The 69,976-nt window shown below is 44.7% G+C and overlaps 7 protein-coding genes and 1 pseudogene across 7 annotated transcripts in view; 5 read left to right on the top strand and 3 right to left on the bottom strand.

Moving 5' to 3' along the window:
* The window catches only part of LOC133909070 (jasmonate-induced oxygenase 1-like), a 4,272-nt gene extending 956 nt beyond the window's left edge, over positions 1–3,316 (bottom strand). The window contains exons 1-3 of the mRNA XM_062351345.1: positions 3,258–3,316; positions 2,383–2,915; positions 364–697 (exon numbers count right to left, since the gene is read on the bottom strand). Of these exons, the coding sequence (XP_062207329.1) occupies positions 364–697; positions 2,383–2,894 (846 nt within the window). The 5' untranslated portion in view covers positions 2,895–2,915; positions 3,258–3,316. The remainder of the gene's footprint in view (positions 1–363; positions 698–2,382; positions 2,916–3,257) is intronic.
* A 14,119-nt stretch (positions 3,317–17,435) lies between these two features.
* Positions 17,436–18,488, top strand: LOC133910150 (L10-interacting MYB domain-containing protein-like). The gene is made up of 2 exons (XM_062352664.1): positions 17,436–17,808; positions 17,904–18,488. Exons 1-2 carry the CDS (start codon positions 17,500–17,502, stop codon positions 18,486–18,488), a joined length of 894 nt encoding a protein of 297 aa, XP_062208648.1. The 5' UTR covers positions 17,436–17,499.
* Positions 18,489–22,304: 3,816 nt separating this feature from the next.
* On the bottom strand, positions 22,305–29,787 carry LOC133909069 (calcium-dependent protein kinase 3). Its single transcript, XM_062351344.1, has 7 exons — positions 28,948–29,787; positions 25,590–25,733; positions 25,357–25,509; positions 24,492–24,607; positions 24,209–24,376; positions 22,609–22,839; positions 22,305–22,534 (listed from the first exon to the last, which is right to left on the bottom strand). Exons 1-7 carry the CDS (start codon positions 29,603–29,605, stop codon positions 22,385–22,387), a joined length of 1,620 nt encoding a protein of 539 aa, XP_062207328.1. The 5' UTR covers positions 29,606–29,787; the 3' UTR covers positions 22,305–22,384.
* An 11,488-nt stretch (positions 29,788–41,275) lies between these two features.
* Positions 41,276–45,214, top strand: LOC133909067 (selT-like protein). The gene is made up of 4 exons (XM_062351343.1): positions 41,276–41,525; positions 41,639–41,709; positions 43,270–43,585; positions 44,890–45,214. The coding sequence occupies exons 1-4, from the start codon at positions 41,352–41,354 to the stop codon at positions 44,998–45,000; spliced, it is 672 nt and encodes a 223-aa protein (XP_062207327.1). The 5' UTR covers positions 41,276–41,351; the 3' UTR covers positions 45,001–45,214.
* A 3,182-nt stretch (positions 45,215–48,396) lies between these two features.
* LOC133909066 (probable phytol kinase 2, chloroplastic) lies at positions 48,397–51,905 on the top strand. The gene is made up of 6 exons (XM_062351342.1): positions 48,397–48,782; positions 50,646–50,713; positions 50,787–50,918; positions 51,038–51,153; positions 51,392–51,506; positions 51,580–51,905. The coding sequence occupies exons 1-6, from the start codon at positions 48,468–48,470 to the stop codon at positions 51,755–51,757; spliced, it is 924 nt and encodes a 307-aa protein (XP_062207326.1). The 5' UTR covers positions 48,397–48,467; the 3' UTR covers positions 51,758–51,905.
* A 715-nt stretch (positions 51,906–52,620) lies between these two features.
* LOC133909065 (ammonium transporter 2 member 2) lies at positions 52,621–55,966 on the top strand. The gene is made up of 3 exons (XM_062351341.1): positions 52,621–54,587; positions 54,724–55,009; positions 55,106–55,966. Exons 1-3 carry the CDS (start codon positions 53,916–53,918, stop codon positions 55,660–55,662), a joined length of 1,515 nt encoding a protein of 504 aa, XP_062207325.1. The 5' UTR covers positions 52,621–53,915; the 3' UTR covers positions 55,663–55,966.
* A 2,362-nt stretch (positions 55,967–58,328) lies between these two features.
* Positions 58,329–61,847, top strand: LOC133910149 (ammonium transporter 2 member 3-like; annotated as a pseudogene).
* A 1,562-nt stretch (positions 61,848–63,409) lies between these two features.
* LOC133909064 (BAG family molecular chaperone regulator 4-like) lies at positions 63,410–66,575 on the bottom strand. The gene is made up of 4 exons (XM_062351340.1): positions 66,068–66,575; positions 65,015–65,277; positions 64,766–64,912; positions 63,410–63,850 (listed from the first exon to the last, which is right to left on the bottom strand). Exons 1-4 carry the CDS (start codon positions 66,237–66,239, stop codon positions 63,653–63,655), a joined length of 780 nt encoding a protein of 259 aa, XP_062207324.1. The 5' UTR covers positions 66,240–66,575; the 3' UTR covers positions 63,410–63,652.
* Positions 66,576–69,976: the final 3,401 nt, after the last annotated feature.

Here is a 69,976-nt window from a genome sequence, read left to right as displayed (position 1 = left end):
GCAAGAGAGCTCTAACCCAAGCAATGTCGGTCGAAGTCAACTCGAACGTGAAATCAAAACTGTTGCGCTGATCGTAGCCAAGATCTTCCGCATCGTTTTAACTAGTCATCGATCAGTTAGCTATCCAGATAGGCGGCTACAGAGATATATAATTTTAAGCAAGCAAACGCGGACGCCGGACCAGCTGTACGCGCGTACCGATCGACAAGACCACATACGTATGACGTACGAACAGTTAGGCATACGTGACAGCCACGATCACGATCGATCGACTCGACAGCTAGCTATTACTCTGTACAATTTTTTTTTCTTCAGATGCATGCATGCATTCGCACCAGCGCTAGCTGTGTATAATTGTGTTACCTGGATCTGGTCGCCGACGTTGACGATGAAGGCGTCGCGGACGGGCTGCACGGTGACCCACTCGCCAGAGCTGCGGCGGACCTGCAGGCCACGGACGCGCTCGTCGGCGAGGAGCACGGTGAGGACGCCCGGGTCGGAGTGCGCGGAGAGGCCCAGCGTCAGGTCCGGCTGCGGGCACCGCGGGTAGTAGTTGGCGCGCAGGGTCGCGCCGCAGTCCGCCCCGCCGAACGCCCGCTGGAAGTGCGCCTCGTCCAGCCCCAGGCTCACGGACAGCACTCGCATCAGCAGCTCGCACAGCTTCACCACCTCGCGCCCGTACTCCTCTGACACCTCCCTGCTTTCGCAAGCTGTATACGTCACCAACATTGTACAAGGTCCCGTTTGGAACGCAGAAATTACAAGAATTCCACAAGAAACAGTGCCCTGTTTGTACCGTAATTATGCCAACCACAAGTATATCATGTTTACCCATGTCTATTACGACGATGACATTTTGCTGCTTTATAGAATTATATGACTGTGCTGCGTATATATACAGCTTTTGGAATACTACTCCTGCTAGCTCTAGCTAGGCGTTCTGCATGAAAGCACCATCCACCAACTTTTCACTACATGCACGTGTTGTATTTCGCATCATGAGTCATCAAGGCGCGAGAAAGAAACTCCTTTTTTTCTATGGAGTAAGTATTTTCTATAGGCTTTCTAGGCCGGCCCGTTTCGGCGCCCAGCAATGACCATGGATGTGTAATGGCTGGAGCAGTACGCCATCGGCAGGGACAGTTACGTCAACTTGTCGGCTCAGAACAATCAGCGAAATGTTCTCAGCCAAAACCTGACCAAACCTAATTCAAAGAGCATGTGCTTTTATGAAGAATGGCAAAATTAAGTATATTTAGGTAACTTTCGCAGTATGTCATTATTCAAAATAGTCATCGATGTTGTGGTTTTCTTTTTCCTATGCGACATGCTTAGCACTCACGAAATATATAAATATATGTTGTGTTTATAAAAAAAAAGGTCAGCTCTATTAAAGTTGCAATTAGGTTACGTATGGATAATATTTTTTTGAGACAAAAGTCATTGATGAACGATCGTGCCCACATCAGAAATTATGCTAGAAAGGTAACCAATTTTGGGAGTTCAATCGATCAATTCAATTAACAGTTAACCATATATTTAAATAGAAGAAAAGGTATATCCTAAATATATGTTGCACAATTCGATTACATTTGCTCTTTCTGAGGGGAAAAGTTTGATTTGCTTTATTATTATTATTTACCGGAAACATTACCATTCCTTCCAAGAAAATTCTAGTGTTCCAAGCGAGGCTCAATATTACCAATAATAGATGTGCATGCATGTTCATCATAATATCTCTGCTAAATGCACATGGCCAAGCTAACTAGTGGTATGTTTAGTAGAGTTTCTTCTAGAGCTCCTCCTAATTTAAATTTTATAGGGGACGTAATATTTTAGAAAAAAATAATTCTATAGGTGGTGATTATCTAAAGTAAACTCTATGGAGGAAGTTATTTTGTGTGGGAAGTGAGTCAGGGGAACTTGGTTTTTTAGCTTCTAGTATCTAATTTATTTTAGGGAAACTTCCACGTAATTACTCTGAGAACTGAAAGCTGTAGATTGATGTTTGGTAGAGCTCACATTAAGGGTTTGTTTGTTTGAGCTTCTGCTTTTGAGTTTTTCTGAAAAGCTGTAAGCTTGTCTGAAAAGCTGTTTCTGAAAATAGGTTGTTGGTTTCTACAATAATTTTTTAGCTTCTTAGAAAAATGTCTGTAAGCGAGCTTCTCAGTATTAGTTTATTTTCCTTAGAAGCAGGCTTCTAGATTCTTCAGAAACCACTTCTCTAGAACCCGTTTATTCTGACTTCTGACAGTAGCAGAAGCAGAAAACAAACAGAGTCTAATTCTACTGTAGAAGCTGGTTAGGAGGTTTGCCAAACAAGACCTAGCTACGAGCCTAGGATATGGAATATGAAATGGCCAGGAGCCCGGGAGTACATACTTGCAGTTGCCAGGATTGGCTGGCCAGTACTTTGCCGGGCTCTTTGCTGCCTCCGGCTCGAGGTGGAGGAAGTAGTAGTCGCCCCAGTCGAGGTTGGCGCCCTTCTCGACTCCGAGCTGGCTGCCGTACCCTTCGTACGTCCGCGGCGAGTTGGCGTAGCGCTGCTTCTCCGTGACCGGCAGGCGGAAGAAGCCGCGCCACGCCTCCCGGGCCGCTCGCATCAGCTCCGGCTGCACTCCGTGGTTCACCACCTGGAGGAACCCCCACTCCCGGCACGCCGCCGAGACGGCCTGGGTGACGTTGCCGAGGCCGGCGCCGTTCGCGAGCAGCTCGCCAAGGTCGATGACCGGAATGCTGATGTCGTCCGAGGGCTCTTGCTGCTGGGCCGCCGGCGCCGCGGGGCGGTCGCAAGGCGGTTTGATGTAGCGGCACGGGATGGCGGCCAGGCCGCTCTCAGCGAGCGCCTGCACGCGGACGACGGCTTCCGGCCACTCCTGCATGCAGTCCGCCATCGGTACGCTCGGCGCCGCGGCCTATGCAACAGTGAAGAAACGAGTAGGTAAAGATCGGGCCTGAAAGCGAGAAGTACAGTGGCAGCTGGATGCATAGCGCTACAGTTAGAAACGAGCTGAGTGCATACATATTTTCACGCAGGATACAACAAGTAAGAAAACACGAGTGGACCGGTTTACGATTATGCACGAAGGGAAACGGGAGAAAGCACGAGATGGGATCATGGGAATGCCGGCGACGACGACTCGCGCCGCGCGCGCGCGCGCATGGATGGCGCGAGGGGAAGGTATGGACGCTTGCTGCTACGAAGAAGAACAGGAGCTAGCCAGAACACATTAAGAAAGAATGATCAGAGGACGTACTGGGAAAATTAAACCGAGAGTTCTCTTGCGTGAGCTAGCTGTGCTGAGCCTGTGTGCCTTACTCTTCTGCTTAGCGAAGGCTCAGCCTCGATAGGGTATATATAGCCATTAGCCACAGAGACGTTCTTAGAAAAATAAGCTGAGACAGCGGCGGTTGGACTCGAAAGGGAAATTTTCACATATCCATTAGCACACAGCTTTATCATAATTCTTCATTCACGATATCATGACTCTTTATTTACATTAAGATTTATATTGTAGAAAGAAAAAAAATAAAAAGTGAGGAAAATCAAATAATGAACTGTGATAAGCCGTGTGTGCACAAGTAATGTGATTTTGCATTTACCGCTGAACGCACAGCTGCCGGTACGTTTCTGGACAGGCCCCGGTGTTCCACGGATCGGGCGTATATCGACTGTAAATTTGTAAGGTCCACGTGACCTGCTTGTTTTTTTTTTAAGTCTCAGCAACAGGATACAAGTTGTAACATCTGGTTAGTGCTCAGCTGTTCATGTGCTGCAACGTCAAGCCGGTTAGGAAGCGGCTGTTGACTTGATAATTGCTAATACATTAGTTATATCCTAATCTCGTCCAACTTATTTTTTAGGCTCAGGGCCACGCGTGCGAGCTGAACATTGCACAGTCGCTACAACATCGCTTAAAGAGGTAATTAGTGATAGCTAATAAGGTAAAGCTTTTGGATTAGAGCTTGCAAAAAAACCTCCGGATTAGAAGCAGACAGAAGACGTTCTAAATATGGATGTGAGACTTAAGAAAATAAAGATCGTAATATATATCCAGTACAGCAGAATAGGTCATCTGAGCCGGGTCATCAGTGCCAGCTAGATTAAAACCAGTACTGAGAAGTATCAGTGTCGGTTTGTAACTTTTCGTGCTCGATTAATGATCGAGCTGGGTTGAACCGGCATAGTATCATTGTCGGTTTATAATTCAAGATGGCACTGATAAGGAGTATGGATCTAAAATTTTGATGCACTGTGATTTTAGCTGGTCCCTCAGGTTTGACTCGATTCTCTCTCCCTTATCTCTCGCCACACGCCCGCAGCTTCGCACTCCATCACCGGCCCCTCTCTCTCTCTCTCTCTCTCTCTCTCTCTCTCTCTATATATATATATATATATATATATATATATATATATATATATATATATATATATATATATATATATATAAATATATATCCGGTCTCCTCCCACCGGTGCACGTGTGCAACCAAGTTCATGTGTGGACCCATCGTTGGATCTGTGGTTGCGCCCGACGCGCGCGATGAAAGTGGAGACCACACCAGTGAGGAGCCGACACGCACACAGGAGGTGGCGACGACGTCGTGAAGGCACATGAGACGAAAGGATCCACACGTGACCCAAGCCTTAAGAGACGAACACACCAAAGAAGAAGGGTTTAGGAGCTTCGGTGGCCACAACAACGACCAAAAATCGTAAGTACGCCTCCTCCTTGAGGTATATGGTTTGGGTTTTGGGGAATTTGCACTTCAGGGTTTTGGATTTGGGGCAAAAATGAGATTAGGGTTTTTGATTGGGGTACATCTTAGAGTTTGACTTTAGGTTCTAAAAATTCCTCAAAATTAGGTTCCAAGGTTTTAGTTTTGGGGATAAATATTAGGATTTAACTTTAGGGTTCTTGAAAATTCCTCAATCCTCTCCCTTGTACTTGCTGTCTGAGCCCTATTCATCTCGATCTGAGCCCAAATTATCCCCAATCCGAGCCGATAAGCGCGTGTGTATATATATATATATATATTGTGTGTGTGTGTAAAAGGACTAGTTCGTATTCAATCCAAGGCCAATTAGGAGCAAACGTAATCACAGATAGAAAAACATGAACATGTCTGATAATTAGAATCAAATTTAGAAAGGCCTGATAACTATTACCAATATTTTCATAGTTGGCATGTATGTTGTGCAGAGTATAAGTTGTCAGAAGAGAAATTTCGTACCACTAGTATTTGAGAAGATATTGAAGCCAACTTTGATGTCTGAAGTGAATATTGAAGATATTATAGCTGCAACCAATTTTTGTTTCTCTGTTATGTTCTGAGAAATCAGCAAGAGCAGCCACCATCTATGATTTAAAGAAACATCAAAAGATCTGAGAGACTTTAGTTCTCATCCAACAAGTTTGCTTTCAACCATTTGCTTTTATTTCCCCGAGAAGATATGAGGATAGATAATCATTTGCTTTTATTTTCTCTGAGAAAATGCTGAGGATTGATGATCAAAAGATCTTTGTCTATATGAGCAAATGTTACTGGTCAATGAAATCGAACTACCAGTTGCTTCTATTTTCCTTGAGAAAATGTTGAGGATAAAATGCTATGTACTTTGCAAGCTTGCTTTTGTGTGTTAATAAATTCTAAGGATAAATGTTGTTGTTTAATGAAATCAAACTACTATTTGCTTTTGTAAGGCTTCTTTGTGTGTTGTTTTCTGTATAGGGGGAAGACTATCAGTGCTGGCCTAAGATAAAAAGTCGGCACTGATATTCGCTCTGATACTTATTATCAGTGTCGGTTCATAAACCGATACTGATAGTCTAGGATTATTAGAACCGAGTAATCAGTGTCGGTTAAAAACCCGTCATTGATAGTGTTTTTGAGCCAGCACTAATGACCTGTTCTGTTGCAGTGATTGTAGATAAGCTATTTGTATATTACACATGCGTACTTTTTCTCAATATGCTAACATACGGTTTTCCTATCTCATTTTCCGCAATCAATTATTCTGTGTAATCGCAAAAATAAAAATACTCTCTGATAAGGATTGGTTTGATGCTTTGTTTCTCATGTATTATATATAGGTCTTTTAGAATTACGTTGCCAATTCATTATTTACACTAATAATAGCATTTTCACGAATTTAATGAGGATCGATAAAAAGCATAAAGTTTAAGATTTAGTGGTGGACATAAATGAAATAGGCAAACAATAAAGGCTTAGGGAGAATTTTAACGTTACCAATATGATCTCCAAACAATATTAAATTTTATAGCACACACAACAGTAAGGGATTGTTTCGTGCTATATTTGGGCTTAGTTTACAAATGTGCATGTGTTATATCTTTCTTTCAATATGCAATAAGACATGTTTTTTATTCATAGAGACTTCTTTTTTACGACAAGGCAAATGTATAATATCTCTATATATCTTTGTATTTAACAGTAATTTGTAAGAGATTTGACCAATGCAAATATATAGACAAAGCTAGTGGAACATATTAAGAAAAATGCGGTCAGAATTTATCTTACATATTCCTACTTTTGATTTTTGTTATACACTTTATGTTGCAATATTGGCACCATAACAGTTTTGTTGCACTTAAGAGATAATAGTAGGCAAGTATGGTAATAATTGTCTGACAGTGTAGTCGTTGGTCTACTATTGTAATTGTTTGACACAATTCTATAATGTTCAATATTTCGATTTGAAGATTGTAAGCTCGAATGTTTGGATTTAAAGATAGTAAGCTCCAGGTCCATAGTTGAAAATCAAAATAATTATAGCTCTCATGTGAAAATCTCTAAATTTGCATGTGCCTTATAATGTGTGGGGTTTTTTGTTTTTTGTTTTTTGTTTTTTTGTTTTTTTGCTTTACATGAGTGCTCGATACAATATTTGAAGGCTAGCCCAATTGGTCCTGTGGATAAGTTATCTCTAGAAACATCTCTTGAAATATCAAACCAAAGATAATTCTCTTACAATAGACTTTGGGAAACAAAGCAAATATGTCTTTGAAATATTGAAAAAAACAATAGAGATATATCTGTGTTTATTTTGTATGGTATATAGAGGAAATTCATTGTGACTAAACCATACGTACGAAAATTTTAGATATTACGGTATCTAACGATGTGGCGCATTCTTGTGCTTCGTTTTGGACTCAACTTCCCAGCATTCGATTCAAGAAAATAAACGTGTTTGAATCTTGAAATATATAGATAGCAACATCTCTCGGGCCCAGTCAAGTGCTGGCACGTCATCGTGTGCACACGCGGATTGCGTGCGCTTCCAGGTACGGCGCATGGTATGTATAACATCAAAAGGAGTGTTGACACCTATGCAAAGGCATTGGTTCGCACGCCCATGGGCGTCTTTGCGGCTCCGATGGCCAGGTAGCAAAACAAATTCTATATAATCGGGTTCTATAAAATCTCTTTTTTATAGTGATATTATTTTTTATTTTATCTAGACATTAGATAAAGGATGTATGACTAGATTAGAACTAAAAAAATTATAGAAAGATTTAATAGAATTTGCTGGCCATGTAGCTGTTGGCTTGCCAACTTTTGGAGGCCATCCAAATGGCAGCCAAATGCTTAGGGCATCCCAGAAAAATGTAAAGCCTGGCGGGGCTGCTGGTATCCATACATTCCACTCTTGTCGTGTTGTGAGTTTTTTCTAATATTTTTTTAAATAACTAAAAAATATATTTTGGATAAAAGATTTATGGACTAGACATCTGCCCTCTCAAAAGACTGTAGGGTGGTAAGCAGTAGCCCGTGCTACAATCTGAAAGGATTATAACTTTTTAAGAGGATGGTAGACGTCCGTCTGAGATGTATTTTAATTATTTTTTAAAAAAATATAAAAACAAAAATAAAACTCTCATGGTGTTTGTTTGTCAGTTGACATGGGTCATATTTGCCATAACCTATTGTTGATTTCTGTTTTTTTATAAGCTGAAACAAATAGATTGGCTTATTGTTAGTTTTTAAAAAAAATTAAAAAACTAGTTTCTGATTAAATAAACTAAAAACTGATAATTGTAATTTTTCTAAAAAACTAGTGTGCTGAGAACTTAAAATTTCTTGTAAACCTCAACAATATTTGACATAAGCTATAAATACTTTTAAAAAATCGTTTTTCATTAAAAAATTATAAATTTCAGCTGTAACAATGATCTCTTCGCCGGCTCGCCGCGTAGGCCGAGTGGCGACACCCTCTGTATACGCGCCAAATGCCGACTTAAGAATGGCGGATCGCCGCCACGCATGCACTGTGGGCTTTATGTCAGAACGGGCACGAGTGAAGTTTGGGATAAGCCTTGAGACGACCGACATCGGGAGAGGTAGGGGCTGCGCCGTGGCTACGTGTGGTCTGGATGTGACTTCTCTGGTTGTCGTGGCTCATGCAACGTGGGCGCGCTACAGATGAGTTGTCTGGCCTAGAGTAGTTCAGAGCCTGATTCTACCTGTCTGCCAAAACAAGCCGTACGTCGTCGGCAACCTGGCTTTTCTTGGCATGAAGGCGCAGCGCCGCTGGAGATGGAACAGACAGGTCTCTAAGATGCTCTGATGAGGAGAAACCCTGAAGCGAACATATCTATAAAATATCGGGAATATGCCCTGCCACGGGGGTACCATTAAAGCCCGTAACCAATACTGGCCTTAGTTCTAACAACGGCATGCTCGAGAACAAAGCAAAGCAATAAAGCAGGGCATTCTCTTTCGGCATATAATCGTGCGACAATTTCCGATCGAGAGGCAGCGATGGCGGACCTGATGCACGAGGGACGGTCTCGTTGGACCCCTCCACCGTTATTGCGTGTGAACCCGGTTTCCACTACACACGTTAAACGCGACTGAGGAAGCCATAGCCATGCTCTCCGCCCCGACACATCACGTCTCGCTATAAACGTGACGAACCGACACATGTGATCAATTAGCAGTTAACTTCTGTCATCAGCAGTTACTAATGAAGGGATACTTTGCCACTTTTACTGTGTATAAATGTAAACTCTATTCATCAATTAAGATAAGAAGTTTCATTCTCTCAATTTCTCGATCTACTGTCTCTCTACAGTTCTATTCTAATACGTTATCAGACATCTCACTCTACCGAGACTATACAGCCACGTCGGACTTCACAAGCACAGAGAAGAGCTCGACGATCACAGAGGAAGAACACCAATGTGCTTCTTCACTGCGCTGAGAAGCCAATGACAGAACAAAAGGTCTGGAGCGCATATTCATCGGCAACAACCGCACGAACAACATTGACGGTCGGCCACTCCAACATCCAGGCATAGGCACAGAGGCACGCAAGCCACAAGAACAGAGAACATAGATTCTACCACTGATTAACAAAAACAGTGGCACAAAGGCCTTGATCTCCCAGAAGCAACGTTAAGTATAACCATGGCTTCGTCTTCTCCAAGAGATCATCGATCTGCGTCTGGAAGATGGTGAGTGGCCCCGACGCTACAATCATTGCTCTTCACATCGTTGTACACTGGGCCAATCTTCAACAAGTATAGAGAAGCACGAAGGCCTCTCACAGAAGCATACGACGCCCTTCCAGTTTCGACATCGACCACTTCATCCATAGGATGAACACGCTCCATGGAACACATGCTCCATCCAAGGAGGCTCATCGTCGCGCGCTTTTGGCTTCATAGCAAATCGGCCAGAACAAAGATGGCCACACAAATAGATCAATCATAGAAGGTAACCATTATCAAGGCATCTAGATTTTTGGATAAAGCAATTACCTCCGCCTAGCAGCAACAACATTACCGTCTTTCAAGGCGGTGGCCTTTGACGGCGCATCCGGCTCAAATCACAGGTGGCCATCGGCAGCCTTTTTCGTCGAAGTCGCGACTGCCCTCAGCGGCACCCGACGGCGTTGAAACCGCCCTCAGGTGACGGCCTCTCCAAGGCAACAGCGGCCCTCGGCCGGTGTTCACCCACTCGCGATTGCCACCCGAATGACGCCTCCCTCCGGCGGCGCCCGATTTATGGCCCAGCGGCACTTCGGGACTCCACGATCGTGCTCCCCTTGTCGGTCCTCATGACCGCACATCCATCGCTGGAGTCTACGATCGGGTCATCTTCGCTGGCCTTCCTCAAGGCCCACGGCCGGCACAACGCGCCCGACACGACGGCGTACGACCACCTGACCCATCTCCGGCGGATGACGATGGATCCGGCCCACGACGATGTCACATCCCGCCCAAGTGACGGCGTCAGCACAGTGGGGGCGGTTAACCCTAACCGCCACTTTATATGGCATGGGGTGGGGACGCCCTGCTGGGCCGAGTGGGCCAGAAAGGTCGCCTGGGCCGCAAACTAGGTTGGCTTAGCCCACTCGGTCAGGTCAAAATGCAGCAAGCCTAATGCCATTTTATAGAAAAAATCCTGGATTTCTAGCATATTGCAAGATGGTCAAACAAACAGTACTATGCATTAAGTACTTATCATGTTTAGGCCCCAGAAGTTTATTGTAATTACATCCAGTACACTTTACTGTTGTAATTTGACATTTCAAACCCTATTTTTTTGGAATATTATGCAATGTTCAATGTGTTTGCTTTATGCAATCCCTATAACATGCATTTGTGTTAAATGACCATGTTAATTTTGCAATTGAGATTTATTTTCTTGCAAGATTATACATTAATTCACCTTAATTAAGCCCAAAGTGCTTTTACGCCCGATAGTACTTAATTCAAGCAGAATTAATATGCAAAATTAAGTGACTACCTCAACTAATATTGGTATAACATAAGGTCATTGATGTTATAAAATCTGCTGCAATATTTGCAGATTATGCTCATAACAACGAATTACACCATTTTTTTTACTACCATCAAAGTGTTAAACCTTTATTATGTGGTCTACAATATTTTTGGTACCTACCGTTAAAAAGTTAAATCACTACATTTAAGTTCTACACTATTTTAGTGATTACCTTCTATATGATTACCTTCAGTTAATATTTGTGAAACACAAGGTAATAGAACAATAGCATCTACTGCATATTTGCATATTATCCATCATTATTGTGAGGTCTAAATTTTATCATCTTGACTTAATGATTACCTCTAACGTGTTATTCCAAATATTATACTTGGCATAACATAATGTAATAGGAACATAAGTATCTACTGACAAATATCAAATTATGCTTCCTACTACTGCAAGACCTACACCACATTTGGTGATTATCTTCAACGTGTTAGCTACATAATTTGAGGTATACACTATATAATTCAAGTCTCAACTTGACTTTACAAATTTTGCATCATTATTACAACATCACCATGATGATTTTTAATTTTTTTTATAGTAAAATAATCAAATCTATGGTCAAATCCATGTACGATACAACGACCAGAAAAGAGTTCGATTAACTCACATTTGACGGTCACAACTATCTAACATGAGCAATGGATGTCAAGGTCAGTCTTGTATCCTGTGGAATAGTAGCGGCACTACCAACCTCTCCGAGAGGGAGATCCATCGCTATCAGATCATGTTAAATATGGTGCATTATACATATGACATCATGTCTATCCGGATCTCAAGTCTAATTATCTGATAGAAGAAAATCCTAGTACTCTGTAGCTAACTCTCAAAAGCATATATGAACAGCAGAAAGCAGTCATTCTGCTCGATGCAAATCATGGATACATCTCTGACTCTAGGGCTTTAAGTCTGTCGGAGAATACATTCATGCTATTCATAAAATCTACTCATAATTATGTTTTTGCGAAAAAGAACCTACATATGCGGAAAAATAAAGAAAACTTTACCTTCTATGCTTCTCGCTGATAGGATCTTACAGCAACAATAAGTTCGATGGCTCTGTTAAACGCCATCAAAAGAACTTCAATAGTAAACACAAACGCAACAAGAAGCAGAAGCCCTATGCACCGGATCAGGTTCAAAGCATTTCCAAAATTGACAAATCTAATGTTTATCGCAAGTATGGATTCTACAAGCACTCCACTAAAAAAATTGCACCCTAATACATTTAGTTGATCTGTATTTGCAATATGTGGGATGTAATAGACTTGCTCAAGGACAAATATTTGAAGCACACTTCAACCTTCAAACTGACTTCACCAAGGAGGCTAGTTATTCACAACAAGTTCTACAAAAATCAAATAACAATTAGACTCTTCTGCAATCAGAAAATCCCATGAGCACGAAAAACATGTTTGTCAAATTTATTTCGCACGACATGTTTGGAGATCTTAACTAGTCTCCCAATTCCTTAGACACTATGTTATTTACGTCCCATTAAATATTATATATCACAATATTGTATCAGCACTATATTACTACATAAAGTTTATATGTATTATATATATCTAATAAAAAAATTCATATCGAAATCTTCAATTCTATCTATAGATTTCTACGGGAGTCAATCCGATGGAGCAGGATATGTGCCTTGTGGACAATTATTCCACAAACTCTATACTATAAGGACACAAAATATTTCCAAACTACTACTAAGAGACAAGAAAATATTTTGACAATCACTAGACGTGATGTAGTGATTATTGTTTCTGATCATGCCATAATTACTCTCCCTTTTGGTATATAAATCATAATCGATGATGCTCTATTGTATCTTGATTCAACCTATATCCGACAGTATGGTTTTCATATCGAAACCCATGATGAAAACAAAAGAGGAATTTATCCTCTTAATCAACGGATATGGCAAGCTTCCCAAAATACAATCTGGATTGTACTATACATACATCAAATCCCGTATAACATATTGCGTACAAAATAATTTTTATCTTGATCAAATCAAGACTTGGCATGATTGTCTTAGTCACTCTACCATAGAGATGATGAGAAAAATTACTAATAATTCTATTGGTCATAATATTCTTAAAATATTCAGATTTGTGTGCACCACATGTGTCACAGGGAATTTAATTTTAAGGCTCTCTTATCTTAAAATTCAAAATGTGCCACCCAATTTCTTGTACACATTCAAGAACATACATGTGGCTCTATTCAGTAATTTTATGGACCATCTAGATACTCTACAATACTGATTGATATATCTGCAAAATAGTCTCATATGTGTCCCTTATACATAAAGCACCACACTTATGCCAAACTCATTGCTCAAATAATTAGAATTAGAGCAAATTATCCTAGACGCAAGATCAAATTCATCCACATGGATAATGTCGTTCCTTAATGTGCATTCAATTTTTTTCATTTTATTTTAGGCATTATTGCATTAGTACCTTACGTGCACATTCATAATGGTCTAGTTGAATCTCTCATCAAGAAAACCAAATGTTTTGCATGACCAACCATAGAATTGCAATTAACCAATATCTTAGTGGTGATATGCGGTTTTACACACCGCATCATTACACCAATTCATCCAACTGCAATCATACAGCTCCCTCTGTTGCAATTGTTATGTGGAAATTTGGCCTCAGCTAAGTATTTCTCATTTGCGAATCGGTTACATTCTGTACGTACTAATATCAACACCATACAACATACATCAAAGGGTATTAGGGATCCATATGAGGTATAAGTATCCGTCAATCATATAATATCTCGAGTCTCTCACATGGTTCATATTCATTGCGTGTATGCTCATAATATTTTGAAGATAATTTCAGGCATTAGGGAGAGATTAATACCACAAAGAATACCAAGAATAATAAAAGAATGTCACATATGTTCCCATTCATTCCTCATATCTACGTACCTGATATCTGAATCATTATTTAGAACATCTTGTATTTGCTATATATTGTAAATAACCTATCAAGATACATTTACTGACAACAAAAGTGTCACCAAATCCTATATTCCTACTAAAAATGTGCTGAAAAGACTGGAGGTACCAAACAAAACTACAAACTCCCAAATCAAAAATAAGAGTGAGAGAAGTACGATCACAAAGGATAAAGCTTCTTGCAAGCTACTACAAAAACAGAGAAATTCCTCATCTAAGACAGTAAATACAAATTAATATCAAGTTGATAGACATTCTGTGGATATTCACTATCCAAACACATATGAATGTTCAGCATTTAAATACCCAGCATAAATGTGTACACAAATTCAGCGTTGGGTTATGGGAACACTCTAACTCCATTATTTTGAGAAATACATGGAGTTAAATGGAATAGTATTTCCACGAACTTTATTGATTTTGTAGAATCAATCAATACCAAAGACTAAAATTTGTCGACAAATATTTCTCCTTGAAAATTGCAGAAGATCTTCAATTGGATCCAGGCCAAAGTCCATGACCATGGCAGGGTGCCTCAAGCACTCAGACTGGACCAAATAGAAGTAAGCAATTAAGGTAGATTTGCACTCGCTCACAAAAGGAGAGGTATTCTTACAAAAAGAGAGGTATTCATAAAAGTAATACTTACACCTCTAATGTCTTCCCTACGAAAGAAAAATGAATTTTTATTCCATAAGGTGGTGAAATAGCGAGACTAGTAGCACAAGGGTTCACGTAGAGACCCGACATCAATTACGATGTTACATACGACATAGTATGTGTGAAAATTATGTTCTCATATTCAATATCATTGGCAGATCAAATAATTTGGATAGATTCAGACATATAAGTCCCTAATGGACTTCATATTCTGAATCTAAATACAAATTGCAATATATATTGTGTACAGCTTAAAGTCACTCCATGACTTTAAGCAATTAAGTTGATTGTGGTACAACTGACTAAATAAACTACTTCTATAGAAGGGTTACTCCAACGATTGCATATGTGTGTTCATAATGAAGTCTCAATTGAATTTTGTATCATGTTCTAATTACAAATGACAAAAATTGAGATGAAAGATTTGGGTAAAATCAAATTTCTCTTAAGTCTACAACTTAAGCATATTCCTTTAGGAATATTTATCTATCAGTCTACCAATATCCAAATGATATTGGATAATCATATCCATCAAAATGCTCATGATCATTCAATCCCTAAACATGAATCAAGATTTATTCATACCTTGGATTGACAATGAAAAGATATTGAATCTAAAGTTCTATATCTTAGTGTCATCAAAGCGCTTATATATCTTGCAAATCGTAATAGATCTGATATTTCATTTGTAGATAACTTGCTAGCTTAAATAACGCAGCTCTAACAACGCCATTAGGCGGGAGTCAAAAAGAGCATCTAAAGATATCTTTATAGCACCAATGATCTAGGTTTTTCTATCAGAAAAATCAAGATATGACCATAGTTGGATATTCATATTTTGGCTATATAATCGATCCCCATAACGTCAGATCACAGATTGATTTCATGATGATATAGTCTTTTTATAGGAGTCATCAAAACTGATTCCAATGGTTACTTCCATCTATCATTCTGAAACATTACATACATGTGTATAGTTTCACAGAATGATCAACCACATAAAATCTTGTAGTACTGGTTTCACTAAATCATCAACCATTATCTATGATGATAATTCGGTGTGCATTACTCAAATATAAATATGTTACCTAAAGAGCAATATAATTAAATATATTGCTCCTAAATTATTCTTTTCTCATAATAGGGAGATAGATATCTTGCAAACTAAATCATACGATATCTCGCTGATTTATTCACTAAGTCCTTATCAACTTTCACATTCCAAAATGTATTTATGGATTTGATATGCGGTGACTACGAGATTTGCAAGGTTCAGAGGTAGTAGATCCCTAAATAATAACATGTTCATAATTATATTGCACTCTTTTTCTTTATAAGTTTTTCCTATGCAGTTTCTCATATAAGATTTTTAATGAGGTAGTATCTATAAGATCATATGTCATATATCTTATTTTTTTCCACTGTAGTTTTTAAGGAGGTACCAAAGATATATCTATTGTTCTCTAAACTCGCTTATGAGTTTTGCTTTTTAATGGTTTTTCTCTTATGAGTTTACAAAGAAACAATAATCAATATATGTTGTATCATTTTCTTCTTATTTTTAACTAGATTTTAAAAGAGTTTTAACAACATATCACAATTATTCCTCCTACTCAAGAGGTTTTTGAATGTTTTAATATGATCTATAGATCATAGTTATTGTTCTTTAAGCTTGCCAATGAGTTTTTTCTATTTAGATTTCTTATATGAGTTTCAATAAAAACAATAACCAATATATGTCATATCATTTTCTCCTTATATTGTTTTATTGTTTTTAAAAGTGTTTTAATTGCATATCAACATATTATTTTATCTTCATATTTTCTCACAGGGTTTAAAGGAGTTTTCAACCAGAAGTTTACAGTTAATACGAACTAACGTACAGAGGATAAACATATGTGATCAATTAGAAGTTAACTTCTATCATCAGCAGTTATTAATGAAGAGATACTTTATCATCCCTTCACTATATATATATATATATGTATGTAAAGTGTATTCATCAATCAAAACAAAAAGTTTTGTTCTCTGGATCTACTGTCTCTCCACCGTTTTATTCTAAAGGCCTGTTTGGTAGTGCTCCTGGCTTCGGCTCCTCTATGAGAATCGCTCTAGATTAGCCAAACAGCAAAAAAACGGGCTGCTCCACGGTAGAATCAACGTGAATCGCTCTCCCGTTTTGTACTAGAACCTGAGAGTGAAAAAAACCTGCTTCTCCTGCTCCACCACCCGCTCCCCACCCTTTCGATTACGAACCTAGGCCTCAAGTTCGGAGTTATTTACCCACCTTTGCCACTGGTATATAGACAGCAAAAATCCCCAATCCTCCCAAGTCCCACCAGTTCGCATCCTGCGCTGCCCACGGCTCGCACCTGCGCTGAAGGCGGAGTGGTGACTAGGGTTGCGACGTGCGCTGCCCCGACCTGCGCCGGCGTTGTCGACCAGCTGCGTCACCCGCTCGCCTGAAGGCCGTCGTCATCCGTTTGTGTGAAGATCGGCCTCAAACTACTCCCCTGCAGGCCGCTGGCGCCCGCTCCCTTCAAAGCCACCGATGTCTTCTCGTCCCCAGGCCACAGCCGTCCGCTAGGGGGCAGCACTGCCAGGAGCCCAGAATCTCCTTCCAGGCTGCAGCCGAGCACTCCTCTCCAGGCCAAAGGTGAGGCCCTGCTTTTCCCTCTCTCACTCAGATCCGTAGGCCATGGCAAGAATAATATTTGTTTAAGGTTTGATTTGATAGGTAGATAAGCCAATCCATGCATAGGAGGCGTGACACAGGCTTTCTATATAGATTTATGGTGTAGAAAATTTGATCCTATTTACTAGCGCTGTCAGTATAGGAAAAACTATGAATTTGATGTCTCTGTCAAGTTGTTAGACAAGCACTTGCATGCATTTGGCCCATATCTTGCTGGAAAAAATAGTATCTAGTGCTATAGATGCTATTGAGAAAATAAATCTTGCTTGATTTGTGTAATTGAAAACAGCAGGCTCCTATCACGCAATTATTTGATTGCTCATGCTTGTGTAATAACAGCACCATGAAGGATGATAGTGCGGACTGGTGTGATGAGAACCTTAAAATAGTTTGTGAGTTATTTGCCGAGCAAGTTAGGGCCAAGAATCGATCGGGATCCCACTTAAACAGGCAAGGCTACAATAATGTAATTGCACAGTTCAAAGAGAGGACTGGGTTAACTTATACAAAGCTGCAGTTCAAGAATAAATGGGACAAGATGAAGAAAGATTACAGCAATTGGAAACAATTAGGAAGAGAAACAGGGGCAGGCTGGGACCCTGTAAAGAAAATGTATACCGCTCCAGATTGGTGGTGGAAGAAGACAAACAATGTAAGTTTATAGTGTATTTGTTTCCTGTCAATGCCTACTTGTGATGTATGTGTTTGTGTAAATATATAGCTGACATTTTTTTTTTACGTGTGCAGCAATTCAAAGGCATATCCAAGTTTAAAGACCGAGCACTTCAAAATGAAGATGAACTATCTGTCATGTTTGAAGATCTTCGGAACACAGGTGATGATCATTGGGCCCCAACTAGTGGTGACCTACCCCAAGGTACTGAAGGACAGCCAGGAGATGATAATAATAAGGATGTCGACATGGACGATGATGATGATAGTGATGGCGAGGATGGCACACCTTCTAGTTCTAAAGCAAAAAGACGTCGTGTGGTTGACAAAAAGAAGGTTAAAAAAGCAAAGACTAGTGGAGGACAGTGGATGCAGGAACATATGGCTAAAATTGTAGAATTGAATGAGAGGACAACCGCATCTTGTGAATCTGTTGTCTTGGCAAGAACACAAGACACACCTGGCTATTCCATAAAAGATATAATGGAATTAGTGAAGGCATGTGGTGCTACAGCTGGCACAAAAGAGCACTTTATTGCAACTCAAATATTTACCAAGAAAGCTGAAAGAGAGATGTTCTTGACATTGGATACGCCCGAGGAACGCTTTAATTGGCTGTCAATGAAGCATGAGTGGATGACTGTGAACAAGAAGGGCTAAGTAGTGGGAGCTTGTGAGTTACATGCATGCTGCATGTTTATCTGTATCATGTGTTCTTTAATTTTTCTCTAGACCTATTAGTTATTTCTATCATGTGTTCTTTAATTATCTGCTACTTATTTGTTTGTTGGCCTCTCATATCCATGTATGTGTAATGACCTATTATTTATTTGTTTAATGTCCTAGTGGTCAAATGTAATGATCTGTTCCTTATTTGCTACTATACAGATGTCTTCTTCTGAAAGTGATATGGATGGTAGTGAATCAGAAGATGATGAATTGTTTGATATGAGGGTCATGCAACTTATGAGACAAAATCAATCAAACTTGTCTCTTACTGCATGCCTCATAAACAATTATTTTTTAACCTATCATGACAAGAATCCGCCAAGGACTTCACAGCTACTTGGTTTTGCTTGGCTAATGGAAACATTGAACACTCCAGGTGAAAGCCATAGGATGTTTAGAATGGATGCACCTCTCTTTTACCAATTGCATGACATATTGGTGAGGGACTATGGGTTAACTTCCTCTATTCATATGAGCTCTATGGAATCACTTGCTATATTTCTCCTCACATGTGGTCATTCTTGGTCAAACGGTGCTGTTCAGAACAAATTCAAGCATTCTGGGGAGACAATTAGTAGGAAATTTTTTGAGGTTCTAAATTGTGTAGTCGGCATGTCCAAGCATTATATCAGACCTAAGGATCCAAACTTTCATAATGTGCACAATAGGATAAGAAATGATCAAAGGATGTGGCCACACTTTAAAGATTGCATTGGAGCTATTGATGGGACTCATATTAGTGCAACACCACCTCCAAAAGATTTTCTTAGATATCTTGGGAGGTCCGGTAAAGCAACACAGAATGTGATGGCGGTGGTTGATTTTGACATGCGCTTCACCTATGCATCTATTGGTCAACCGGGCTCTATGCACGACACTACTGTTCTCTATAATGCTCTTCAAGCTGATGAAGATATCTTTCCACATCCCCCTCTTGGTAATTTTGTTTCTTATCATTCATTTTTTCTTCCGTCAACACTTTATATTGACTTTGCACTACTTCGTGTTAGGAAAATACTATGTTGTTGATGCTGGATACCCGAATAGACCCGGATACTTATCACCATATAAAGGTCAAAGGTACCATGTTCCAGATTGGAGAAGCGGTCCGGCGCCTAATGGTGAGCAAGAAGTCTTAAACTATTTGCATTCAAGTCTTCGTAATGTTGTCGAGCGCTCATTTGGTGTATGGAAAATGAAATGGAGAATTCTTCTCAAGATGCCAAGCTATCCGATGGTGAAGCAAAAGATGATTGTTGCGGCTACCATGTGTCTCCATAACTTTATCCGTGAAAATCATGCACTTGACAACGATTTTCATAGATGTGATCAGGACCCAGATTATGTACCCACCATACCAACAAGGTATAGGAAACATGCCCCTTCTCAAAATGCCTCGGATGTGTCTACCTCACAAGCCAACGATAGGACTATGGATAGATTCCGTGATGACCTTGCTAGGGCAATCACTTTATCTAGGGCATAATCTCTTGTATTGTATGGGATTATTTTGTTCTCTTTTGAACATTTTGTTGTAATATATGGGACCTTGGATGTTGTGATTGTACCGTACAATATGATGTTAACTATTGTTAATTAATGTATGCACTTTATATATTTTATATGACGAATTTCTGTAGTCACAGTTTGACATTTACACATAAAATTACATAAATGTATCAAATAAATGGGTCCCTGTACATGATATGTCTTGCAGACATTAGTTTAGATAACCAAGGGTACTATGGACAATTCTAGAGCAATCTTCTCTTTCAGGAATCACTTCACAGTCAGCTTGCCAAACGATTTTATCAGCCAGAATCACTCCTACCAAAGAATCACTCAAAATCACTCCACCAGAGAATCAGGAGCTAGAGCCAGAGAATTAGGGAGTGGAGCTCTACCAAACAGGCCCTAATAAACACTACCGGCACGGCCGATATGGTCGATCGGGAGGAGAAGAGATCAACCCGCCACGTGCATGTTATCCTGAATCCGGCGCATTGTTTATCGGCAAAGCTGACAGCAACAGCAGCAGCATTGATTTAACCCCTGATGATCGATCAGCCTCCGTCCCTACCTCCATATATTGCAATATTGCATCATATAAAATCCCCAGCCGCAATGTATAAGATACTGCAACAAATCTCGTGCCGTCCGTAGCAAGGCGAGACCCCACCGGCCGGCGCCGCGCCGCCTCCCAGCCTCGGGCTCTCGCGACAAAAAGAAAGCGGCGTCCGCGGGGTGGCGCTGGCCAATAGGTGCAGCGCCGCAGCCGCAATCGAGGTGGGAGTGGGAACGGAATGCGCACGGGCGTGCTGCCGACACCGTGCGCACGCATGTCCGCTACTCCACTGGGCGATTCTTGCTCGTGTTTTGGCGGCGCGGCGCGGCGCGCGCACCGACAGAGCACAGCGGGGCCGGGCGGACGCTGCCAGCACCAGCCCAGGTTGCGCTGCGGCCTCCCGCTTTTTCCGGCAGATTTTGACGTCGGCTGGGGCACGTTTCGCTGTATGTGCAGTGCTGACGGGTGGAGTGAGCGAGTTGAGTCAGAGACTGGGACAGTGGTGGTTGGTGAGCAACTTCAACGTGATTTTAACTTCACGTGGCTGATCCTGCTACTCTGATGTGGTTAGGGTTATAAATATTATTAGTAACCGTTGGTTTATTGTGGTTATAGGACGATTCGGTCCGTATTATTTTTATAAATCGAAAGTTTATCGGTCAAATTTAAATTTAAAATTAAAAAAAATAAATTGACAAAATTTAATCGATTTTTATCGAATTCCATCGAATTACTGTATAGTTACCGCGGTAACCGTGATTACCACCGCCGGATGGTTTTTAAGGTAAAACACATTTATAAACTTTGACGTGCTTGCGTTGCGGGCCTGTTTTGTAGAATCATCGCCCACCTTCTTGAGTTGCAACCACCCTTTTGAGTTTTGACGACGGAAGTAGTATAGTAGTAGCAGTAGATAAGTGGTGCGCAAATGTTCCACGATAGTTGGTACGGTGCGCTGCGAGTAGGCCGCAGCAGCTCAGGTCCGGTTTAGTTGGGGAAAGAGGATGAAAACAGCGCATGCTATGCCGCGGCGGAAAGCAGTCGGCGCACACGGATTTATTCCTGCGGAGCGGATGAACGAATTGGGATTGATGCATTGGCGTTTGTATTTTTCACCTTCAGATGCTTATTAAATAGAACCGTGTGCTTCCCGGCTTAACCTTCAGATGCTTATTAAATAGAACCGTGTGCTTCCCGGCTTAACCTTGTTCCCGGAATTCGACCACATGATCCTAATCTTAATTATGCTCCACGGCTGATGCGACCATGGTTTGTGCACTGCAGCAAGGATGAAGCATTACTACGCGGAATTCTGGCACGTGGTTGAATTCTGGCAGCATCAGTCTCAATCTTCTGGATTACGAAAGCATCAGGTCAGAGCAATTTGCCAATACAAGTGCAGTAGGACACCACCCATTAGCACATTCGACATTTGCCAATACAAGTGCATAATGAATTTTGCGACCAGCTAGGAGGTCTACAAATTGCATTTCAAGACGGCAAAACATCGTGTTGTACAACACTTAGCATCAGGTGCCATAGGATCAAATAGCAGAAAGCAGGCGCACAGCATTTTTGGCACATCATTCGGCACGTGCTTGTCAGCGAAACCGAGAGAACTAATTACACAGGAAAGGCAATAAGAGGGTCCCACCTATCTAAATTTCCACGCAAAATAATCATGAGAAAAAGGCAAAATAGCTTCTGCTTAGTGGGGCCAAGGGCCTAACTACATGCACATATATGAACGCTGGGTGCAGTTTCACTCGACACCCAATTTTACCGACCCATCCTTTATAAGCTTCATGCTAAGACTGTTGAATCTTCCTCTTGAATAGTGCCGGGACGCCTTTCTCCAATCTGTACCGGTCTTCATCATTGCTACAAATTCGTCATAGCTAATCTTGCCATCCTGCAGATGCAAACAGAGAAGATATTTATTTAGATGAAGGGAGAACCAAAAGTAACGGTTGCATTAGAAATGACCTTATCAGTGTCAACTTCTTGCAATATGTCATTCACCACTTCCATGCTATCAGCTGCTCCATCATCCACTAGAGCCTCTCGAAGCTCCTCGGGCTCAATGTAACCATTGCCATCCTTATCAAAAAATAGGAAGGCCCGCCGAAGATGCTCATCATTTGCCATCCTTTGCAAATGAAGAGAGACAGCCAAAAATTCACCGTAATCTAGTGCTCCCCTACCATTTGTATCCACCTATAAGCAAACCAGAGCTGATCAAAGATGTGCAGAGTATACATTTAAAACTAGTCCTGCATTCAATAATATACCGCTGGCTCTCACTACCCCCCTCTTCCTGTCACATAGTTGTTAGGATATGTTAATACATCAAATCAATACAGATCATAGTTCCTCGCATGATACCATGGATCATCTGGATCAACTATCAAACTCAATCCACCAGAGAACTCAAAACTTAAGTGATTGTGTGTGGCCCAAGGTGACAAAAAGAAAATAGTATGAGGGTGAGGCAACGCTACCGAAGTGAACATCAACAAGAGGTGCAATAACTTCTTTTTAAACAATACAAGGAGACCACAATGGCTCTGGGAGGAAATGGCGGTTAATTAGTTTACTACCCTTTCTATTATTTTACATGCTGCTTAGATTTTTTCCAAATGCTGGCGTGAGACACCAAGGATAATTATCTCAGCATACAGTTGTATGACGAAATCGTCCCAACTAGTCTGCAATCTTCCACTCAGCAGTCAACTAGTTGAGGTTCAACTCCTATGCCATGGCAACAGCAATACTAGCTTGAATACAATGTAGGAAAAATAATGCCCCTAAAATGCTTGCATCCTAGCTTTTTGTGAGCTGGAAGGGGCAACCGAACAAGCAGTGGGGAATTTTCTACCTAGTTATGGAAAGGAATGCCAAACACATCAATGCAATAATCTATTGCCCGCTAGCATGTATAGAGTCTAAAATACAGCAGGAAACTCACAGATTAAGTAATTGCACCGTAATATTTACCAGGTATGGTATTTTTAAAAAAAATAAGTTAGCATCTAAGCAAACAGAAGGAAAATGAAGAGATCTGATCGAATGAAACAGTCTATTAGACCTCAGTAGGGTATGTTCCATCAGGTGGACATAGACACTAAAATGGAATACAATGGGGGTAGTCTCTAACATATCTAGCCTAATGAAGGCGGCACAGATGGGTAAGCCCCTTGTCTCCTACTGAAGAATGAGATGAATAATACGATGAGCAATAGTCGTCCTGGAAAAATCTGGGCCAGTTTAATCACCCAGGATCACAGAACATTTTGTTGATGTAGAATGATGCAGTGTTCGGTACTGAAAAATCCTGAGAACATTACGCGGAAGATGGCAAATGAAAGGAGTGCATTAGTGATTAGACACTAGGAGAACATTATGATAGGTGGTCTTTCCATGATATTGCCTTCACCTCTGTTGTTCTTCAATGTATCATATCTTTTCTATAACATTTCTACTAACAGGTGGTTTGTTAATCACTTATGATGCTCCTAAGGAAATACTGAACTCTTGGCTTGCCTGTTTTTGTGAGGACTGGAGGGGGATTCTTTGAAACACTTACAGCTTCAATGAGCATCTGCACTTCTGATTCCGCAAGATGAGATCCAAATTTTGCTATTCCACTCTTTAGTTCTTCATAAGATACAATCCCATCATTGTCAGTATCCATAGCCTTGAACATCTCCTTTATGTCCTCAACTTCCTCAGCAGACAAATGATCAGCGATAACCTAGTCAAATACATTCACCAGTTCTTGTCAGTCAACTGTCGACTTCTATGACAGAGACTAGAGAAAAATTGAACATCAGACCAGGATGAAAAGGTTAAGTGAGCTCGATACAGACCCTTAGAGCCCTTCTTTTGAATCTGTTCATCCTAGAAAATTGTTTGAGCCTTGACTTCACAATATCTCCAAGAGGAACATTTGGGGCCTTCTTAGCATTTTGAAGCCAAGGATGTTCTGTATTTTTTTAAAAAAAACATCAAGATTCCTCATAGAATAGGTACAAAATGACGGTAAAGAAGTTACTTCTACCATAGTAACATACCAGATTAATAAGAATTCAAAAACTTTGATTTAAAAAAAAAAAAGACATGATTTATGCTTAAGAAGATAAAATACAGGTTCTCGTGTAAACATCAAGCTATGAAGTGGAACACCCTTTTGATACAAACTTCTCTTGACAGAGTTTTAGCACAAACATTATACAGAAATCCCAAGCAATGACAGCGCACAACATGGCTGAATTTCATCTCCGGCTAACATACTAAAATGTTCAATTATGTAACAGACTGTCTGGTAAACAGCTAAAGACTGAAGTAAATTTAGCAGGTTCTAAGCACAGTTGTTTCTTTTAGAATAGCTTAGCACATCATTGAATTAGAATAGCTCTATTTATTTTTTTATTTTTATTTTTTTTTTGGGGGGGGGGGGGGAGAGTTGACTAGAATCCTACTATTTCAAATTTAAAACTGTAAATATTTTAAATCGAGTCTGCTGAACATTTGGACAATAGTTGAATGTAAGGCTACTGACCACTTTAAATGGAAATGCACTACTAATGTCAGATCAAACTGGAGACCATCATGATTTTATATTATTGCAAGCAACAGGAAAACAGAAAAGAAAAGTTGTGAAAGTTTTATTATGAGGGCAGTATGCCAGTAGCATATTAGGGCCTGCTTTCTTTAGCACCAGATGTGACATACCGAGAACCTGCTTTGCAGTTAATCTGAGCTTTGGATCAGGCTCCAGCATGTGACGAACTAAATCTTTAGCATTTTCTGAAACATTAGGCCAGGGTTCCCGCTTAAAGTCAATATTTCCACGAAGAATAGCCTGTGCCACCCCTTGTTCAGTCTCTGCAATTTTTCCAGGTAAGGGTTCTGAAGGAGAGTAAATCTAATGACAGAGACACATTGAATAGAAAAAGGTAATTTACCAGCCCAAAATGGAGGAACTCCACATAATAAAATATATAAGATAACTCCTGCGCTCCATATGTCTATTTCCGGTCCATAGTTCCTCTTCAATACTTCAGGAGCCATGTAATATGGGCTTCCCACAATTTCTGAAAAATGTTCACCTAAAAAATAGAACAATATGATAAGAAAAGGGTGAATAAAACTAGAGCTTGATTGTATAGTAGGCATGCCTGTCATGCAAGCATTGCAAATAAACTACATTGTAATTAACAGCATCACAAATGGAGACAGTGCCAGTATTGATGAGGCTTAAATGCAGTCTGTTATCTCCTTTTTAAGAAATAAAGTAAACACTTCCTCTTGACATTAAATTAGTGATTAGGCACTAAAATCCATAATCAATGGTGAAGTGTTGAGATTCCTCAATTTTCATGAAGTACTCAGCAATTTAATTCCAAAATTTACAAATGTTCCGCAAACAAAACAAAAACACTTGCGGAATTTCCAGGTAGCCCCTTTTGTGGGGAATGCTGGTACCTAGTAATATTGACCACAGTAACAACAGAGATATTCAATTATCTATAGAGGAAACATACAACATAACAGATCCGCAAGGTGCAAACGTCATGATGAGAATTCAGTACCTCCTACTGAATAACGTATAGCAAGCCAACTAAGATTGCAGCATAGTACCGGACAAAAAACCGCTAAGTATTTGACTTAAAGACTTATCTTCGAAATTTCACTAGAAGCAAAGAACTAACAGTCTAAAAGAATGAAGAGGAGATAGTAGGGCCTTAAGAACAAAACAATAGTGAAGATCAGCAGTCCCGCAGTTAAGTTTTGCTCCGGGTAAATTCTTGGTATTTGGCCGCCAAACAGAAGGCAACATTGAACGAATTATCATAGTACAAACTATACATATAACAAATGAGTAGGTGACACATTCCTTGAATATTTCCAAACTCTAGATAGCCACTACAGCGACATTCAATGAATTAACTATATTTAGTTCCTAATAGCACATGAAAAACAAACCATGTAACAGCAAAAGGTTAGCTGAAGGACACAGACTTGTAAATAAAAACTAAATTCATGTGGATATGCAGCATCTTAGTCCTCAAACAATGTTTAGCAAAGGTGATACTATGATTAATTTAGAGGATACAAAAGTTTTAGTTGGTATCAAACAAGGAAAATTGGTTGTAAGCCACTGAAAGATCACCACTTAGTTATATACCATCAAAAGACATTGGTAATACCACTGAAAGATCACTACTTTCCTTTTTATATCATTAAGTCCATTGTTCTTGTTATTATAGCCATTTTTCTCCTTTTAAAACAAGAGCCACACAAGTGTAATACCAAATACAACCCCGCATATGTTAGCCGAATCACATCTCCGGCAAAATCGAAGCAGTCTGTTCGTCCAAATCAGTGAGAGAAGCCCACATTATACATCCAAAACAAATGCAGACAAAACTTCGCAAATTAAATCCCTAAAGTATGAAAAGGCATCACACATTTTTTTCAAGACCTATGCAAGAGAAAACACCTAAATGCCCTTTGATTCTTTAGTCTTCTTGCCTCCATGGCCACTTCACTGGTGGATCACCCAGAGCAGGCAGGAGGTGAGATCAGGCGGAGCGGTGGATATCGTTACGGGTAGCAGGGGATTGAAGCTGGGATTGTTGCGACTCGAGCTTGGGTCCGAGTGAGGAGAAATGTCAGGTTGAGAGAGAAGGGAGCAGCTCCCTGGGGGAGAAGGGCCAAAAGGAAGGGCAAAATTTCTAGTATTAACAGATGCTAGGCCAACCTTGACAGGAGCGGCTAACAAAAGATTGAGGTTAGGATGGTATTAGAGTGTACCAATTTCTTTCAATGGTATATAACTATAGTGGCAATCTTTTGGTGGCACACATCCAATTTTTCCTTCAAACAAAGTGTGCAGGGTGAGCACTATATAGTATATAGTTTAAGGGCTGAGTATTCAAGTAAGTTACATCAGAGGTTTAAGAATACAATTTTTGTGTAAACTTTGCAAGCTTCCACACTATTTTGTGCAGGAAATCGGACTCAATTTGCAAACCAAATAATAAAAATAGCAAATGGGTCATTCTTAATTAATTGGGGGAAGCAAAGACAAACAAAAATCAAAGGGAATGGTACGGTTGAGACAGTGGAGGGCCCAAGTTGGGGCATGGGTGTACATCTATACAGTCAAATATATTTTTTTTGCAAAAAAAAAACTATTCATATGTACTAGATGTAGATATTAGTAGTTGTTAGAATTACGTGTTGTATTCCCGCTCAATAGACCATTCATACTCTCACAGGCATTTTCTCACTACCGCACTCCACCATCTTAAAGCCTAATTAGCTCCCGGTGGCCCAATGTGCAATGTAGCTTGGTTATCGAATATTTTTTTTTAGCTACGTACACCCATTGTTAAATTGTTGGGCCCACCACTGCCTAACAGGAATTAAAGTCATAAAAGTTCGTTAGCGGAGAAGAATTCACCCATAACAATCATGGTAGAGAACTGCTTTATCTTACTTATCAACATCCCAGATTCAGACCAGTAAACTCACTTGATAAGTTGATGTTTAAGTCCAAACCACTACAGTTGTATTTGGGAACTGCATTGAAAATAAATACTGCTAACAGCACTATGAATTATTATTCACAATAAGAATATGCGTCACATCTGCTCCAATAATTTCAGCACTATATAATTTATCCCCAGTACAGTAAACTGAGCTCACAACACATATTGAAGAAATGGATGTACTGATAACAATGCATGTGATACAAAATAACTGAATTTAGCAATAACTATCGCATTACTAATTGTTCATCATAATCACATAAATAGCGGACCACACTACAAACATCCTAAAAACTTGACGTACCAACCAGGCAACCACTGAGCCCACAGCAATATGTTAGTTCTTCAACAAACCAAAATGTTCTGTAAAAGGGGAAAAAAGGGCACAATTGAACTAATGCTATGTAAAGATCATCAGCTCCTTCAACAAATCCCGATAAAAGGAGGTGTTAACAATATCACTTGACCACTCCCTAATCCTGCCTTCAAAAATTTAATTATAAAGAATATTCAGAGCAACAGTTTGCATTCACTACCCTGCCCAAACTGCTGCCGGTAATCCAAAGTTCCCAATTGTAGAACCACCAAATTGTAGTCGGATTACACAACAAAGTAACCACATTTTTTTACCGAATCGAAGCTAAGTAACTGCATTTTGCTAAGAAATCCACTGCCCAGTGCCCCCCAGAACACCCCCACTAAAACCAGAAATCCCGGCACGAAAGTTCTCCCAAATCCGGAAAGGATCTCGGCTGGGGTGACTCACCGGGCTTGAAGAAGATGGAGAGACCGAAGTCGATGGCCTTGAGCGGCGAGTTCTCCTTCTTGTTTGCGAAGAGAAAGTTCTCGGGCTTGAGGTCGCGGTGGATCACGCCGTGGCGGTGGCAGAGCTGTACGACCTCGACGATAGTGCGGGTGACGTTGGCGGCGGCGCGCTCCGTGTAGTGGCCCCGTGCGACGATACGGTCGAAGAGCTCGCCGCCTTCGCAGAGCTCCATGACGAGGTGCACGGCGCCCTCGTCCTCGCACGCCTCCCGCAGAGACACGATGAAGGGACTCTTGGGCAGGTGGCGCATGATGGCAGCCTCCCGGCGCACGTCCTCCACGTCGACCGCCGTCCGCAGCTTCCGCTTCGAGATGGACTTGCAGGCGAGCAGCTCCTTGGTGTCCCGATCCATGCACAGGTACGTCACTCCGAACTCCCCGCGCCCGAGCTCCCTGTCCAGGACATACTTCACGTCGATCCCGATCACCTCGCACCCCTCCTCTCCCAGCACCGTGAGCCGCTTCTGCCCTCCGCCGCCGCCCCCTGCGGCGCCGTTCCGCGGCTGGTGGGGCTTCTTCTTCGCGTTGGATGCGGGGAAGTGCGAGGAGCTGACGTCCTCCCGCGCGACGGCGGCCGGCGAACGGCAGCAGTTGCCCATGTCCGCGCGAGATCAGAAGCCGGGAGGCTAGGGTTTGCGCGGCATTGGGCGCCGCTGGGGTGGTGGGGAGAGGAGGAGGAAGGATACAGCCTGCGGAGAGACAAGGTGAGAGACGCAGAGGGGAGTAGAAGAGCAGTAAACTGTGCCGGGTAACGGTATGGAGGAGGCGCTGTGTATGGGGGGCTGGGGACGCGTAGCCGGCGTTGCGCGGGCGGCAGCTTTTAGACCGACGAGGACGAGGCGGGAGGGCGGAGGGGAACATTCCCACGTGGCATCGCGGCGTGTGCCTTACTGGTCGCTGGCAGGTGGGCCTTTGCCGTTTGGGTGTGTCTCCTGGTGCGGTTTGGGTTTTTGCGGGGAGTGATCCCATTGCAACGTAGGTGGTTTGAGTGTTTGACTGCTCTCCGGGGCTCGGACGGCGTGGGGGCGCGGCGATAGAAAAGAGGGAAATGGAAATGGTGTATCCCTTTCTTTTAATTTCGAATTGGTAAAATAAAATGAAACCACTTTAATTTACGCAGAGAAATAATGAAACTGCTTGATTAAATAATTTATCAATCATGGATGTTCGCGGTTAGCTAGTGCATCTACAGTAATCACACGTGAGTTGGCTATTAACCGAGGTAAAGGAAAGAGGATAAGTGGGGAAATTGGTCACAAATATAAGTCCACTTGAACTTTGCACGAGAATTAAGGTGAATATGCAATGTTATTATTGCCCATTGTTGATAACTAAGTTACCGTACAATAGAGATCTTCGAATAAGAGGGAGAGCCTAAGGCTTCGAAACACGACACATGTTTATGAGTATGTCCTTTCAGTTACAGTATTAACATATTTATAGTTTGTACTCAACCACTTTACACTATAATTTACAGTATTGTCCTCCTACCTGTTATATTTCTGACATATTTGGAGACATTTTGATACAATCCTAAACACATTAGTACATTTATAACTATACCTATACCACTATGCGGGCTTCAGCAAACACCGTACCTTCACCTAAACACTCCGAAGGTCAATCACAGGCAGGGGCCTTCGATGTAGCCTGAACTGGCTTTGACGCTGCGTCGTGAGTTAACCTTCAGTCTCCGTCCGAAGGTCCGCCAGAGGCTTCGCCTATGATGATACTCGACGTCGCGAGTTGACCTATGGTCTCCATCTGAAGGCCTACCAGAGGTTTCATCAGCGCTTTCTGAAACACAATTGCATTATTCATTAGTAAACGGGTATCATTGATCTTCGACTCACCATCCGAAAAGGACATGTGAGACCATTCTCCAACACCCGTCAACTTTTGCTAGAGATGAGGCCGGTGGCAAGTTTACTGGGTTAATTATGATGCATTTAAATAGGAGCAAAACTAAAATAAAAAATGCATTAAAGTTGTTGATGGATCTATATTTAGTGAATTAGAAAGGATGCTAAATGAACTTATATTTCGTATCAGAGGGAAGCATTATATGGATGGCGCCAATTCAGCCACATAGTAGATCCGCATATGAAATATTCTACCCGTTATAAAGTGCATGCGATCCCACGTAGTGTTTAACTATTTGAATCCTTCAGCACCTTCTTCTCTTCGTAACCGCGAGGCCGTAACTTCGCTCCCTTTCGTGGATTCCATTCAACAATCACGTTAGAGTAATAATGTGCATTGAAATCTCATGTGTCAAGCAAAGCAAGCAACTCCCTCCTCGTACTTGTTGTCTCAATTTACCCATGTGAAAGTTTGAAGTTTTGAGTCGAAAGATTTAGGTTTTGAGTTTAGAGATTTCAAATTTGCATGTTAAAGTTGAATCATTTGAGTTGATAGCATGAAGTTCAAACTTTAATGAATAGAGCAAAACAAGTTCTACATCTTGTAATAGGTATTAATGGATATCAACGGAGCAGGGTCTAACGATACACCGTGACAGCAACACACCTCTTTGTAAATGTATGAAGTTGAAGGGTTGGAGGGAGTCTAAATTCGGTGCTATTTATGAAAGTGTTTTCCAAATGATCTCTTACTTTATATCTTACTAGCTAAGCCTATAGGTTACAATGAAAACATAACTATTGAACATGATAACATTAAGTATAAACTCAAAATATGAAGATGTGGATACGTCATAAGAGTATAAATTCAAAATATAAAGATGTGGATACGTCATGAGAGCACCGTCGAACAAATACGTCGGGAGCGATGTCATAGTTTTATTTTAAATGGGATCAAAAACTAAGTAGGAGATTATCCGCTAATTTTTCTTATAATTTATTTATTTATTATGTAAAATATGTTTTATATTTGTAGCCTATAACGAGACGGGAAAGCTAAAGGACAACTTATATGATAAAAGTTGATAAATTATTCAAATTTTAAGGGTTTTATTAAATAAGAGAAAAGTACGAGGAGATGTGACGCGAAAAATAACTCATATTTTATATAGTAGAAATATAATATTCTATTTATGGATGATCTGCCGAATGCCTGACAATACGATTAAATTTGCTTGATGTTTACGGGTGATGCTTTAAAAAAATTATGAGCTTTTAATTCATGATGGAGAGATGACTTAATCATGGCACTATTCTCGTCAGAAAATGTCAAAAATAGTGTTTTCGCAGCACCTAACCGCGAAAGAAGACGCCTAATTCCTGAACGAAATGTCGTGTGCGACGTGTAATCCTATTTTTCTCTTACTCTTATCTACCCCTTGACTCAACATGTGGATGAGAAACTTAGTTTATGCAAACCAGCTATGCAAATAGTTTCAGAAGTTTGTTGAAATGTTAAAATCTCAACAAATCCATGGACTTTTCCCAACTACCAAAAGAAGCTTCTTGCAGTGCTAAATTATACGACCTTGCGCCAAATTTCAATACGCTCTAGACTCTGCATGACAAAGTCATCAAAAGTACTTGGATGTTCTCCATAGTGAGCCACTCACGCTCAACCTCAGACAATTTGCAGTCCACAAAATACAAAGGCCAAGATGCTCTTGCGGTTGCTTCCAAAAGCCCCAGCTGCGAAGAGACAGGATACGCTGGTACATCTACAGTTCTACACTCCTTCCCCCTTGCCGTGTTACGTGTTCCAGATAATCTCATCATTAGACCCGTGGGTCTGGTTACCGGCAGATTTTGCACTCGATGGGTCTAAGTTTGGAATTTATTTCTCGCTCACAGGTCTATCGGGTTGGGTACCCGATTAGGGTAGGATTGGGCTCGAGTTTTGCATTTTGCTTGCGGGTGTCATGGGTCGTTGAAACCCAGCCTAACTCCCCTGGTCTCTCTTCAGCCCGATACCAAACGAGCCTATCAAACTATCCCGGCCTCCCCACCCTCCCCTTTGCCTCCCCTGCTCCCCCATCCCGACGGCCCGGCCTCAGGCCTCAAGCCTCCCCGCCCGGCCACTGCCCCTCACCGCCAGCTCTCTCGCCCGGTCATCATGTCCTCCTATCCGCCTCCCCACCCTAGTCTCCCCGCCCTGGCCGCCCCGACCTCCCCACCCCGCCACCGCCCCTCCCCGGCCTCTTGTCTGCCTCCCCTCCCCGGCCTCCCCGCCCCGCCGTCGTGCCTCGGCCTCCCTACCCGGCCCCATCTCCACGGCCTCCCCGCGCGGCGTTGACCCGCCCCATGCCATCGCTGTTGCACTGCGCTGCCCCGCACCCCGATCTCCACCCTGTGCCGGTGTTGCCCCGCCATGTGCTACCGTCACCGGCGTTGCATCGCCCTGCGCCCCTGTCTTCACCGGCTTCCCAAGATCTAGATCTGAGTGCCTGACGGGCACCCGAAACCCAACCCGTGCCCATCGGGTGTTGGTTCGAGTGGTGCTTTTTGCCCGCTTTCTATGTCGGGTTCGGGTTATAGTGAGGCTGGTGGGTTTCGGGTTGGACCCATTGCCATCCCTACAAAAGAGAGCACTTTCAAAATACACAAGATTGGACGATGCAAGCTCCGGCTTGAAATTAGCCATGCTCTCGATGCCAAAGGGCGACAACGACTACTCGATGAAAATACACCAAGCTTCGGTATCAGCCATGGAACACAACGGGTGAAACTTCCGCGTAAATAAAGTACTCTCACGCATTTCAAAATGTAAGTGGTTAACCTAGTTTGAACTCTAAGAGTACACTTTGAGTGTTAATATCTCTTATATTATATTGTCCGTGACTCTAAATTGATATCACATGAAAATACTTTCAAATATGAACCAATGATACTAAATTTGTATCCTATAATATACAAAATTTTAGACTAATTTCTTTTTAACAGACGATGTCCATTTCTATTGATATAGCAGGAAAAAAATACAAGAATATAGCCCTAGGAGGCTATAATCAGGAAAAAATGACAACTACCAACAGTTAAAAACCACTAACAATAACTAATAACCGCAACCAACGACAGCAACAACTAACAGCAAAGAAAACAACAACAAGCGGCACCAAGATGCCGACAACTCCCACACCACAAAAGCCACTCCCTATCTGGACATGAGGGCCAAAACCACACAACATCAAACCGATCGCCGCTGAGCGGGAGTCATCGCCACTGTGCCAACACATAGTCGGCATGCTGGCATACCAACATAGCTGCTTGCACATGCTTGTGACCATGTCCTGCACCGAGGTAGCCACTGCCATTCAGGGCTAGCCACCACAATTCGCTACAAGCCTTGTTGCCAACATGGCATCGTTGCCGCTTGCATCGTCATCGACGCTGTCCTACACCAAACTAGCCACAGCCAAGCAGTGCTAGCCGCTGCACTCTGCTACAAGCTGCCATGCCAACACACGTGCGACTATGTCTGGCCGCCGCCACATCGTCCATGTCCTCCAAGACCTGGCCACCTTTGGCCTCATCCCAGTGCCGAGGCTTCGAACTGGTGAGCACCGAACAAGCCGCCACCATATAGGGCTAGCCATCATCGCGCCACCCTGTCGTCGTCTGCCCCAACACCTCGACTCGTGCACGTAGTCGCCAATACCCTGGTCGCGACTGAGCATCGACGGAAGCCAATGCGAAGCAGATCGCACCACACCGAGAAAGTTGCTGTTGCGTGGGGCCCATTTGCCACAGTGCCGCTGTAGCACCGCATAGACCCACCAACCTAAGCATTAGACCAGATCCGATCACCTCCGAGGCTGCCTCAAGCTCTCGTCGCCTCGAAACACAGTGCACGGGTGCCACTCCACACCCATCACTGGACATCATACCTTAAATCCAGTTTTCTTCGCCATCAGGGATGCGCGGTACCGCTCTACACCCGTGTGCATCCGCCTTCTACTGTGCCGCCACCAAAAACACATGGCCGCATCACGCGCGTAGTCGCCTGGATGCCACCAACAACGACAACCTAACACCTCAGTACCGCACCACCACACCCCTAGCTGGCTTCCAGCACCACAATCCTCCTCCTGTCTGCACCGCAGGCAACCACCCAAGTGTGATGCAGCACCATGCCGCTCCGTCCTAGTCCTCACCACCAGTCACTGCACCGGCACACACCCGCGACACCCTGAGTTTTTCGTTGCAGCCGACCATTGCACCCCCAGGAGAGCAGACCCACATGCCTCGAGCCATGTCCTCCCTGCTAGCCTCAGCATTGCCCAGGCACAACGCACCACCGCGCCGCTCCAGGCCTCATCCTCGTCATTGCCGTGACATCTCCCAAGCGCGGCGTATGCCCGTATCGCCCCGGTCCTCTTCCTCATTGCTGACCGCACATCACTTAGCGCCTAAGGAGCGCAACCTCGAAGCGTCGCGCTGTCGGTGACACAGGAACCAGGGGTCCTCGAGTCCCGAGGCCAGAACAGCAGAATGCCACGTTGCGCCCTCCCGCGGGGGTTATCTCCCCGAGGTACGAGAAGACCAAATCCCGGAAGAAAGTGCTCGGGGCCATAAATAGTGGTCTCCGAGTACCCAAGTTCCCCGATGACCCGAGAAGACCAAGTACTGAGAAGAGAGTGCTCGGGGCTGCGAACAGTGGCCCCCGAGCACCCAAGTCCCCTGACGACAAGAAAAGCCAAGTACCGGGAAGAGGGTGCTCGGGGCTGCGAACAGTGGCCCCCGAGCACCCGAGTCCCCTGAGGACCAAAGGGAAGTCAGTTCCGAGAGAGAGTGCTCGAGGCCGTGAACAGTGGCCCTCGAGCACTCAATTCCTCGAGGACCTAAGCAGTCAGTTCCGGGAGAGAGTGCTCGGGGCCGTGAACAATGATCCCCGAGCACTCGGTTCCTCGAGGACCAAGAAGGGGCATATCCAGGAGAGAGTGCTCGGGGCGACGAACAGTGGCCCCTGAGCACTCGGTTCCCCGAGGGCCCGAGAAGTCCTTCGCCGGTGGCCCCCACAGGGGCCCAGCGGTGAGGTATCAGCTGGTGAGAGGTCCGATGCTGCATTTAAGAGGGTGCGTGGCCTGTCATTTCCAACTGCTCCCCCCACGCTTTCTGTCAGTCCCTGTCACGGCCTGGTAGGAAGGCGTGAGGACATTTAATGCACGGGTCCCATCGCGCGTTATCCAGCGCGCCTCGAGATAACGTCGTAGAGCTCGAGGCACCCCGCCTGCTGCCCTGTCGTGTCAAACCTGCTCTGACCGGGCGGGCACGCCGGGCTGCTCGGTGGCTGCCCGGTGGGCCTTCCCCGCGGCGCCCGTTGAAAAATGGCATGATGACGAACAAGATCGGATGGGGGCGTGTTTTCAACCCTACCCGTCACCTCGCGCAGCAACCCATGATGGTTACTTTCCATTTATGGCGCCTTGGAACTCGCGCCATCCTTTCTGGGCACGCTATCGCCCCGGCCGATATTTAAGCTGGGCGGGCACCCCGGAGAAAGACAAGTTGTGGAGTACGAGTTGTGGACAAGTCTCGAAGAACACAAGACAGAAGCTTAGATCAGCCGAAGAACAAGGAGCACGAAGCTCTAAGCTAGACAAATATTCCTGTAACTCAGCAGATACTCAGAGAGATATTCTCAGAGCATTTATAGCATACACACAGGAGTAGGGTGTTACGCTCAGTGCGGCCCGAACCTGTCTAAAAATCCCCTGAGCATTTACTACTTCCTGCATCCGATCATTCCATTCCACCTGCATCTTATTCACGCCCATTTATTTCACCTACGAAGCGGATTCAGAATCATCCCCCGGCCGAATCTCAAAGGGGTCCCTCTGGATCCCCGTTTGAGGAGTTCACCCTCCGACACGCGCCGAACCTCCACCTGCACTGCGCCATCAGCCTGCTGACCCTTCATGGCACCACACCACTGCACTCACCACATCGCGCCTTCGGACGCCGCATCGCGCCTCTGCGCCAGCCACGCCTGCTATGCCTCCGCGGGCTCTACGCCTGCCGCTCCGTGCCTCTACGCCCAACACGTCGCGCCTCCGCAGCCGTCGCACTGTGCTTCTGTGCCGCTCCTCTACGTCCCTCTGCGCCATCGCCACTGCACGCTCAGCGCTGCCACTCCTACGTGGATCCTGTCGACGGAGCATCAGATCCGTCCGCCCCCGAGCTGAACCGACCCATCAACACTCAGATCCTATCGTCTACTTGTGGGGCGTCGAGATCTAGTGAGGCGAATCAAGGGGAAGCCCCGTCGCCGTCCTTGCGGCCGCGCAGACTTCCGACGGCATGCTCGGACGGCGATAAGGCGGGCAGAGAGGTTAAAGGGGGGAGGCGTCGCTAGGGCTTAGCCCGAGCCACCCCTATAGGGTGACGCGGAGCATGTTCTTTTCATTGTCGCAGAGTATACGATATTGCTTCCTTAGACTAATTATTTATCAAATATTAAAAAGTTTGAATTTTTAATTGTGCGCACCTTAAAAAAAAGAAAGAGGGTACAACGAGAGACTGTGTGGCCGGCCGCCTTGTCCGCGGCATGGACAGCGAAATCCTCAAAAGCAGCAGCGAAACATCGCCGTCGGTCGCAGGTAAATTCAGAAGCAGGATCGGCAGCTGCTGTAGATAGATTCTGCGCGCATGTCAGGGCAGGGCTGCCGTCTGAACACAAAACCAGGGCTCACCGGCTCAAGCCTCGGCATTCGGCAGCAGTCACATCTCCATCGGGAAGAAGTCAAGACGCCAAGGCTGCTGCTGTGTGTACAGGGGTCAGGGGCAGTCCAGGCAGGACCGGGGAGGAGGTGTGATCCGTTCTCGGCAGGTGACAGCCAGCAAAGCAGTAACCAACCACTCGTATAGCATCTTATGGAAAATTGGAAATGGATCTTGGTGAGAGGGAAGTCTATCTAGCCTTCTGAAGTCAGTTGGTCCAGTGCATTTGTCAAGGGGTGTTCGTGTGAGTATACACTCCCCTGGATTTCGCATCTTCTTTTTGCGGATGAATGCATCGTTTTCTCTGAAGCATCGCAAAGAGGGCCGGACCGGCTCCAGAATATTCCTGATACATACATAAGAGGTTCAGGCCAGTTAGTTAACCGAGATAAGTCTGCTGTATTTTTTAGCAAAAAATGAGCTGATTTGATGGAACATGAAGTTTGTGTCGGCTTGCATACTCAGACATAGGCATTGGCTGAAAAATACCTGGGTTTGTCAACAGCTCTGGGCAGATCCACCAAAGAAGCATTTGAATATATGCCTAGCCGGCTCCACGGATTAATTGGAGAGGATGGAACGAAAAGGACCTCTGTTGTGCTGCCAGGGAAGTATTGTTGAAGTCGGTAGCTCAGGCTGTTCCCACATATTCCACGAGTTGTTTCAAGCTGCCTGTTGAGACTTGTAAGAAAATGATGACTTCTACTACTGGTGGGGTAGTTCCACTGATAATAGAAACTTACACTGCAGCGATGGGAGCACCTAACGAGGCCTAAACGCCAAGGTGGAATGGGCTTCCGTGACCTTCGTCTATTCAACTTGGCGATGCTCGGGAAGCAAGGCTGGAGACTGATGTCGAATCCTGATTCGTTATGTTCACGAGTGCTCAAAGGAAGATACTTTCTGAATGCTGACTTCTTATCAGCAACTAGGAAGAAGCATGCTAGTCATACTCATACATGGCGAGCCATTCTTGCTGGCCGTGATGTTCTCAAGAGAGGTCTTTTTAGGAGGATTGGTGATGGAGATTCCACGGAAATTTGGCCGGACAGTTGGATACCAGACCATTACAGGGGCAGACCAATAACACCACCAGACGATCAACCGGTTCACATGGTTGCAGAGCTTCGGACTGCTAGAGGTCCGTGGAATGAGGAGGTAATCCGAGATGTTTTTCTTCCACTGGACGCAGTCGCCATCTTACGTACCCCGTTGGGCAGTGCTGAAGAGGATTTTTGGGCTTGATCCCTGGAAAGACATGGAACATATTCGGTCAGGTCGGCCTATCGTTTACTTGCTAATGATCGCCAGCATCGTGAAGATGAACTATTACCTGGAACTTCGACGTGTGGTAACTGGGAGCATATATGGAAACTTGAGGTACCTCCTAAAGTCAGTTTTCTAGTGGAGTAAATTTTTACCGGCTCGTCAGATTTTACACAAGAGGCATATTGACCCTTTGGCCCAATGTGAAGCCAGCGGAGCTGACGAGGAAACAATCAATCATGTCCTGGTCGGCTGCTCGATCGCTAGAATGCTTTGGAGTCATGCACGGAACTTACCCGGTGACGTGGGCGCGAGATCTTTTGCTTGATGAAGTCTGTTCGAGACGCGACGCAGCTGTCAGGATGGCGAGAAACAAAAGAAGGCATGGAGAGGCCATGAAGACCATGAGGCGGGCAATTTTCAAGGCGTGTGACACAACATCTGACCTGTGGCATATTTGCACCCTGATAAACAAGCGAAGGCTGTAACTAGCGCAGCGTTCTTTACTGACGCAAGCAGGGGGCTATATGTATGATACTGCGCGATGAAAATGGTGTGTTCCAGGGGGCAAAAGCTGTGCGGTACGATTGCTCTCCGAGCGCTCTCGCGATGGCAGCCGAAGCCTGCAGAGACGGGGTGCGGTTTGCAGCCGAAGCCAAATGGTATGGCAGGAAGACAGGAGGGAGGCGGGCATCGAACCTATCGCTCTGTCATCTCGTTTCGTGTTGAAGCCGGCGGTGGTGGCGCTCGGCTGTCCACCGGAACGAGCCGGCCATGTGCGCGATAAAACGTACCACTGTTCCTGCCCGGCGGAGTGCGTACGGCACAGGCAGTTCGTCGCCCGCGGAGACAACCACTGCCGTGCAGTTGCGGCCGGATTGAATTCGATGGACCGATTGGGTTGGTGCCCGGTGCCCGCCTGCAGTCTGAACGCTGCTCTCTGTCGCGAGTTGCTCCGTTGCTGTATGATCGCATAGCGTGGTGGTACGAAATGGCCGTTGCTACACTGCGGGGTCACCGTCTGGACCTGTAGAACATGTGGCCCATGGGATAGCAAGGTTGTCAGCCCGGCCGTGTGAACGTACGTACGTACGACTGTCGCGTTGGCCCATCGTGTCACTGTCCGACGTGATCGATCGGGGCTATGTTCACTGTAGCGCCATTCCGGCTCCCTAACCTAGATCGTCGCAGTGATGGTAAATCGGCTGGGGCTGGGAATTGAATTGCTTGGAAACACCACGTAGAATTCTGTTGGTGAATGAAATCATCGGTGTAGGGCTCTGCCGAGAAAGGTCCATGTTCTGAGATTGCTCACTTGTGTTCAGGTACGAGTGCATCAAATATCAATCTCTCTCTAAAAAAAGATATAGGGAAAAGCATGTTCACGGCTGGGAATACTGTGTGTCGGCATAGGGGCTTGTTAGCCACTGTTCGCACACCCCTTGGCGTCTGCGTCTCCACTGTAGTTGAGCTAGCCAGGGAATTATGGTTACAGGCGTTAGGGTTCGGGGATTAGATAACCTTCGGGCTCAAAGGGCGGTGGTAGCGGATGGTGGGTGGGACGCTGTCGGTCGAGAGTGACAGAGGTTAGGTGGTGGGTGATGACGGCAATGAGAGTCAAGGAAACAACCTAGTGAATTTGGGTTAGTACAATGACAGTTGGCTAGTGCAGATTCAACGGCGGAGACGTTGTTGGAGACGGGAGAGGAGGACAGGGTGGGGGCGAGCATGACGACAAAAGCTCGCCGAAGTTGAGAGAGAAGGAGGAGTGAAGACGGGGACTCACCAGAGGAGCTCGGTGGCGACGGAGACACTATCAAAGATCTAATGAAGGTGACGGAGGGGCAGCACATGTGGGCTTGGGTGTGCGAACGAGGCTAATGAGCCCCTTAAGATCATCCCTAACCATATTCTCTTCATTTTGTTCTCTTCCCGATTTTCTTCTCCGTTCCTATTTTCTTTATCTTCTCTCATCTCCAACAGCTTCCATTCGAGGAGAATCACGAAGGGAAAGAAGAGATAATCCTGTCCTGAAGAGAATGACCCTGAGAATCCCATCGTGAAGAGAACCGTAAAGGAAAACCGTTAGAGCGCTGAAGGGAACGAAAATACCTTCACGATAGGATTTTCGTCCCCGAAGGGAATTCGTTGGGCTTAGCCTAAGCATGTATAATAGGCCCTCATATGCTTCCGATTATTTCTTTGGGCCGGTCCAGACAGCCAGGCTGACGTGACCCAATCTAATCACTGGGCCAAGACTGGTGGGCCTAGCGTTTCGGCCGTGGACCTCCAACATTGACGGCCTTCCCGTGCCAGGCGTCCGGATCCACCGTCAAAGCCCGGACCAGCCTGTCAAAATTCCTAGCTTCGTGCGGTCGTCGTCAAGTCCCTTCTCTTTCACCAGTTCCTTTTCCCCCCGAAGAGGAGCAGCGCAGCCGCCATGGACCGCGTCCAGCTCGTGCTCCTGGGCCTCCCCATCCTCCTCTTCTGCTCCGACGTCGTCACCCTCTTCGCGCCGTTGCCGCCGCCGGCCCCCCAGCCCGACCACCAGCAGCTCCCGGCCCCTGACGCCTTCCAGCCCGACGACCCCTCCGCCTCCGACGCTACCATACAGGTGGCTATTGTTACCCCGAACTTCTTCTCCTCGCGCGCGTGCTGATTCAGTGATTTGGTGTCCGATCTAATAATTTAAACTGAGACGCTTTGTTTCGGCTTTCTCCATCGTAGGAGCCGCAGGTGGATGGACGTGGCTCCGGCACCACCGTCGAATTGAAGTTCTGCGCCTCCTGCTCGTACAGGTAATCCCATGTACCTCTTGAGTTCTGTTAAGTGGGTTACTTGGTTTGGACTTGGAGGGATCGACAGTGCTCGTACTTGGTAGTAGTTAGTGAAATGGAGATCGAGTCCAAGAGACTTTGGTAGATTATTGGTCCGGAGGTTGATGCATGGTTAAGGCCGATGACCATACTGTTCGGCTGTATTGTTAGGCCCCAAAAGTTAGCTCCCGTCTGAGATTCGATTGATGTGCAACACCCAGTGCCCATTACATGATAACTAAGGTTTTCTTTGTTGAAATGATGTGATGAGCTCAAATTCAAATGCGTTATCTTGTGGGAATGAGCTTGGGCGGGGCTGCGATCATCATGCCTAATGGATATGCAAAAATTCTTGAGAAGTAGGCCACCAAAGAGGGCTGGAATCATGTCACAAGTGTTAATACTTTCTTATTGCTGGCTGTCTTCTTTGAAGATAATCTAACACTGACTCATGGTTGTCTTCTAAGTTCTAATGTTGCAATGCCCTTTTGGATATGATCTGCTTCCTACTGATCTTGCCGTTTGGCAAAGGATAATTCCAACAAGGCAAAATTCGTGATGCATCGGTCATAACATTCAGCCTTTCTCTTCCCATCATGGGCTTACTAAGGACATCTTCCATTTGGTTTGAGGAAACTGAGAGGACACTCATAGGATCCGTGACGAGGATTATTGAATATTTTGAAGGAACTGAAGAAATTAGATTATCTACTCAGAAATTGAACTTGCTTGTGTCTTCTGTTTGAGTGGATAAGTTTCCTAGATGACTTTTCCCAGTCCCGGTCAATTGGTTTTTGCAGTAAAGATTGGCCAGAAAAAAAGATTTCTGGAATAATCTGTATAACTTTCAAGGTGAGTAAAAAAAAAGGCAAAGGCTGAGGCCTTGAGCTGAATGCCTTATGTTTTGGATATTTACGAGCCAAGTTCTTTGAAGAACAGTTAATGATGAGAGATTTAATACCCATGGAGTTCGAGAAACTAGTTCTCTTAATTTTATGCATTCATTATACAAACATACCCTTTAACTATTGAACCAGAATGCAGATTTTTAACCCTTTTGTTCATACTCTTCAACCTGTGCTAACATCGTTTATCTAAGGAATGCCTTTGAGAGTCGATACACAGCATGGGCTATCCTATTAGGAAAGCTTCTTAGTTCTAACTCTCTTTCCTGATCTTATTGGCATACAATTATGCTGTTTGTTTTATGTGGGCTGTGGAAGCCAGTTAAAACAGTGAATGCAATGCCTGACTTCTTCGTTCCAGGGAAAAAAATAGGAATTACATTTTTCATACTTTGTTTGGGGCTTTGTGCTAGTGATCCTGTTAGGAATGGTAAAATGAGAGAAAGAAGAGATGGCATTAAACGTGAAATTAAACATTTTATTATTATCATCATTATAAACATTTGAACATATGTTGGAGCAAAAGCCAAATAATAATATGAAGAAGAAGAATTCTGAAGATTCTACCATTACTTGTTACCCTTGCTGTTATTTGATAGTATAAGTTAGACTGATAATTTAAAGTCAAATTCTGTAGGGGAACTGCAATGACCATGAAGCGGATGCTGGAAACCTCATTTCCTGGGATTCATGTTGTCTTGGAAAATTACCCTCCACCCTTTCCCAAGCGCACACTCAGCAAAGCTGTACCTCTTCTTCAAGTTGGAGCCATGGCAACATTAATGGCTGGGGATCAGATTTTCCCTAGATTTGGAATGGTTCCGCCTCCATGGTACTACTCACTGCGTGCTAATAGATTTGGAACGATGGCAACAATCTGGCTGTTTGGCAATTTCGCTCAGTCATTTCTACAAAGTTCTGGTGCCTTTGAAGTTTACTGCAACGGGCAACTGGTATGTTTCCTATGAATACACCCAATTTTCTGCAATATTGTTCAGTAATACGGACCTTTTTCTTTACAAGATCAGATTTTCTTGAAATCATTTCTTGCCCGCCATTTTCTGGGCACTGAAGCTTCCTGAATTTTTTGGTTTTCTTCAATGAATTATTCTTATTTCCTCTTTAAAGAAGCCAGTAACGTTTTGGAACCCTCAATGCTAAAGCAAGACCTGAGTTTAAGCTAAACTCTGTTGCTGGACCCCTGCATTGAAATGCAGAGGTCAGATCATGTTTTTACATAATTTCCTCATATCGTGGCACAATTATCAGTTAGTGGCAAAACGTTAGAAACAAGAGTCAAGTTGTTCAAGAAGAGATGAGAAGGAGTAAGATTTGTTATGTTTTTTCGTATGCACATCTGTGCTTAATTTTATTTCTCAGCGGAGTCAAACTATTAATGTGCCCAGGTTTTACTATGTTATCTCTACTGAATTGTGCTATTAATTGTACATTACGCTGTGTAGTATTGTAGTTTGCAGTGATAGAGTCAAACAATGAGATTGGAGTTGGTTCTGCAAATATAATGAGCCAATAAGTAAGGGAAGCTGTCTAGTAAATAATAGCAGATGGATTAGCCTGTTCTAAAATGACAGAGTGGTTCACGTGTTCCCTAAAATGATCCGCAGTTATAGGTTTCCCTTCAAATAGAACTGCAATATTACTCGGTATGACTTAACACGCATGCTTATTGTGTTTGATGTGCAAGTGCAATCATAGGTTTTCCCAATTTTTCTGCTCCAAAGTTTATTTTCTTATGCTTTACTTTTTACAGTACTGTACTGATAGAGTCGAACAATGAGATTAGATTTGGTATTGCAAATACAATGAGCCAAGAAGTAGGGGTAGACCGGTAGTTGTCGAGTCGGTAATAGTCTACGGATTAGCTTGTGTTCTGAATTATACAGTGATATGTGTGTTCCTTAGATATGATGTACAATCATAGGTTTTCCTTTAAAATAGAACTGTACCCTTAGGACACATAATACATATCCTTATTGTGCTTGATGTGAAGCCATAGATTTTCACAATTTTTCTGCTCTGAAGCTGATCTTCTTATGCATTCCATCTGGACCATTCATGCTAATGATAAATATCATGTGCAATCATAGTTCTTCCCCTAAAATGGAACTGTAATCTTACTCAGGCTCACTTATTGTGTTTCAAGTGTTCCTAAATTTTCCTTTCCGAAGCTGATTTTCTTGTGCAGTCCATCTGGACTTGTCATGCTAATGGAAACAAATTTCTTTCCACTTTCCAGGTTTTCTCAAAATTGTCTGGACAGAGGTTTCCTAGTGAGCTTGAGCTACGGGATCTCATTGGCCAAAGGTTACCAGACTCTCAATTTGGGGAAAATCTGGAAAATGTCTAGTCTTAGATGATGATGATGCCAAGGGACCCTTTATCACCCACTTTGTTACTAAATAGGCAGAATTTCTCGAGAGTTTTACGGCTTATTGTCAAAAAGACACACAATGTCTTAGAATTGTAGACATTATTCCCACCTTTGTACATAACGTTTTACCATGATTATGTAATAACAAAGTTGACACCATGTTAATTCAATGTTATCACAGATTGCAATAGCTCCCTTTAAGAGGCTGCCTACTTCTTCTCAGCTCCCTGCAAGATATTGAAAGTTGTATTTATCCAAAGTGCATGTATGTTAGCTCGGTTCGGATAGCCATGTTCCTAGTAGCATGCGGAACATGGGTCATGTACAGAGTAAACACAAACTACTGGAGTATTTCAAAGCTGGAGAATAGATAGGGCATCTCTGCACATTCATTGAATTGCCAAGTAATGGTGCATGTATGCATATGAAGATGAAAAGGAGGCCGATGCCCTTTGTTCTTACTCGTCCAGTCAACCACCCTGATTTCCTCATCCTCTTCTGCTTCCTTTTCCTTTCCTCCAGCTCTCCCCTCTTCTCCGCCTTCTTGTTTCCATTGTTGACTATCACTGTGATCAGTTGGTCAATGTTGCAGGTGCACAAGGCTATATTGGCAGACATGTTTGATGCAATGTAGGCATATGCCCAAACTTCAGGAGAACAGATGTCTATATATGTGTGTAGACAAGAAAGGTTGGATTGTGGTCAGGGGGATTTCTCTGCAGGTATGGTATGGTACAAGGTAAGAAATGCAGCAAGTTTGAGCAACACCTTCGTCAAACAATACAAATTTCACACCGTACGGCGCACCAGAAACTAGCTGTTTGTACAGTCATTTTGGTCTGCGCCTGTGCGGTGTACCAAAGATTGTTTCATATTTCCATTCTTGATTCTAGAACTGCAAGTGGGAAACAGGCAACATCACAATACTAGCTGTTGTTACTTGCTGCCTCACTTAATTTTGATTTGTGGTGCAAGTATGGTGATTTTTTGGATGGTTTCTTCTGTTCTTGCAAGTTATGACGTGTGTTCTACAGTCTGCACAATGCTGCAAGCGTCAGAGCAGTTGACGCGTGATAACGCGCCGAGGGTCCCGAACGGCTGCTGGCCGGTCGGCTATCTGTTGCCGAAGGCCAGTCACCGCAAGACGCCGCTGCAATGTCCAAACAAGCCCAAACCCGCTGAACCCGACTAGCGCGCCACGCCAGTCAGGAACAACGCTACGACTGCACTAGAAATCTGAGACATCCAAGATCCAAAGCCATTGCCCTTCCTCCGGCGCCTCTCGCGGCCTCCCTCCCCGAGCCGTCTGCACCCCTGCCAAAACCTCCCTACCGCCCAACGATCCTACACGCTGCCTCGACGGCGTCCAAGCGCCCCGCTGCCTTGAAGCCCCCGGCTCCTTGCCACCAGCTCCATGGCCCGTCCTCACCGGTTCCTGCACGAGCATCTCATGGCCTCCCTCAGCAAACCGGCGCACATACGGAGGTAGAGTGTAAATCGGTGAACTTAAGGTTCTCATCAACTATCTTTAGTTTAACTAATAATACTATTTTTTAAAATTAAATATTTTTTAAAAAATTAATGTTATTGTTTTTTAACTGAATTAACGGGAGAGCTACATATCGTATTAAATAAGAAGAAAGTCTGACAGACTAAATTGCTTGATTAATTGAGAAAAAATCAAGCAAAAAACATAATACACAGCGGACAAACTATCTGACTAAAATAGGTCTAAGGCACCGCAGAGACGGCCCTAACTCTTAACCATCTACCTACCTAGACTAGACCTGAGACGATCAATAATGTTCTGAAACTAAAGAAAGCCAAACCTGCAGGTAGGGTCTCACCTAGATAACTCCTACAAGGAGGGAACACGTTAAAGATGCTACCGTCGATCAATCCGAAACATCGGATTTGGGTTTTCACCCAAAGATCCTCCTGGGATCGGCAGGGAATACAACAACACTGCTCCAAGAGGGGAATGACGCCCGCGCTAGCATCGGCAGGACACCGAATTAGGCTTTCGCTTAGTGTTCCTAAACTCACCTTGCCGCCGAACAAAGCAATGCCAGACCCTAACCAAAAGCATACTGTGGCATCAAACTCGAAGACGGCCTAGATATTGCGACATATCACCATCACATGAAGCTTGAGAGAATAATAGAAGTAGCGGCACGATGAACCACAAGCTACCCACGGTCGAGACTAACCACGATGGGTACACAATGTTAGGAATTCTAACCATCGATGCACCGACGAGGCTTAGGGAGAAGAAGCATTGCACGATGGGCGTCCAAGTGCACCGACACATAGTTTCGAGGAACGTCGTGTCGCCGAGCAAGGGACAAGCCATTGGGTCATCCCACAACACCATCGGACGAAGCGACACGCCATCAGGCTGCTTGGTGACCGGATCTGGTCGTTGGACTGCCGCACAACGTTGGCAGGTGTGTGGAGACACGTGGATTTACGCCAGGCTGGGCCACTGCATCGCACCAACGAGCTGCCACACCGTGCCGTCGGATCTAGCCGTCGGGCATGCGAATCCATCCACCACGCCGTTGGACCGCCGTGTTGCATTGTCGAGCGCACGGATTTGACGGTCGCATCACAGTCGTTTGGCGCCCTGCGCGCGAGGATCTTACCGCTAGACTTGTCAGGCGCAACAACATGAAGCTACGGATGCGAAGGGTTTAAGGGGGTGGAGGGAGAGGAGAAGAACGAAGCTACTACAATTGTCGCTTGGTGTCATCCTTGATCGTCGTCGCCACTGCCAGCCAACAATGGTGACGGTGGCGACCACATTGTGGAGGCTGTTGAGGTAGGGAGGTGGAGGGTGAAGGAAGCCCTCCCTCGAGTCAACACTTAGTGTTATTGGTTGAGAGGATCTATATGTGCCTTAGGTTACTTAATTTATGAGGACAGACAGCATCAGCCTAGTTATGAAGAACAAATCATTCGTTATATATTGGCATTTGGACCCTGATTAGCCCCTCGAACTTCCAACTGCCTTCAATAGAGGAACGACGAATGGATGCCCTATCGAGTAGTACTCGCCGTCAAATCAAAATGGGTGTGATGGGCTATCTCTTTCCGTGCCTTGATTACACATTCGTTAGCCGCTTTTTGGAAGATTTGTTTTCCACCGTGTTCCCTCAGTGACGCCTTAATTCATCCGAGAAAGAAGCTGGGAATTCAAATTCTGTTTACATGTTTAAACTCTAAGCACTCTGAAACGACAGAAACGCGCGATTTCTCCTCGAAATTCGCTAGGAATTGGTTGCCTCTCCGTTTGGAATTTTCGATCGTTCCCCGTGTTCTTCTGGCTGCCGCGTTTCCTCCACGCTCTTGACTCTGGGCTCTGGAGTACGGGGCCGCCGTCTCTTCTAGTCTTCCCATCACCACAGGGTCGTCGTCACTCGTCAGCACGACACGCGGGCGAGATGCTCAGTCTCGGTGCCCATATCTCGCCGCTGCCCTCCTCCCCACCCCACGCTCCCCTCCTCCAATCCAGACCCCCTCCCTTCCCCTCTCGCGCCCCCGCCCCGGCCGCCTCCTCCGCGCCTCGCTTACTCTGCTTCCGCCGCGTCCGCCGTTTCGCGGGGGAGCGGAGCCGGAGGCCCACCATGGCCGCGGTGATATCGCCGGATGGCAGCGGTCTGGCCCACGACCTTGGGTCGGCGGCCGTCACCGCGGGCGTCGCCCTCGCGCTCCTCCGCTTCTTCGAGGAGCTCGCCAAGCTCGGCGTCTTCGAGCAGGTCAGTGCCCTTGGCTTCGCGCCCCACTTGCTCCGAATCTTCCGTGTCTAGTACTAACTGTAAGAAAGCCACTGCTGCATTGCGTTGACGAACGAATTATGACAGAGGCAGAATTGGTAGTCGTTTCGATCCTGTTAACTGTGCTTGTCCGAACTCCGAAGTACAATTTGAATGTTCAAACTACACAGCGATTCGTTCGCTCGTTGCTGCTGAAGCCAGTTAATGGTGCATTAGTGCTTGCCTTTACAAGAGGTTGAGACTTGAGAGTATCACATTTTCACTATCAGTCCAGTGAAGTATTGCTGTACACTTGTCATTCGAGTTACATAGGACAGAGGCTCTACAGTGCTAAGTATTGGCTGCGCCTTTCTGAGGTATCGGTTGCAACTGTGAGAAATGGTATTTTAGGTGGAAGTGAGCGATGAACTAGTAACCAAATCCCAGACAAATATCCCTGGTAAAAAGAAATTGCCTAGTGCCGAATGATGAGTTTAGGTTTCCATTTTGCCAGTTGAACAAGTATGGAACAATAGTGCTTACTGTGAGAGAGCTCAGCAGCTGTCGTCAAATATATTTAGAAACAATGGGAAAAAATACATTCTATGGTAGCGGGGAAAAGAAAATTTCTGTGAGCCCTTGGGGACTAAATCCACAGCCCACCCAACTTCTTAACGATTCTAGGCTGATGCCAGATGGGCCATCTGCAGTGCAATACAACATGTATAGTCTTTCCACAATAATCGAGACAATGGGGGCATGATGTTAATTATGATAGACTAAGCTATTTTTTTTTTCTCGAACACGCAGAAAAACTGCGTATCTTTGTATTAAAGAGAGAAGAAATGGATTAGAACAGATGTACCCCTGCTAGGGGACTGAACACAACGCAACACTCCCCAGACACCAAGTCTTGCCAGTATTTTAATGGAAGCATTATATGGTTGCCTGGAACAAGGGTCTTTTTGAGTCCACTAGAACATTCTAATTTTTCCTGTCAGTTAATTTTTAGTAACAGTACCAAATCAGTTATTTAAATTACATGGATTAGTGTTAGCAACTTAGTTACTGTTACTGTATGTTTTTTATGTAGGTTTCATTTTGTGGATTTTGGAGTGCACAGCACAGCACAGCACATTACTTCTGTTGAATCCATCTCCAATAACTATATATGTCTGGTTGCCTAGTGTTTGAACCACATTCAGAGCTTTGATGTACAGATTTATTGCCTGAGCCTGTAGCACTGTTAAAGGATTTAATTCTGTAACTGTTATTTTGAGCATATTGAGATGTATGGTCTTCTCTTCCTTTTAAGCTTTCATAATACATTCCTTACACTTTACTTTCGAAACAAAACATAATGGGGAAATGCACATGGACGAAAAAAACATTGCTGCTGTTTTGACTATTCCATAGTTTTATGCCATGTGAGCAGCAACTGAGTTATTCTCCATCTTAAGGAGCTACCAGGTCGTCGCTATAAAATTAGTGTGTTTTAATAAATAAGCATGTGATAAGAGCAAAGCAAGTCTTGCCAGTATTTTAATGGAAATATTATATGGTTGCCTGGAACAAGGGTCTTTTTGAGTCAACTAGAACACACTAATTTTTCCTGTCAGTTAATTTTTAGTAACAGTACCAAATCAGTTATTTAAATTACATGGATTAAAAGTGTTACTGGCTTTATGCAGAAGAAATGTCCAAAGAATTATCCACTTTTCTTTGCTAAGGCAGTGCATAAGGCAACTAAATAATTAGATCTACATAAACATGTAACAGAATGATGAATGAGTGCCATTTTCTTATTGAAATTTGCAACTTTGAATAGACACTTTGTGTTGACAAATTCACTTTCTCTTTGTGCAGAAACTCACCAGGAAACTTGTGCATATAACTGTTGGGATGGTGTTCTTGCTTTTTTGGCCTCTTTTCAGGTAGTAAGATTCCGAGATGCCCCACTCAATGTATACCATCACTCTAGTGTTCAGATACTGACACTTCATACAGCTCGGGAAAGTATGCTCCTTTCCTTGCTGCGCTAGCACCAGGGGTTAATATTATAAGGATGCTTATACTGGGGTCGGGAGTAGCGAAAAATGAAGCTATGGTTAAATCAATGAGCCGCTCTGGAGATTACAGGTTGCACACTTTCACATACCAATCTTTGCTCATTTCATACTTTTTTGCTCAGATTTTCTTCTTCCTATTTTGCTGCTAGGTCATGGTCCTCTCGTAACTTCATTTTCTCTTGAACACAGGGAACTTCTCAAGGGCCCACTGTATTATGCTACTACTATAACTTTTGCCACTTCTGTATTTTGGAGAAATTCACCAATTGCTATAGCACTTATATGCAACTTATGTGCTGGGGATGGTATGTTCATATATCTGCATTTGACTCTGTAGATTCTAGAATAAATCTATTGTATGCTACGTAATTTGCTAGCTCCTTTACATAGTGATTGGAAACTGTCTGACACTAATCTGTTCCCATTTTCCTTGATAAAAGAAAATTCGTTCTATTTCTGCATATTCCTACTAGTTTCATACTCTAAACATGAGAATTAATTCATTTGCCCCTGCTTTGCTGATGTTGTTTTGTGCATTCCCAGGTATAGCAGATGTAGTGGGGAGACGTCTAGGTCAAAAAAAGCTTCCATACAACCCCAACAAATCATATGCAGGAAGCATAGCAATGGCGGTGGCTGGTTTTCTGGCCTCGATTGGGTAATTTTTGACCTGTTACTGAATTCTCCATTGTATCTGCTTTTCTTGAATCATTCAGTCTTATATTATTCAGGTACATGCATTACTTCCACACTTTCGGTTTTATTGAGGAAACATGGTACATGGCTTTAGGCTTCCTCGCGGTCTCTGTAGCCGCAACACTAGTCGAGTCACTTCCCATCAGTTCAGAACTAGATGATAATTTGACTGTTCCTTTAACATCATTCCTTGTTGGTAGCCTCCTTTTCTGATGTTTAGTCTCGAAGGACAGCTGAGATGTTTTTTCATCATGTTCTGACATGTAAAAGGATTACCGACAAGTGTAATTGTGAGAATTTGTACCTTGAGTATGGCGAATATACCCACTGTTGTTTACCAACTAGCATTACATATACTTTACTATCTCTAGTCACAAATACTTGTTTTCTCTTTGGACATATATGCGGTCAAACTTTAAAACTTTGACTATCAACATTTTTAAAAATATATAGATTGAACACATGAAAATCATATCTCGAAAGTACTTTACAATATCATAAATTTATTTGTTTTTATAAATATATTACAAAAGAAATTAGCGATCAAAATTGCTTTTTGAAGGCCATGTTGCTGTCAAATGAAATGCATTTCTGACTGCAGAGAGCATTTGCTAATTAGTTCCCTCCCAGATGAGCAAACAAAGCATGATCCTTTTGCATGCTAGGCATGTTTAATTGTCTTTTCCACTCAAGCAGGTGTTCATCAATCCTGTGTAAAACTTGCTTTATCAGGCAAGCTTATGAGCTTCCTTTCTTTTCCACTTACAGTCTATCACATAGCTCCACAAAAATAGTAGAAAATAACTGACTTAATTATTTAACATTATTGAAGTAAAGCAACCAAACCTAGATAGCTTGACGGGCAAGGTTGGCTAGGCAAAGTGGTCAAATGATCCATTGTTATGTGCAGGAAGCACTGTTCACGCGCAGGAATTACTGTTTGCACGAATGAATAGTAACCGCGGGGGTACTGTAGCATGCGGGTCTACTTTATCTTCTAGCCGTTATTTGTAAAGATTATATAGCATTTATAGATAAGGTAGAAGTTTAAATTAAATAAGAGTTGATAAGTTAGAGTTAGATTTAAATAAGATCTCTGTAGATCTGTATAATGCATGATTACCACCTTTATAATCAAGCAAGAAGAATTAATCTGGTTTCTACTAATATTCAAAGTCTCTCTAATATAATTTATCCTTTAATAGCCGACATCGTCCGACTATCCTCCTGATGGATGTTTATCCTAACATCCATATACCCAAGTGATGATCCATATACCCAAGTGATGCATTGGATCTGTTCAATTATCATCAGTTTCCCGGATCGAGAAAGCTAGGATTTTGTTATATAGCCTCAACTGACAAGGCTCTCTCTATTGCAATATATTGAAGGGTGTAATCAGCTAGTTCCCTTGTTCTGATAACTTACGCAGAAGTTTATCTCAACTTGGTAGAATGATAATGCTGTAATGCTGTACCGGAGGTAGACATGCCTCCCAGCATTTCAGTAACCTGGCTAGTATCAAGCGTACCTAATAACTTCTAACGAACTCCCTGTTGGCTTGTTGGGATTTTACATTTGCGTATTTGTGTTGGATTGCGGATCTAATCATCACCCTATTGAGTAATTTGTTCCTTGGACTTCGGCACAACATCCATTTGTGTGCCATATGCAACTCACATAATCCAAGTTGTTGTTTCAAAAATAGGATGATGGCATGACAACAACTGTTAGTGCCCGTTGAGATCCGATCCTGAGCTGTTCGTCAGGCGCACCCTCACACAACCTCCAATGCTTTGCGATGAGAAGACGATGAGTTCTTCATTTCGTGGACCTTTGAACTGGGAATATACTGATGAGCATTCCAGTTGCGTCTCCCATGGGACCAAATTTCAGGGTCCGGATTCCAGTTGCATCTCCCCGGCTGTTTGTTTGCTTAGGCCTGAAACTAAAACTTCAGGTTCCTGGACTCCCTACTGTTCAGTTCATACCTCGGAGAGTTTCAATTCAACAGTTCATTTCAATTTTTCTTTTTTTAAAACTATTATGAGTACATCTTGCTGAACAAAATGTTTGAGGAAGAAAACTATAGTCCACCAGCAAGAGTTGCCCGGTTTGACCCGGAAACCGGCTACGGTTCCCCACATCTCGTCCCCACTACACGTCGGTTCAAGCGCGCGTCTCACGAGCTCGCCTCGCCTCGCCTCGCCCAAACATAGTTAAACCCACCCTGCATTACATTAGCCCACAAATCACCACCTCGGCCAGGGGCCGAGGTCTATTAAACGCCCATCATCAGCTAGCTAACTAGCCACTTCGCGCTCCATTGCTCACGTACTCCTTGCAAGCCTCCTCGAGCAAGCTAGAAGCAATGCACTTAGCGTCCACCGGAATGGCGTCGCCACCGGAGCCCGGGCCGTACATGCCGGACCTGCCGGCGGTGCCGGCGTGGCTGAACAAGGGCGACAACGCGTGGCAGCTTGTGGCGGCGACGTTCGTGGGCATCCAGTCCATGCCGGGGCTCGTCGTGCTCTACGGCAGCATCGTCAAGAAGAAGTGGGCCGTCAACTCCGCCTTCATGGCGATGTACGCCTACGCGTCCACGCTCATCGTGTGGGTGCTCGTCGGCTTCCGCATGGCGTTCGGCGAGCGGCTGCTCCCGTTCTGGGCCAAGGCGGGGCCCGCGCTGACGCAGGACTTCCTGGTGGGCCGCGCCGTGTTCCCGGCTACGGCGCACTACGGCCGAGGCGGCGTGCTCGAGACGCCGCGCACAGAGCCGTTCTACGCGGAGGCGTCGCTGGTGCTGTTCGAGTTCGAGTTCGCGGCCATCACGCTGGTGCTGCTCGCCGGGTCGTTGCTCGGGCGCATGAACATCAAGGCGTGGATGGCGTTCACGCCGCTGTGGCTGCTCTTCTCCTACACCGTCGGCGCGTTCAGCCTCTGGGGCGGTGGCTTCCTCTACCACTGGGGCGTCATTGACTACTCCGGCGGATACGTCATTCATCTCTCCTCCGGCATTGCAGGCTTCACCGCCGCATACTGGGTAAATACCTGCAGTCGTGCTTACATAACACTTAGTCACTTACTACGTACATTCTTAGGTCCTTAACAAACTTGTTTAGTGCGTTAAGAAGTACCCTGTCAGTACCGGTAGCTCTATCACAACGTGAGCTTGACAGGTGGGCCCGAGGCTGAAGAGTGACAGGGAGAGGTTCTCTCCGAACAACATCCTGCTCATGATCACCGGCGGCGGGCTGCTGTGGCTGGGCTGGGCCGGGTTCAACGGCGGCGCGCCGTATGCCCCCAACGTAACCGCGTCCGTCGCGGTGCTCAACACCAACGTCAGCGCCGCGACGAGCCTCCTGACCTGGACCTGCCTCGACGTCATCTTCTTCGGCAAGCCCTCGGTGATCGGCGCGGTGCAGGGCATGATGACCGGGCTTGTCTGCATCACGCCCGGCGCAGGTAATATTTTCAGTTCACTACTCCAAAGTCCAAACCATTAACCGTGTCCTTGGTTTTGGCGACGTGCACATGACCTGTTGGTTTTGCATGGCGCAGGGCTGGTGCACACGTGGTCGGCGATGCTAATGGGCGTGTTCGCGGGGAGCGTCCCATGGTTCACGATGATGATCCTGCACAAGAAATCCTCCTTCCTCATGAAGGTCGACGACACCCTCGCCGTGTTCCACACCCACGCTGTCGCGGGTTTGCTCGGGGGCGTCCTCACGGGCCTCCTCGCCACCCCGGAGCTCTGCGCCCTCGACTCCCCCGTCCCTGGCATGCGCGGCGTCTTCTACGGCGGCGGCATCGGGCAGATCGGCAAGCAGCTGGGCGGCGCGCTCTTTGTCACCGTCTGGAACCTGGTGGTCACCAGCGCCATCCTCCTGTGCATCGGCCTCTTCATCCCGCTCCGCATGGCCGACGACCAGCTCATGATCGGCGACGACGCGGCGCACGGCGAGGAGGCCTACGCGCTCTGGGGCGACGGCGAGAAGTTCGACTTGACGCGCCCGGAGACGACGAGGACAGGCGCTGCCTCCAGCGCGGCGAGGGAGGTCACGGTGGAGCAGCGGCTGACCAGCATGGGTGCCAGAGGTGTCACCATTCAGCTGTAGCTCATTCCACTGTTTGATGGACCCTGGGCTTTCGGATCTATGACGCATGCATGTTTCTTTTGTGCTTAGTTATTGCTTAGTGTTTGCTGATGTTATGCTGGGGTGATCTCTTTCGTTAACTTGATTAGTTGGTTAAAAAGAAACTGAGCTTTATTGCCATCAGTGCCCTTGATCCTTAGACGCACTGCTCCTCAATTTGCATTTCTTTTTACCAGCTTGGATGTATGTGACTTTACAAGTGCGACTGCTTTTCTTGAAGGACCCTTCAATGTGAGTTTTTCATTGCATCGGAGCCGTTTTGAAGCGAAAGTTTCTAGTGATTTTCATTCACCTACAGATTCACTCAAAAGTTACTTATAGTTCCCCTAACACTGCCTAGCGTACTGCTGATTATCAAGTCGTAAAACGCCAACAAATAGAGTAGCGTATCCTTAAAATTTCAACAGAAAATCGCGTGCGCCTAAGGCTACAGGACGATGAAGAATTGAAGAGGGCTATAACAATTTAACAATGTGGAAAACAGCATCCTCTGCTACCTATGAGCCCGAGTTAGAGGTGGGAGTGCGAACGGGTATGGAGCCTGATGGCGAAGCCACAGAGTGTGGCTGAGCTCGCCGGGGTTCGATTCCCGGCGTCACACCTCCCCCGATTGGCCTCCTATAAAGGCCTCGGGTAAAAGGGTCCGGTGTAAAAAAAAAAAAAAGGTGGGAGTGGATTTCCGGAGTGCAAAGTCCGATTGGACTTTACCTACTTGGATTCTATTGGACTGGACTTGTTTTGGATGTGGACTCCAATGTACTTGGGGTCAAAGTAAATATGGATATTGGATGCACGTGAGCCAAGATTTGGACTGTCCATTGGACTTTAACAGCCTATTGCAGCATAGTTCAATCGATGCATTCTCTCTAAAAAAACGTTCAATCGATGCGCTGCATTGTTCGTAAGCAATCCATGGCGGTTCTGGGTCTCGACTGTCGAAATCGTTGGCCTCAGGCGACGGCGTGGCGCTCTCAATAGCAAGCTGATGGTCTTGTGCAACAAAGTCAAGATGAGCGGCGACGGCATCAAGCTATTCCACGCTCGTGTTTGGGTCTCCATTGTGAGGGGTTCGACGGTCTATGGTGGCGGCGGCACCGATAGTCCTGGGCTCCGTCGAGTTTTACGGTGACAGCGATGGTCTGCGTCGAGCTGTATGCCTGTTGCGTTGGGCATCAATATCTACGGCGGCGGCGTTCGTGCTCTTCGGAGCGGCATGGGCCTCGATAGCCTGCTTGCTTGGATCAATATGACGAGATAAAGCTCCGCGTTTTCCTTGCCTCGAGAGTACGATGCCGGCCGAATCCTGGTGCTAGCTGCTACCTACTGCCATATGTTGAAGGGCTAGCTGCCTGTTGCTCGACGCCATTGTTCGAGGCGGGAATCGAACAGACCACGCGACTGCCGTTGAGGTCGAGATCGCCGCCTCTCCTGGGCCACCTCGGCGCTCGACGATGTCATGCATGGCAAGATCCCCCACCCTCCCTTATATTCCCCCCGGCCACCAGTAGGAGGTAGGAGCACGCGCCGCCATCAAAAAGTAGCAGGAGGAAGACGAGTATAGAGCAACGAAGTGGGCCAATCAAAGAGATTGGATATTTGGATGGACTTTGGACTTTCCAGTGTCAGATTGGATTGGACTGAACTTTTTCAAGTCTAAATTGGATTGGATGGACATAGGCTTACTCATATTTGGATGCACTCTGGACTGCTTTATTTCGGATTTGGATCTCCATCCATTCCCACCTATAAGCCCGACAACGTCAGAAAAATTTAGAGGAAATCAGGAGAAGAGAAAAACAGAGAGATGAGAAAACGGGCACGGGAGCTAAAGAAAAGAATACGGGCACTTGGGTAGGGATGGCAACAGGTAAATCCTCACTGGAGAATGCTTTTCTATCTTCATCTCTATTTAGCTATTAAGGGTAAGATTTTTCTTATTTTCATTCACGTGAAGAATTTTACGAGAATCAAGTTTTCAATAAGGATGTAAAATTAAATTATGTTTGATTATTTCTATATATTAATAATATATGCGTAGTATAAATAAGTAATTCATACGAGGGTAATTAATACAAGATTGATTAAATATAATAGATTAGATAAATAATAATAATAATTTATTATTTACTCTACGTAATATAATATTTATACATATATATATTAAAAAAATGAGGAGCGAATATGGGGAGCAACTTCTCATTTTCGTTCCTATATGAATTGGGAGGACAAAATCTCTCCATCCGTCTTTCGTAATAGAAGAATCCGTACGGGAAATAGGAGATCGGATCCCATTGATAGCCCTCGACTTGGGCTGCCCGGGTAGACCGGCCACAAAACGCCGTCCCCACCGGCCCGCCATTGGTTCATGCGGGCTCACGTAATTCCCCTCACACCAACCACCGTTCTAGTAAGCCGCGTCGTCAAGGACACGAATACTCTGAAGTATTGCAGAGACCCGCGTAATGCCTACGAGGATCCCGGTGCGTCGTCAAGGAGCCGCGTGGCGGTGCACCTGCCCACCCGCGTCACGCCGCGGCTCGGGAAGAATTTCAGCACCTGTCACCGCGAGCCGGGGGAGGGGGGGGGGGGGGGGGAGGGGATGCGACGCCTCCTCAGCCGGGCCCCTAATGCCCAACCTCCCGGCGGTTCCGGCGTGGCTGAACAAGGGCAGCTGACGGCGGCCACGTTCGTGGGCATCCAGTCCATGCCGGGGCTCGTCGTGCTCTACGGCAGCATCGTGAAGAAGAAGTGGGCAGTCAACTCCGCCTTCATGGCGCTCTACGCCTACGCGTCCATGCTCATCGTCTCGGTGCTCGTCGGCTTCTGCATGGCGTTCGGCGACCGCCTGCTCCCGTTCTAGGGGAAGGCCAGCCCGGCGTTGGCGGGGGGATTCCTCGTCGGTCGCGCGTCCTCTTCCCCGCCACGGCGCACTACGGCAAGGACGGGTCGATCGTGGCGCCGCGCGCGGAGCCGTACTACCCGGAGGCGTCGCTGGTGCTGTTCGAGTTCGAGCTCGCGGCCATCACGCTGGTGCTGCTCGCCGGGTCGCTGCTCGGGCGCATGAACATCAGTGCGTGGATGGCGTTCACGCCGCTGTGGCTGCTGTTCTCCTACACCGTCTGCTCGTTCAGCCTCTGGGGCGGTGGCTTCCTCTACCACTGGGGCGTCCTTGATTACTCCGGCGGATACGTCATCCACCTCTCCTCCGGCGTCGCTGGCTTCACCGCCACATACTGGGTACGTCTCGTGACTAAGTGCGAAATTTGCGTTCCGCCATTACACGCGAGCAGCCCAACTTTGTACAACCGATCCAGATGGCTCAGAGCTCACTAATGGTCCGATATAAATTTTTCTTGCTAATTTTTTCTAAAAAATTTCTTCATAATATTTTTTTTCAAAAATTATGAGCTAAATTTTTCTCAAAAGTTTGAGCGAAAACTTTTCTCTCAAAAGTTTTAAATAAAGTTTTTAAAAAACTTTTCAAAAAAGGAAAGATAAAAAATATTCTTCAGCAATCGGGATGGTTCGCGCGGACAGGGGCTCGCACGCGCAGATTAACATTATCCCTGAGTGTGTACGGCACACGACCGGTGTGCCATGTCAAGCAGCGGTTTTGATCAATGGAATTTGGTTAGATAAGACAGGTAGTACTAAGTATGCCCGTAGGCGGGGCTTCTGGACTCGTGGTGCCAGTCAGTGACAGCTAAACGTGCCACTCGGACTGGTCTGGTACGGACTCACATAGTCCGGCTACGACATGGTTAGAATGACTCAATTACTGTAAAGGGTTGTGTCATATCGGTTTGTGTGTCTTCTTTCGATGTTTGGTATGATCTGTCGGCTAATATATCGTACCGAATTGGCTCGAGCATGATTACAGTCTGGCAGCACGGTCGGTCCGACGGGCGTAGCACTACGGCGGTTCATCGGTACAGTCAAGCTGATAAAATAAAAAATAATAATAAAATTAAAAAAATAGATAAAATAAGGTAAAAATATAGACAATAGATAAAAAATAGCTACAAATTTTAAAAAATATATAGAAAATAGAAAATAGCTAGGACGGATTGTGTCTGGTCGTGCTGTGCTTGTACCGGCTTGGGCTGGGCAGTGCCTGTGCCGGTCCGACTCAGCAGGGCCATGCCGTGCCGGCACGCCGTGTCGCGAGCTCGGCTCAGGCACAGCCCGTGACCTCATGCCATACCGACCAGCCCGTTTCGGTCCTATAGTATCGTGCCTCAAACCAACCCAGTAGATATGACCTATTTAAACATCTTTTGTGCCAATGTTTAGCGATGGGCAACTATAATTTCTCTTGGTACTTGTTAGGACATGCATTTCTCTTATATAAGGTCTTATTTGGGCATGTGGTAGCAAGCTTACCAAATACTAGTTGCTGCCCTCAAAATAAAAACAGTTGGCTAGTTCTTAATAATCTGAGATGGTGCTTATCTCTCAATCGATTTTTTTTATATGTTGTGATAGGTATTATTGTACATTGGAATAGCTATTTTTGCTCTTTACAATAGTTCTTCATATTTTCTGTATCTGTTGTCATAGTTTTTTATGTATGTTGCGGTAGCTATTACTGTATGTTACAACAATTTTATGTATTCTGTATTTGCTTCAATAGGTATTACTATATGTCGCAATAGGTATTTTTGTGTGTTGCAATAGTTCTTATTTGTTGCAATAGTGATTCATGTTTGTTGTAGTGCCTTCGTTTTTGTTGCAACATCAGAGAAGCGGATATATTTTCTTATATGTTTTTTTTCATAATCGGGGTCCACACTCACATAGGGACTGTACGAGCGCCCCGGGAGAGCAGCGTCGGGACTCGAACCCGGGTCGCCCCCCTGACGGCAGCCTCTAGAGCCACTCAGCTCGGCTGCCGCCCTATATTTTTTTATGTGTTGCAATAAGTTTTTTTGGTTCCAGTAGTTCTTCCCAGCGGTTAAGAAAAATGACTGAGACAAGCAAAATCTCAGTCACCTAATGTGGAGACAGATCCAAATAAAAATACCAGTTGCAGCCTTGGTACATTGTGTAACCATACGATGCGCCATTAATTAAATTTCTGACAGGTAGGTCCGAGCGACAGAGAGGTTCTCACCGAACAACATCCTGCTTATGATCGCCGGCGGCGGGATGCTGTGGCTGGGTTGGGCCGATTTCAACGGCAGCGCGCCGTACGCCCCCAAAATAACCGCGCCCGTAGCCGTAGTAAACACCAACATCAGTGCCGCGGCGAGCATCCTGACCTGGACATGCCTCGATGTTATCTTCTTCGGCAAGCCCTCGGTGATCGACGCAGTGCAGGGCATGATGACCGGGCTAGTCTGCGTCACTGCTGGTGCAGGTAACAAATTCTTGCTCCAGTTGCAGAACAAAAGTATAAAACTCTGCTGTGATCACCAGCCTGGATTAGTGCATTATGTGCAATGTAGTGATAACTAAATTAAGCGAAAAGGGCTAAATTGTGTGTTGAGCTTATAGTTGAATTGACTACCTGCTTGTCCTCCTTTCCCTTTTATAGTAGTCAAGAATTTGGTTGTTACACGACGCACATGCAGGACTGGTGCACACATGGTCGGCCATCCTGATGGGCGTCTGCGCCGGCAGCGTGCTGTGGGTCACCATGATGATCCTCCACAAGAGGTCCTCCCTCCTCCAGAAGGTCAACGGCACCCTCGCCGTCTTCCACACACGCCGTTGCCGGGCTCCTCGGCGGCGTCCTCACTGGCCACCTCGCCACACCGGACCTCACAGCGCTCCACTCCCACGTCCCGGGCACGCGCGACGCCTTCTACGGCTGCAGCGTCGCCCAGGTGGGCAAGCAGCTAGGCGGCACGCTATTCGTCATAGCCTGGAACGTCGTGGTCACCACGGGTATCCTCCTCAGCGTCGGCCTCCTCGCCCAACTACGCATGCCCGACGCTCAAGATCGGCGACGACGCGGCGCACGGGGAGGAGGCCTACGCGCTCTGGTGGACGGCGAGAGGTTCGATGTGATGCAGCATGAGGTGGCGAGGTCCGACGCGTGGGGCAACACCGTCAGGGAAGACACGGTGGACCACAGGCTGACCGACATGGGAGCTATTGGCATCACCATTCAGTTGTAGTAGAAGACCACAAGGCGGCAAGGAAGCAGAATGGCAAATTCTGCTCCTTTACTTGTTGGTGCTCCGATATGATGTGTCGTCGCTCATTTAGGTGTTATTTGGTTCGGGTATGGTAACGTAAGCAGATTGCGGAGGGATAATCCATACCATTATAGGTGTTCATTTTAACCTCGATTGTGACCTGTTACTAGATAATGAGATTATGACCTAATTTAGACTCTATTCCCTCTCCCCGGCCGGTAATGCATTGTGATATCGTTCCTCAGTCTCAACTCGTCGCCACTCCCTCGCCGCATGAGCTACTCCGAGGTGCTGCACAGTAGACTTCCTCGTCAATTCCCCGATTGATATTGTCGTCTCCCCCGCGTCGTTCGAGCCTATGTTTGCTCCCACCTTTCTTCCTCAATACCGACCGCCGTGCTACATCGCCAGCGGATCCGCCGCTCCCTTGCCGCCGGATCTGCGCAGGAAGAGGAGGGGTCTGCTCCTCTTTCTCTCGCTCAAATCTCCTCTCCCTCGGTTTGTGGTGGGTTCACTCGGGTTGGAGATGAGCTAGAGCAGAGGTCCACTGGCGAGGTCGAAGAGGAGGTGGTTGGGTTTAGGGAAGAAAATCTCGGGCGCGGGCTCTCCAGTGGGGAATAGACGAGATCTAGCAGAGGAGATCAGCATAGGAGATTTGGCAGACGAGATCCAATTGGAAGATCGGTAGAGGAGACCTCTGCAGAGCTCCTTCGAGATTTAGCGTGGCTGGGATGGCTCGGACACAGTGTGCTTGTGGTGGCTCGTGCATATGCCTTCTTCCTTGCGGCCGGTAGCCCGAGCCCGTTAATGACGGTATGGTGATTCCTCACGGATGCAGCATGTACATGACCCATCTCAGTTGATTGACCATTTGCTCTCCCTCCCTTCCTTTGTAGGTTACCAGTGAGCTCGTCTTCTCTACATTCGTGCACTACCGTGAAGAGTTGCGCCCACAGAAATCGCTGACGCCAAACCGCTTTGACCACTGTAGACTGGCCCAGCTGCCTCAAATATATCCTCATGTCAGGCTGGTGTTGCTGCTACCCTCTTCCAGCCAAGCCATCGCTAGAATCGCTGCCAACGAGCTCTCTAGTGCTGCCGTCGCAGCTCCCTGTTTGGTGTTGACCGTGGTTAGCGATTTTGATCAGCCAGTACCGTTTGCATTACCATGTCAAACCAAACAAAGCAAGGAAACAGCACCTTAGTTCTAGCAGAAGCATTTTTAGTATTCTTTAGCTGCTGCGGATTGCTGAACTGGATGAATAATTTTGTCGAAAGAACTTCAAACATGAACGGTAACATATATAACATAAAGAAGTTTATTCTTTGTGAGTAGAAATATTCTGCACATTTACACTAAAATTTGGCAGACTTGTAAACTCTGCTAAACTCACTTCCTGTTGCTAGCATTGGACTACCAGACAATGGTAAGTCTTAACTATGCACTTTTGAGTAAATTCTGGGGAAGCTGCGATTAGTCAAGTTTCTAAACTAAAGCATTTAGTATAAGTACAAACGCCAACACGAATGAGCTAGTGCTCCAAAGGACCTGGGCACCTGATCAGTGATGTTAGAATCCTTGCAGAAGCAAGCCACGATTTACCATGCTCATTGCTAAAAGAGATTAAAATATGGAAACCCCCGATCAGCGACACAATTCACCTGGTATCATTTGGTAACATTCACAGGCAGTGGGAATAGCAAAAGGCATCACACTCGGTGCATATACACAATAGCTTAGTGCCTGCAAAAGGAATGTCGGTACTGATCTCACAAGTTTCATGATGCAATAATAGCTTGATCTGAGGTTAGTCGAACTGCTCCCAGTCAGTGTCGACTTGTGTCGAAGAAACACGTGGCGGGGGTGCGCTCAAGCTGCCCATGCCGTTTTCGAATGTCTCCCACTGTGTCGTAACTGAAACAGCTTTGTTGTGATCGCTGAAGGGGTTAGCGTTTCTTGCTTTCAGCTTGTCCAATGTCTCCACAAGAGACTGAACTCGGCACACCTGAGATGTTCAACCCAAAGCTGTATGAGGCAACTGGTTTACTGGGTCATTATAAAAATTCAGGTTCCTGCTAACCATATGACACATAACGTTCAACTATAAAATAATCGAGCAAATTAACCAACAATTTGAGCATACAAAGTTCCAAAAATAACTGAGGATAATCCCAGATTATGCTTCAAAATGCATAATCTGTTCAATCAGATGCCTATATGTAAAACCTTACATTTATGGGCCTTTTCATCTGTGTTATTCTTATAAGTTAAATTAAGCCAGGAAAAAAAGGTACATGAGGAGATTACACAGGCTCTAGATGTAACTTTTCAACTTTGCACAATTGTGAAACTAATGTTGGACACTTGGTCATAATTGAAATATATTGAGGATTTATCCAACATCAGATCAAGACTTTGTTTGCTTTAAGCACCAAAGTTGCCTTACAACCTCCAGTTAGGACGAAGCAGCCAATTAATTTGCATGCCCTTTGGTAAGTAACAACATTTTTCCACGAGAGGGCCAACAGATAAGCTCAAATTAGCAAAACTTGGTCATGAAGATCTATAAACCAGAAAACTCAATATACTATCATCTATTGGAGAAGTGGCCCAAACAAACCCTAGATCGCTACCCAAAGTGCAAAAATTAGTCAAGGGAAGGTCTGGCTAAACTAAAAACCAGAAATACTCCTGAAACCATACTACATAGTAGAAAAGGTATCGAATGGCAAACTTAAAATACTGGATAAGCCTTATGTATTTTTTCCCAAGCTTCAAATAATCAGGCTGCAACGTTAATCGTTTGAGGCTTGTGCATTCTTGATTCTTAGGATATATATGTCTATCATCCCTTGCTATGCATTCTAATCAAACATGTAAAATGCCTGAAAACAGCAGTAATAAGTGTTTAGTAATGTACCTCAGCCTTCCTCTGTGCCCTTGCTTCTCCTTCCGCTTCTATGCCGTCTAGTTTCAGGAGCTGCATCATAAGCAGCTCCGTCAAGAGGACGAATTCTTTATCCTCAACCTTGCTCCCTGCAAGCACACTCTTCTCCAGGTCACATACCTGGAAATATAACAAAAAACCAAATGAACTGCATTAGCACCAGGAAGCATATGAAGCATTATCGCCACACAAATTAGAGAAGCAGAAGGAATGCTTCTTCACCTTAGCGGAGAGCTTATCAACTTCAGCTCTGACACGAGCAACAGCCTCATATGCCTTCATCATACTCTCATCCATAATCATTGGCTCAACCTTCTGCTCCATGTTGGCAAGGGCAGGCTTCTCAAGCAGAAGCAGTTTTGCTCCATCCTTGACACCTGCTGCATGCAGGAACTCGCTGTCACTCTTCTCCTTCCCACGGAAGAAGAGCCTCTGCCTCTCAGGTTCCACGCCAGTAGCCTGGGCAAGGATCCTCTTCAATTCACCTTCATTATTAAAAAAAACCATTTCTCGATTAGATAATTGACAGCTCCTTCAAGCAACCAAGTCAGATGCAACAATCACTTATGCAGGTTTTCATGTTATTCCAAAAATTGATCTAATTCAGCTCCATTAAGCAAAACTGTGCAAGATGCACCGCCAAAATTAAAAATATTCCAGGCTGGTAAGAATAGAAGTTCAGATATTTACACAACAGGCCTCGCATAAGGGTTTGTAGTTGGTCCTTGAAGCTATGAGCTAATGCGCTTCCAATTGATCATCATAACTGACCAGTAGTTTACTAATGTAACAGTAGAACACGAATTATTCGTGAACCTAGTGTGAACAACAGACCAATTATGCCAGACAGATCGTCAAAAGGACCGGTACTGAAAGCTAAAAGTTAGATATTGTGCCAATATGGTTGCCATAGTCCAATAGGGTGCTTAAGCCGCTGTTCCCATTTCCTGGCTGACCCATCATGCGAAAGGTAAGCCGTTAGAGTGAGTGAAGTTACCAAAGCAGGGCCATGATCCAGTGGTCTGCATATGACCAATTGATCACATTCGGAAGCACTTCTGCTCTTAATACTATATATTTTTCAGACGCGTTTGTTCTACATCTAGACTAATCTAGCCATCCAAATTAATCGGCGGGAAAGACGAACGAACAGTGGAATCTAGTTGAGTAAACTCATCTGCAGTACTAGATTGCTGGTTGACCGGTCAAGATCCAACCTGAAGACCTCTCTCCGCTTCACCAATGGCAAGGATCACTAAGCGAAAGGATGCTCACCGAAGGTGGCCTGCGCCAGCACGGCGACGTCGCGGAAGGCGGCGCCGTGGGACACCCTAACCCTGATGGCGGGTCCGCCCGCGTCGCCGTCCCTACGCTGCACCAGCATCCCGCCCGGCCGGACCTCCCACTCGCCCTCGGCGTCCCTCCCGCCCGATCTGCCGCTCATCATCCTGTCGCCGCCGAGCACCTTTATGGCCTCGGCGACGGGCCCGCGGAGTCGGTTGCGCTAAACGCGACAGCGACGGGACGCAGCCGCGGAGGGTGGGAAAGTTTGGTGGCGCGTGGCTTTTGCAGAGGGTGGGGGGCCGGCTTCCCGGGTTCCTTCCCTCCCGGAGAAGCAAGGAAGGAGATGGTGGATGGGGGAGGAGGAGTGCAGCGCAGGTAGCCGAGGAGGAGGAATTGTTCTCTTGCAAGTAGGATTTTGCGCGAGCTGTGCCAAGTACAGCTTTGGATTCTCGCGAGGTGCAGGACGATGGCAATGGGGTTGGATGTCGTCGTCTGCTGACTCGCGGTGCGGATAGGGGCGGTCCCCACGGGAGTTTGTGGGCTCTAGAGGTGGGCCTTGATTGGGCTGGGGCCGGCTGCCCAGCCAGCCTCGTGAGTCGTTACACGTTTGTGAAACTGTTGAAAAGTCGTGCGGTCGGATCTAGCACGGTTCTGTGGATCTAGCACGGAGCCGAAGGGAAAATAATGCTACTCTCTCCTTCCCGCAATACAGGGCGTATAATTTTTTGAATTTCTTCTGAAATTACAGATCGTACTAAGCATGAAGCATTGAATGCCGCCGTTTCAGCTCCTGCATGTGAACAGTTGCTCCTGCACTTAATGCTGCTGCATGCATGCTATTTCCTCGTTTCCACGGTTCCAGAGCCATGATGTCACTTCGACGGCGGCCCGGACGATTCTATGGGCTACTAGCTCGACCTCGCTTCGACGGCGGCCAGGACGATTCTATGGGCTACTTAGCTCGACCTCCCTACGGACGACTCCTTTAAGATCGTAGTTAAGATTAATAATAATATGATGTATACCTTCATCTCATTTAAGATCGTAGTTGAGATCAATAACAAGTCCATCAAACTTTTCAATCTGCTTCCAATTGATTAGCTGGTTGAGGTCGAAATTTGCCATACTCAAATCATTTTAATAGATGAGAGAAGAATATAAGAGAAAAGAAGTGAAATGCTCATGAAGAAGGTATGACCGAGCTATGTATAGGAAGACATGGATATGATTTTAACGGTGTAGGTCTTGCAAATTCTGGGCGGCAAAACTCAAATTCGTAGCTCATGGAGAATTTGGAAAATTTGTGTGCGTGACAACGCATTTGGATGCTAGAGCCGGCGGCAAGAGCGTATTTGAATATGAGAGCTGGCGCACGGTGAAGAAGCGAGAGCGCGGGAGATGAAGGCAGGCGCGCGTGGACGCGGAAGATGGACGCGGGTGCTCGTGGAGCAAAACAAGCGTGAAACGAGCGAGGGAGCACCTGCACGCGGGAGCACGAGCGCGAGGCTGCATGACGTGAAGCGTAACTGCCGTGAGGGTGCGAGGAACGAAGAGCTGAATGCGGTGCGCCACGAGGCCATGCAGTGATGGAGGTGGGAGCTCCGGCGACGTTCAATCGAGTGCCTTGGTCTCAGAGAAATTTTTTATAAGCCCTGTATTGTGGGATGGAGGGAGTACTTATGGTTAAGTCGCATACAATTTTGAGTGGCAAACAAAGAGAGAAATAAAACGACACTTGTCACACTAAGAATTAAATTTAACCCTTAAATACATTAGACTAGGTTTTATAAGATTATTTTCTAAGCCGAACTCTCCACGGATCTTCCCGTAGTTGGAGAATACTCCTATTGAAAAGTTTGAACACTTCGGTACATTAATAATTTGGAACAGAGATGATTGTCCTTTGATTAAAGTTGGTGGATGACCGGGTTTGTCTGTTATTAAGTTATCAGGCTACTCTCACTGCTTCATCTTAGCTTATGTCTTAACATTAAATACAAGTTCACGTAGAATAAAATATAATATGTAAGCAATTAAATGAGAAAAGAGAATAAACTAGTGCCTTAAGTTAGATTCAAAATCCAAGAAATAAAAAATAACTAAATATGCATTGTGGAAGAAACAACCAAATATGAATTAGAAGATAAATAACATCATCGATACATGTTCTAGTATTTATCTATTAGCCATAAAAAGCTCTTTTTAGATACCAGCTACAGACGCTATGCATTCGAAAGGATGTTTCTTAGCATGTACTCACTATAGTCACAAATAATTATTGTTTTGGGTTGTGTGTAGTTAATATTTTTAAACTTTTACTACAAATTACTCTTTTATGTATAAAGTTTGGATACTTGAAAATGATTTGGATATATTTACCTTAAAAAATAGTTTCATAGTTTTATAATATTATAATTTTGCTATATTCTATATTAAAAATATTAGTCAAAGATAAATTTTAATGATCATGTCGATATACAAAACATATTTATTTGTGACTGAAAGGAGTATTCTTTGTATTCTCTCTCCACTAAGAAATAGCTATAGGGAGGTGGCCTTAGATTTATCTTCCCCTATGCATTACCTTCACCATGTTTTTGTCATCTACTGCTGTAAAAAAGTAATTGCTGTATATTATGAGAGTATCATGCAATAAAATGTAACAATATCATTTCAGGGTCGATGCATATGCTGGTGAATTGTGTGTATGTGAATAGCAGGGATCAGATCACTGTAATTCTTTCACGCTTAAGCCTAGGTTTTAGACCCGACCTAACAAAACCATATAGATAAAATTTGAGTATTTGAGCAATATGCCGCCAAAAATTGTATTTTATCCAAAACAATAATGTATAGATATTTTCTGGTAAGAAAATGAAATATTAATATTTTTCGAGCTCTATGCGGAGCCATGGTGGGCCGAGCCAGTCCTGGGTCGGGCCTTTGAGCTTTGGATTTTTATTGGGCTTGCCTAGCCCGGCCCTGGCCCACAATTTGAACATGTCTATTATGGTATGCTTAGTTTTTTCCCACACTGAGATCCGAAAGATCCATGTGCCGGCGATGAACTAACACTTTTGAAGAGACAAACAAATACATCACGACGAATTATCGGAGTAAACAGCATTGCAATGGATGATGCTGGAAGCCTTGAACTGGCGGGAAAGTCAACAGTTTTTGTGGCCTAAAACCATTTTTTGTAGAACGAAACAGGTGGAGAAACTAAAGTATGGTCTTTGTGTCTGGTACACCTACTACATTTGTCTGCAATCCTTCGAGGCCCGGCAGCCGGGATTACTCACTCTTTACAGCATACTTAGCTAAGAGTCCTACGTTACAATAAAAACATAAAATTAGATCTAGTAATATTAAGAATACACTCAAGTATAGAGATATTGATATAATATAAGAGTGCCATTAAACGAATATGTCAGGAGTAATATCGTAGTTTAATTTTAGATGTGTTTTGAAAAAAAAGAAGGTTAATTGCTAATTTACTTTTAATTAATTAATTTATTTTTATTAGTAAAATAAGTCACATATGTGTAACTGGTAATGAGGTGAGAGGCTAGAGGACGATAATGGATATTAAATATGGGTAAATTATTCAAAATTTAAGGGTTTTATTAGATGAGAGAAAAATAAAAAAAATTGACGCGGGAGAAATAGCAGAAATTAATAGTGTGCTACGCCTACTATGGTTTGGGTGCACCGACGCCTACCATTTGCTGCTGACAGATGGGGCCAACTAAACTATCAGGACCGCCCTGCAGTGAAACATGCTCGCTGTGTGCCTAATGGTGAGCACTCATGTGTGTAGACGTGTTTGGCCATCGAGAACGTTAGCGACAGAAATATGGGGGCCTCATGATCCCGGAGGCCGGAGCGCGCGGAAGGTCA

The sequence above is a fragment of the Phragmites australis genome, chromosome 2, assembly GCF_958298935.1.
Source record: "Phragmites australis chromosome 2, lpPhrAust1.1, whole genome shotgun sequence".
NCBI classification, from domain to species: domain Eukaryota; kingdom Viridiplantae; phylum Streptophyta; class Magnoliopsida; order Poales; family Poaceae; genus Phragmites; species Phragmites australis.
This window is presented reverse-complemented; position numbering and strand designations above follow the sequence as displayed.

Coding starts and splice junctions, on each gene's coding strand:
- LOC133909069 (XM_062351344.1), bottom strand. CDS start 29,605: ATGGGCAACTGCTGCCGTTCGCCGGCCGCCGTCGCGCGGGAGGACGTC. Junction 24,608..25,356: donor AACTGCAAAGCAGGTTCTCG/GTATGTCACATC, acceptor AAAAAAATACAG/AACATCCTTGGCTTCAAAAT. Junction 22,535..22,608: donor AAGAAGTTGACACTGATAAG/GTCATTTCTAAT, acceptor TTGCATCTGCAG/GATGGCAAGATTAGCTATGA.
- LOC133909066 (XM_062351342.1), top strand. CDS start 48,468: ATGCTCAGTCTCGGTGCCCATATCTCGCCGCTGCCCTCCTCCCCACCC. Junction 50,714..50,786: donor CTTTTTTGGCCTCTTTTCAG/GTAGTAAGATTC, acceptor CACTTCATACAG/CTCGGGAAAGTATGCTCCTT. Junction 51,507..51,579: donor GGTTTTCTGGCCTCGATTGG/GTAATTTTTGAC, acceptor TATATTATTCAG/GTACATGCATTACTTCCACA.
- LOC133909064 (XM_062351340.1), bottom strand. CDS start 66,239: ATGATGAGCGGCAGATCGGGCGGGAGGGACGCCGAGGGCGAGTGGGAG. Junction 64,913..65,014: donor TTGATAAGCTCTCCGCTAAG/GTGAAGAAGCAT, acceptor TTATATTTCCAG/GTATGTGACCTGGAGAAGAG. Junction 63,851..64,765: donor GGGCACAGAGGAAGGCTGAG/GTACATTACTAA, acceptor TGAACATCTCAG/GTGTGCCGAGTTCAGTCTCT.
- LOC133910150 (XM_062352664.1), top strand. CDS start 17,500: ATGAAGGATGATAGTGCGGACTGGTGTGATGAGAACCTTAAAATAGTT. Junction 17,809..17,903: donor GGTGGAAGAAGACAAACAAT/GTAAGTTTATAG, acceptor TTACGTGTGCAG/CAATTCAAAGGCATATCCAA.
- LOC133909067 (XM_062351343.1), top strand. CDS start 41,352: ATGGACCGCGTCCAGCTCGTGCTCCTGGGCCTCCCCATCCTCCTCTTC. Junction 41,710..43,269: donor TGCGCCTCCTGCTCGTACAG/GTAATCCCATGT, acceptor CAAATTCTGTAG/GGGAACTGCAATGACCATGA. Junction 43,586..44,889: donor TTTACTGCAACGGGCAACTG/GTATGTTTCCTA, acceptor TCCACTTTCCAG/GTTTTCTCAAAATTGTCTGG.
- LOC133909065 (XM_062351341.1), top strand. CDS start 53,916: ATGCACTTAGCGTCCACCGGAATGGCGTCGCCACCGGAGCCCGGGCCG. Junction 54,588..54,723: donor GCTTCACCGCCGCATACTGG/GTAAATACCTGC, acceptor TGAGCTTGACAG/GTGGGCCCGAGGCTGAAGAG. Junction 55,010..55,105: donor CTGCATCACGCCCGGCGCAG/GTAATATTTTCA, acceptor TGCATGGCGCAG/GGCTGGTGCACACGTGGTCG.